General features: G+C 43.7%; 1 long non-coding RNA gene across 1 annotated transcript; it reads left to right on the top strand.

Moving 5' to 3' along the window:
• The first annotated feature begins 45983 nt into the window (after positions 1 to 45983).
• LOC140646935 (uncharacterized) lies at positions 45984 to 49972 on the top strand. The gene is made up of 3 exons (XR_012040598.1): positions 45984 to 46017; positions 46136 to 46248; positions 49587 to 49972. It is a non-coding gene; the product is annotated as an uncharacterized lncRNA (long non-coding RNA).
• The last annotated feature ends 22117 nt before the right edge of the window (positions 49973 to 72089 follow it).

The following is a 72089-nucleotide window of genomic DNA, read 5'->3' as shown; positions in this document are numbered from 1 at the left end:
AGAGTCTAAGAGAGGTATGGAGGCACATCAGTGAAAAAAATGTGTCTTTGCTTCCACACTACGAATTGCTTCGATTCCCTGGTTTCCTAATGTGGAAGACCCTATGCAACAAGTTGTGCTAGTGGGGAAGGACACAGCTAGGACATATGAGCATGCAGCATCCAGGTCTGAGCCATCTAACCATCCTCTGAGCACGGGGAAAGACCCTTTGGATGGCACTTTGGGAAGGACACATCAGGCGCAACCTCAGCAGATCTAGCTGAGGGATCATGGAGCAGGAAAAAAGCCATGCCACATCTGCTGCTGCTGAAGGAGATACAGGAGATTTTGGGGAGTGTGATGGGAGAGCCAGATGTACAAGACTTCAGTCACCCACTGTGGAGGACCTGCTTACTATTAGCAAAGGGATCTTCTTGCACTGAGACCGGATATGGGTTCAGCCACTGGATACGCAAGGATTTGGAATCATCTCAGTCTGCTGTCTCCAGAAGTAACTGCTGCCTCCAAGCAACTAATGAAAGGACTCTCTGCTTAGGATTTACCCATTTGTGGTCTAACGCTTTAAAATGATTATTAAATGTAACATTTTGCCATCTTCCCACTGGTTTCTTTCTCTCTTATTACTCTTCACCATAATGTGAACTACATTCTGATGTCATGTGATAGTCTTCTGCACTGAAAAAATATGAAGGCATTTTTGGGTTGCTGTTTTTATCTTCCAGATACTTGTCACTGTTTAGGGGAAAAAAAATGTAACTTAATGGCTCAGGACTTCAAGCAACCCCCTTCCCCACAGCAATACCCACAACTATAAATGCAGCTTATTTGGAAACAGAGTATACAGCAATGCACACATGCTAAGCAGTTCAAATTCTGGTCATGCTCAGACAGCAGTTACTGCCATAATTTTCTGGCTTTGCATTAACTCATTGAGCAGGAGGCTTGGCTTGGTCACAGCATTTTTTCTTGTCTGAAAGATGACTTGGTTAATAGAGGACAAACACTGGGGCTCCTCTATTCTTTCCTCTTCCCTCTCACACATGCACATACACACATTAACATGCATAGATGTTACCTATAACACACATATATATATAACACTCATATATACATATACATATATTATACATATATGTAGGCACACAAATGAATCCTCCTACTCTTTTTTCAGTGCCAATGCGTGTGAAGAGTTGAAGGGACAGTCTGCTTCTCTGCTGTAGTCTTATGTGCTTTCATTTCCAATAATCCAGCAGATTCGCCTAGATCATGTGCAGGGGAAATAGCTATGTCAGTTGCTTCTGGGCAGACAAAATAGACTCTTGTGGCTATAATGTAATGTTTTCCTTGGATTATATGTTGTGCCATAGGAATAGGTGGCATTCCACGCTCTTGAAGGAACATACTTTTTCTTGGAGCCAAGGTAAAGTATTATCTATCAAAAACCTAAAAATGACCACCAGCAACAGCAAGGAAATTAGGCACACGCAAACGAAAACAGTCAGAAACCTGGCTCTTACCCAGGGAACAACTGATTTCTGCTTCTTTTAGGAGTTACGCACAGACACTGACACTGTCAATTCACACATGATAAAACAACTCCAGCCCTAAGCAGCTTTCCAAACTACAGTAAGTCTTCAGGGTTTGGCTGCAGGTATGTTGGGTTGGAAGGATTATTGGTCCAGCCCTGGTGCAAGAGGCTGCACTCGTAGCAAACCTCCTGTCCCTGTGTGGGAAATGCCAGGGGACCCAGAGAGCGGGGTGAGGTACCAGCCATACCTGCTCCCACAGTACGGTATAGTTGACCAGGCTATTAGGGCCAGCCCATGACAGCAATGCTGTGTATAGGGCTGGTGCCTCCCTGGGACAGTCCGACAGAATCTTTGCTGCCACATTACACTAGTTAAATGAAAAAGGCAAATGATTTAAGCACTGTTCCAGGTGCGCCATGCAGGAGTGCCTCATACCCAAAATTTGGACTGAAAATAAATGAACCTGGGGACATGATTTTCCAAGGCTTGAGCTCAGGAATAGCCTAAAACTGTTCATGCCGTCACTGAAAATCACAGAAGTCGGAGCTTGCTCATCACCTCATGTAGTAGTTTACATTGCTGCAAACAGGGGAAAACAGATGTAAAACACCTGACAGTGTTGTAAAATGACTGCACAAGCTGTGAGGCAACTGAGCGGTCCTATCTGTTGGTGCTGCTGAAGGTGGAGTTGGTCTCACATTTGTAAGAGCAGCTTGAGGATGCAGAGACATGATTTTAAAGACAAAAAATCAGAGGAGCTCTGACTGTCCCAGCTTTCTAGGGGTGGCAAGAAGGCTTCCCAGTTCTTGCGCACTGCCACTCTGGGAGTCCGTCTTCGGTAGGACACAGATCATTATCCTAAAAGGAAGAAAGCAAATACATCCAGAGGACTGGAGTGTCCCTGCATGAGAAGGCGAGGAAAGCTTGGAACAGTAAAATCTTGTTTGCTAATGACAGTTCTGAGAATTTTAAAAAAATGAAGTGGAAAAAAAAAAACCCTCCATGAAACATTGATTAGATGCCAGTTCACATAGCTCTCCTTGGCTACTATGTATTATTATTATTTCTTTTAAAGACTAATAGATCCTATTCTTGACAAGCGCAAAGCCAGGAGGTGGGACCTTATCCAGTATTTTCATTTTTTAGCCCACAAGAGGCAATGATTGTATCAGAATATTATTTGTCTGCCCAAACCACATTTACTGTGTGAACCTCTGCAGAGGACTTGCATTCTCGGGAAAAACTGTTCTGTCAGACAGAGTGCAGAAGAAACATTCCTTCTCATCCTGGTTAAGCCAGCTCAGTTAGGACAGAATCTCATTTCCTAGGCTAAATTTCCAGAGCCAACTTTCAAATTTGCATTTACAGTTTTTACCTGAAAACGCCTACACACAGAGCAGATGATTGAATCTGGGATATGTGAAAAAGCTGAGTGCTCGAACAGCTGAATCACATGTATGAAGCAGTGAAAATGGTAAGGTGAACCTCAAGAGAAGGCTGATGGAGCAGAAATGTGGTTGAGCACGTCTGGTTTCCCCTTACCACACGGGAAACATGGCTTTCACTGAATGGCTTTTTGAGCAACCAAAAGTCAACTCATATGCAAAGAGCTTTGAAACTCTTAATATGGAGGTGTTTTAAGAAATATGTGGGAGATCTGCTGGACAGATTGGGTTCAAAGCTTCCATCCCAGTCATCCTATAAAGCCCTAGGGACTTCCAGCCCAGTAAAAGTAGTCCATAGAGATCTTCATGATCTCAACTTGTCTTCTGGATGACATTAAAGCAGAGGCAGTCCCAGAAGGCAGGCACTATGCTTAGCCTCGCTCTTATCTGTCTGTGCACATTTTCTCCAGCACTTAGCGTTACCAGATCCTGACTCATAAGGCTGGCTTTGCTTTTTTATGAAGCTACCAAAGGGTCCTGGCGCTAGCATGTGTGTGAGTGTCCTGATAAGGGTATGACAGCGTGTGGGAGGCCAGAGGCGGGTAATGCCACTGGTATGTTGAGTGGGGAATTAGTTGTGTGTGTGGAATGACCTCTTCTTCCAAAACCTCTCCAAGACAGAGGCCAAGGAGAAAAAGCAGCAGTGACAGTTCAGGGTTCAGTCCACCCTACCAAAACTTTCCATCCTCATGAATGGAGCCATTCACTGGATTCTCCTTCCCATTTTGCTTCTGCATCTTTTTCATCTTAAAATAGAGGACTTCCTCTCAGGGGAATAACTTCTGTCGTAGTGCAGCCCCGGTGATGTCAATGGAGTTACACCAGGGCTGAGGTTGATCCCCATGTCTCAAGCTAGCAGGTCTTCTGGAGTTAGACCTTGGGTAGCACAACTCTGAGAGGCATTTGCACTGTTTTGGTCTCAGCCTGTTTCCTCTGAGAGCACCGTCCTGCAGAAAGGATTAAAAAATAAGGGGAAGAGCCCATGAAAATGTTACAGTTGTTTCTGCACAGAAGAGTTTAAAATGGAACCACATTTTATGGAATTTTTCACACACATTCTCCCCCTCCCCCAAATTTCAATGTTCCCTTTTCTTCTCTTCTCCCTGTTTTTGACTTATTGCCACTGAGTGAAATGAAATGAGAAATAGCCAGGGGCTTGCTCTGACATTTTCTTCCCCACCCCATCCATCTGTCCACCCAGACTCTTCTCAGTTTTACTTTTTTTTTTTTTTTATAGTATGGAATGGCAAAAGGGAACTGTAGGCTGTGTGTACTCATTTGCTGTAACCCACCCATTCTGCTGTTCCTTGCCACCTTTCTTATCATTCCTTCAGCATTTTTTTGGACCATCTAAAGCTGAAAAAAAAAAAAAAAATCCTTTGCCTGCAGATTCACTCCAGATTGACAGGGAGGGAAAAATCTGGCCCCAACATCTGAGATCAAGAGCTTTATGGCCTAGTCCTGCCTAATTTTAAGGGATTTTATATAGCAGAATTGGAAAGAACCAAGAGACACTTACAGCACATGTTCTGAAATACCAAGAATAACAAAGCAAAGGCTTAATGAGTTCCAATGTGTATGTCTGCTGTGAGTAATGATGCTTAATTCTGCTACAAAATAATTCCTTTATATGTTCTTCTGTTTTTTAAAAAAATGCATCATTGCTGCACTGGGGTCATAAAAATTACGAATATGTTTTCCCATGGCATGAAGCCATAGCATACTGTAAGGCATTGTGCTGGGCCATTATACACAGCCTGTAATCAGAAACAAATGTATTAAGTGAGATGATGTGATGTTACATGAGAAAAGTGAAAATAGAGCAGGGAAGTGTGACAGACAGTGACTTGGACCACAGCATCAGCTCTGAACAGCCCCTTTCTCTTCAGAGATCAGAGGCTATGCCAGAAGAAGTTGTGTTTCTAGATCCTGGTCTAGAAAATAGTCAAACTTCTTGGAAGAGGGAGGAAATAAAACTTGTCTGAGAGCCGGGGGAGGCAAAAAAATACTGAATTTCCTATTCAGAAAGAGAAATACTGCTATGCTGGTGAGGGTGGTTCTCTGGTGTACATTAGCACAGGCTTGGTAGTGGTCTCAGAAATGCAAAGGAGCCCGTCCTTCCACTGCTCCAACTTACAGGCTGGTTGCAGGGGTCCATATGTTGGCCATGGCATGGTGAGAGCTATTGTTGAAGAAAGGGCTCTTGTTTCTTTGGAGTTTATGTTTCTGAGACTTTGCACCAGTACTGCTATTATCAGCTTAAAAATTAAACTTCACTCAGATTAGGAGAAATGGAGCAACTCATTTGTCTATTTGCCAGAGTTTATTTCCTAAAAAAAAAAAAAAGAGATGCTGTTTGTGACAGCTGCTTTCATTTCCAGGAGTATACCATGGCTCTTCAACATCAAAGCTGGATTTTAATTTATTGACTTAACTTTGCAGTGCACAGAGCAAAAGGTCAAGTAAAATGAGACTCCTTTAGAAAAATGATAATCACTATTAAGAAGCATATGGGCCATTTGAATGCTCTGACACTTTCCAAGCCCCTTAGAAAGGCCTTTAGAAACTCCTAAAGCTCAGCCGCTTGTACCCTTTGAGAGATGTGCAGGCCGGGCCATAACTGCAATGTGCAGGTGAGAACAGTCTTCACCCCAGCAGCAAAGCAAGTTACGCTCCTGTTTCCCGGGTGTTACAACAGTGGGCCCTAAAATGAAAGCAGTGCCCAGAACGACTTACCTTCTCTCCACTGACATTTCCCTCTGATGGCTGTCCATGAGCTGGGGCCCCCAACACACAAAGTTTTTCATCCGATTCAGGCGAAAGCTGTATCAGCCATAGGTCCCCTGCAAGCCACCATAAGTAAAAACCAGAGAGTGAGACCATCAAAACTTAATCATGATGATCATAAATTATCCAGAAATCAGATTGCTTGGACAACATTGCTTTCTGCTTTCTTTTTTCCTTAAAACTGCTTGGTTTTATCAGCTGAGTTGGGCACAATGAAGAGTACCTGGATAAATCCAAGAGGACCTGGATAAATAAATCCTATCTAATTATTGACAATTATCTTAAGAATTGTCTCAGCAGTAATCTTAGAAATGGTTCAGATCCACTTAAATCTGCAAGACAAGCAGTTGCTGCTTCTATGCCTTCTACAGAAAATGACTGTCTGCTCAGCAACAGAGAACTTGCTCCATTTTTTCCCCTGGAATGTACAAATAATTGATACAAACAGGAGAATTACACCTTAGGCATTATAAAGCAGGGCCTTTTCTTCCTAGTGTCTGGATCTTGGATGAAAAATTAGTGTCTTTGCAATGAAAGAAAAGTTGCTCAATATTTGATATTTTTGGACAGTGCAATACAAACATGTATTTATGAATCACATCAATGAGCCAGGTGTCTTTGTTGTAAATCCTTATGCAGCAGCATTTGCTTCTTTTCTATCCCTGTTTCTCCCTTATGAAAAGGTATGGCTACTTTAAACCATAAATAAACACAGTTAGGGATTTACCATAAAGAAAATCTGAACGACACTCTGCTGATTCCAGTTAACTTCCCGTTCGCATGAACAAATTCCCTTAGTGGATGAACCCCCACGCATCTAAAGCTGTTGAGACCCCCAAACACAGGAGGTAAACCATATGCATTGCATTTGTTTGCTTTAATGAAATGATTGATTTATTGGTCACAAATTCCTCCAAAGCATTTGGTCTTATCCCCTGGGTTCTTATCAGAGAGCTCCCAACATCAGTCAAAATCACGACTGTCATTCACTATGGTGCAGTGCAACTCAAAGGCTTTCCCAATACTCCCCGTTAGCAGGGAGCCTTCCCCTACCCCCCGAGCATGTCCCCTGCCAGGGCACAGATATCCCCTCATCCTACAGTTGTTTGCTTCCTAGAATAGCTAGATCTGAGGATGAGAGCCTTCCTAATGGAGCTCGAGTGCATTTGCGGCACAATAGGTCATTTCTGGCTCACTTGCTTTCTTTTCAGCTCATGGGACAAAAAGGGACATGCTTACACCATTTGCTTACATTGGTAGGTAAAGAAAACCTTAAATGTCGCATGAGTCACTTGCACTCAATTAATTTCTGCTTGTGTTATTTATTCACGTTTAAGATATGACTTTTATTCTATATGTGACCTTCAGCAATGGAGCTGATAACAAGAACATTACTTTGGAAAAGTGAAAGGTTAAATATTAACCAGAAAAATAGTTCTAAGACAAACATTTTGAATGTTTTTTTCCTTCATATTTGGAAGTAACTTGTCACTTCCCCTCTTACCACCTCCCTCCCCCCATATTACTGTTGTGCTGCTGTTCCTGATACTTGGTAGATGCAGTAAGCACTTGTACCACCACATGACTCCTCTCCGCCTTCTACGATCAGCCGGGTCTTTGAGCTGGGTGCAAGCTCTTGCCTGATTAGCTTTTCATTAACAATTTCTGGGCTTTCTCATCTCCTACAAAGTGCACCTGAGAGAATAGTCCCCATCACCATGCCCTGAGACAGGGGCTCAGCTCTGTGCTCCCTCTTTTACTCCTTGTTGCATGCAGGGAGTGAAGAAAGAAAAAAATATATATGTGAACTGGGGGATGGGGTGAAGGATTGTCTGAGCTTCAAAAATACTGTATGAATTTGAAGCACTGATTTTAGCAGATGTCTTTTTCCTCCATGACCCACAAGCTTCACTCAGGCATAGCTACTGTCCCCAAGAATTTGAAATTTATTCTACAGTGTGAGTCAACTGGGGTGGGGGAGAGGGTGTTGTGCAGCTTCGGTGGTTAAAAAGTCTTCATATCAGTTAAGAAAGGACTGAAAATTGAAAAATAGTCTCTGCCTTCAAGGCTGTGTGCCTATTTTACCTACGTATGGATTTATCTTTTTTATGGGGAGACATGCTTGTTGAGCTCCAACTCTGCTCTGAAGTTGCTTCAGCTTTTCTGCTTTAAGGCAGTCTCCAACCACAGTCACAACAACATCAATCGTTAAAAAAATCTGTAAATCAATGATGTTACTTCTGCTCCCACCCATTTTTGGAAGCCCAGAACATGGGACATGTGTATATTTTATTCAGTAAAGCAGCCTAATTGCCTGTTGTTTGGTTAATTTGGGTAGCAAAAATAAACCACCAAAAGTAAAGATGAATGAAACAGCTAAGATAAAACCAAAGCCAAACAAACATTGACAACAACAAACTAGGTGGCTGGAAAAGGGTAACTCCTGCTCTGGGAGTCATTCTGGGTGGTCGAGGCTCCATCTCAGCCCACAGCAGGACGGAGGTCTGGGGGCACAGGGCTGCTGGACCGCAGGACAGCAGAGGCGACCGCCATCCCCCTCTCCTCCTGCTCCCCTCTGCCCTTCCTGCACAACTAACGCCCTCTGCCACGCCTCAGGGTTGTTCAATCTGCCCTTCCCAGTGCAAACGCTGCTCTGCTGGCAACATTTTGATCTACCCAGAAAAAAAAAGAAAGCAGCAAAAACTATAGCAAACCAGCAGACAATCCCAGCACCTTTACTGATCTTTAATACCATGGATTGAGAAAACCCTGCTACTTGTCCATATATCTCGCTTGCTGTTCAGTCTCTAAAGACTTGTAGACTAAGTGATGTCTCATACCGAAGAATGACACCAGGTTAGACTATGCCGTATGAATAGGGATTTCCTTTCATCAGTTCTTATTTTGCCATATTTCAGTATTTTATTAAATATCCTCTTGCCCTTTGCCATGGAACAAGGTGAATAGAAACATCCTGGTCTTCTTCCTCAGGACCATTTATTATTTCATATGATTTCTTCATGTCTCCCGTTATTTATGTCTCCCACAAGGTAATCTGTGCTGGGATAACAGACTGTTCCACTGGTGTTGCTGATGCAGTCAGTGCCAGAGAGTACCAGAAGCCTCCCATCATCATTTCTTCATAGCAAATTTGCAGCCAGGGTCACAGACCCGTAAGGCAGGCTTGGCTGGAGCCTACCACAGCGTGCCTTCTCCCAGCCCTCCCAGTCTGGCCCGCGCCCTCCCCCCTCTCCCATCCCCCTGGCTCAGCTCCCCACGGAGCCCTCCTTCCCCAGACAGACGATCCCTTCCTGTCGCCTCCCTGGGATGGACTTCTTCATTTTTCCTTAGCCAGCTCCCCTGGACAGACTCTTGGTTTCTCACTGACTTGTTGTGCTGTTGAGGTTTCTTGGCCTGGGTCCCAGGGTTCCTGCCTTAATCCATCCCTTCAAAGAGATTTGGATAAGTCTGGATAAGCTTCCAAGCCTCTGGATGCTTATTCAAAGCACGAGGCTGGGGGAAAGGGGGAGCATCCTTGAAGGAAGCCAGGGGCCATCTATGTACAGTCAAACAATCTTTTTTTTTTCCTGAATCAGAGATACCTCCCCAAATCCCTCAGCACCTGTGTGTCAAAATCTGCATTTACGTTAGTAAAAAGGCAAACCCTGGCCCGTGCATCCTGAAGCAAGATGCCTGGACATTTAGACGTACAGATGGGCCAGCATCTCGTCAGAGTGTCTGTTGCAGAATTAAAAACTGGGATTCCTTCTTTCAGGAGAGTTCTGCTATGTTTACATACCACTGGGTATCTTAGGGGTGACTCACTTCAGAAGTCCCATTTGAAACTGAGAAAGATCATAGTTTTGAAGTGAAACACACTGAAGAGGTGTGAACACAGCAACAGATCACAAAAAAATGTGAGGCTGGATTCTCCAGCCCGCGGGAGTCCTGCTGGGCGGCAGCCTGGGGGGAGAGGTCCTCTGCTGCGGCCGCCACTGACTCTGGGAGCACAGGAAGGGTGCAATGGCTGTAGGAGCTGGGCCCAGAAGGAAACCTCTTCTGTACCATCCGTCGTCCTCCTCACTTCTGATGTTACGGATGGACTGAGAAAGCACCATTTGGAGCTATTTCTGTGCGTGTTTTGGGTGGTTCTGGTCCTGGTTTGCAGTAGCTGGCACCTTCTGTGAAACTAGGCATTTTCACAACATTTTGGCTGCACCCGAATTAGAAGCAGATTTTAGCCCCTCTGGAGCCAAACCCAGCATTTGCTTGAACCACAATTACACCAGTCCTACCCATTAGCCCCTCAGCATTCAAGATATGTTCATTCATAGTTTAGTTTCCTGCTCCAAACATGTTCGCTTTGGGAAAACTGATCTTTATTTTCTGTCCAAATGAAGCCCAGTTGTGTCCTGTCCACCAGAAGAACAATCTGGCTTAAAGCAGCTTTAAGAAAACCACTATCTGATGTCAGTAAATCTCTGTCTGTGCTATAACTGCTTTAAGTCAGGAAGCAGTGGGTGTGCTCAAAACAACACATAAAGATAAAGATTTCCAGTGCCAGGAACGTGAACGTATTTTGGAAGAAAACACAGGGGGCATTCTGTGCGGGAAGAGATGAAAACATGTGTCAGCCTGCGGAACCTGCCAGTGCCGCAGCACACGCGCCGGCTGTCTGGGGAAGCCACATCTTCAGATGGAGAGAAGGAGGCAATGGAGAGTCCTGTCCTTGGCACACGTGCAGAGTGAATGGCTGCTGCTATTATTCATTTCTTTGTCATGCAGCAGAGCGGTATGTATTCCTCTGTGCTCTAGGAGCTGAAGGAACGCATCAGAAAACAGATCCCAGCCCCATCTCTTTTGCAGGGATGGATCTTGAACAGTTCCATCAGGAAGGATGAGGATTTGGCCATCTGGCCATGTTGCACTCCTGAACTCCCATGGGGACCTACCCTCGTCCTTTCCTGAGCAGAACGGGTGTTGCCACAACCAAACCCTTACATGCTGGTCACACTTTGACCCTACAGCAACATGAAAGCCCTCAAGGAAAAGGGCATCTATCAATCCCATGGGCTGACTGTGTGTTCCTAGAAAAGCCATTATAACATGTGATGCTGGAATAATTCCACCAAGGCCAAGGATATATCTATCCCTTGCCCAGCATGTGTAAGTTAGAAGGGAAGAAAGGTAATTGCTCTCTGTTAAATGTATACCTGGTTATCAACCTACTTCTTTGTCTTGGTGCTAGTTTTCCTCTTACTTCCAATGCAGAACAAAAACAAAAAAAAAAATTGGAAGTATACATCCACTTTGTTACTGGAGCACTCATCTTCTTCAGGAGATATCATCTTTTGGGTCCCAGGGCATTGCACTTATAGGAAAGAGAATCAGTCCTCTGACCAGTTCCCTACTTAAAAGGCAGAACTTTTTTTAAGCCATGAAGACACACAAGGCAGTCAGTTACCATTTTACAGGGTAAGACTCAGAACGGTAGGCACATCACCTGCATCTTCTAGTAACAATGCTACTTACACTGCTTCTTTCATCCCAGAGTATCCCAGAGCTACTCATATAGTGAAGTGCTAGCAATCTGAGTTCCACTGTCTGTGTATTTTGTCTGCCATTAGCCTTCCTCAGACAACTTCTATTCTCTAATGTTTTTCATAATTCCTTTGGGAGGGAAGCAGAAGGCACACGGAGGGCTGCAGCTCTTCTATCACCCCTTGCCAGAAGGGAAAAGTCAATGGCAGAGGGCCACAACAAAGGGTATTGCCTTAGCTTGGAGAGTCTGTGTCCCACGCTGTGTTGTTGGGAGGTTGTGTGGTGTTAGCAGGGCTGGGGTGGAAGAGTGGGAGAGACAGCATCTTCTCTTGCTCTGGGGAAACAGATGTCCCAGCAATGTTCCCGGGTCACCCCTTAGGACACAGCCTTACAGACACGAAAGCCATGATCACGCACAGTCTCTGCCTTTCAAAAAGTGGATGGGAATGGTGGTACTTATGGGAAGCCAATGGAAATCCTGGCCACAGTAAATCTATTTTTTTTTTAAATCTAATTATCAGGATAACTGTGTTTTTGTGTGACCTTTGTACATACTTGTTGTCTCTAACATAGGTTATAAAGGCTTTCAGCAAGAGCCCTCTGTGTTTGCCCTCTCCTACTGCATATCCAGACATGCCTTGTGAAGCCAACTGCATAAAACCATCATGGATTCAGACAGGTCTGGTCCCACAGCATCACACTGTACCCAGCATCTCCAGGGGAACACTGACAAGCAAAAAGGCCCTTCTGGGCACAGGACCTGCTCTCTGGCCTCCATAAAGTTACCCATTCCCTGCTGAACTGCAATTGCCTTTCCAAAGCCAGAGAAAATAACCTATGCATTTATGGACACTTACGCAACCTAAACGATCCAGCATAATTCTAGTGAGCACAGCCATGGTAGTGGTCTGCTGCCAGGTATTCAGACAGCGTCTATAACACAAGAGAGCAGAGCTCATGAAAGTAAGGGCAAGCAGTATGTTAAGACCCAGAAGTTAGCCTGACTAAGTCTGGCTTTTCCCTAAGAGGGAGAGCAAAGTGCTGTCGCCCGGAGCCTTCTATTGAAGCTTACAATAATAATGAATTCTCCATGGGCCCAAATGTGCCTCCCACACACATCTCGGGTAGGAGCTTACCACACAAGGAGTCCTGCTGAAATTAATGGGTTGCGTGTGGATTACAAGACGCTATTTGGGATAACTGAGAGTGACCTCGCAGACATTTTCCCATTGTTGTTCCCACTGTCCGTTCAGTATACCTGGCTTTAAGTTTAGCTGCGCCTCTCCATGAAGGAAATGAAACACCGGGAGGAAGAAAGAGAGAGGGAAACATATTTATATGGAGAAGCATGTTGTAATGGCTGAAGTATAAGCCTGAAAGACTTGGTCTCCAGCCTTGGCTCTCCCACTGACTCCTTCTGCTATCTGGATGCAGTCGTTCCATCTCGGCTCCATCCATCTGCCGAACGGAGCCTGTGAGTTGGGCGTTCGGTGCGACTTCATGTCGTAACACGCGCAGCCCTGGGGACGTGGGGCTGAGAGGATCCCCCGGGATCCCACCGCCCGTGCATGGCTCTGAGCGGGTACGGCCCCTGACGGGGGTGATGTGGCTGTAGCTGCGAAGGAGGCAACGGCAGTGCCTGCGTCATGGGCCTTTTCCTGTTTGCTTTATTCCCAGGGGTTATTTCTGGTCTGGAGGGAGGCTGCAGCGTGATGTCAGTGTGTAAACAGGGAGGTGAGTGTCGTCAGGGCTCGGGGGGTGGAGATGAAGGCACGTCTGGCTCCCCGGAGGGGGGAGCAGGAAAAAAATCAGCCCAGATAAAGAAACGTAAGGGAAATGGCAGTGGAGCCACGGAGGAGGCGGCGGGGGGAGATGGGGAAAAAGGCTGCTGTCCCCATGCAAATTGTTTGGGAAAACAGTGCACCGCCCTCCGTTAATTCCCCTGATTAAAACCGCATTAGTTTGTAGGTGTCGGGGACAGGCAGCTGTTTTCAAGGAAGCCCTGGCTCCACCAGGTCCTTCCTCACCGGGCAGCGGCGGCTCTATCTGGAGGTAAATGTCAGCGAGGCGCGGAGCCTGCCGACGCTTGTCCTCCTCCTGACAGGCCCTGGCCAATGTCCTGCTGCTGAGGGTCGTGGTAATTTACGTTCCTTTTGTGTACATTAACTTATCTGCAGCAGAGCTGGCGGGGCTCTTTCAGCCAGGCTGTCTCCTCCGCAGGCTGGGAGACTTTTCCTGCCTGTGGGACCCAAGCGGGGACAGGCTGCGCGCCCCTGCCAAGTTCCTGCGCCGGACCAACAACAACAAGCAGCGCCGCAGAGCCGGTGGCCGCTCGCCCAGCCCCGCCGCCATCGCCCGCGCCCCTGTGGACCCCGTGGACCCCATGTCCCCTGCAGCCTCGTGCACCCTAGGGAGAGAGGACCCAGGCCGCTGCCGGAAACCAGGCGCTTGGTTGTAAGCCCCCCACCCTGACTCTCCTCCCTGGTTTTATTCTGCTGTTGCTGCAACAGCCCAAATGGTTATTTATTATTTGCAGCTCCCCTGGGGCTCTTTTCCCATCCCTCTTCCCCTGCCCCCCATGGAAGGAAGCAGCCTTCTCATGCAGGAGGCAGATACTTCCCACTGGGCTGCAAATTTCGGTGGCCTAGCTGGGGTGACTATCTTGGCTTGGAGGGATGTTAACCTACGGGTACACTGTTACCAATGGCAAATTCACTCTTAGCCTGAGGAGACAAGTATCCACCGGTGGTGACAGGCAGGCGTGGAGGCACCATCTGAGTCTTCCTCTGAGCAATGCTTTTTCCCATAAAGCAGGGTATTCCCCTCGCATCCATGTAATGAATTTCTCTATAAACCCAAAATGCACAACTGAACACATTTAATCATCCAGCAACTCTAAGGAAGTTTCCCTGATTTTGAGATTTTGGGGGGCATTGCATTCAGACTCACTTTTTATGTGATGATCCCCTTGTGCATCACTGAGTCCTTATAGGAAATCAGAAAAGATGAAGCAAACTCTGCCCACTATACTCCTTTTCAAATTCGCTACTACGCCCTACTTGCCTTCGACTAGGTTAGGCAAGGTTGCTCCTTACCATTACAAAGCCCACAAAAATATTGAAAGCAGAAAGCAGCAGTGGCAAAGACCACGTGGTCCAGCAGCCTGAACCTATGCCAGTTCACCCAGAAAGGGTTGATCTGCCAACCTAATGGCTATTAGGAAAGAGGGGAAAAAAGAGTTGATATTTATAACGATATCAGAAAATGTGCCCCCTCACACAGTCTTTCAAGATTTCCTGAATGACCCCCATCAGATGGCTTGCTTTGGTACCTGCAAAGAGCCGCTGTTGTACCAGGCTGTATCAAAAAGCCACCTACAAACTCTCAAACTGTCACAGGAATGCTAACAACCACAAATTACCTTTCTTCTTCACAAGGATTGAAAACTATGTCTTCTTGGTAGCTATCGGCTTGATCCCCCTGCCCCCGTATGCTTTACATGTACATCTCAGCCTAGTAATGCCTGGTGTGGCTAGTAGGTATGACACTGATTGTGAGGGAAATTATGGGTAATTTTGTTATGCTCCCAGAGCTCTTAGTGAGAATTAAGCTACTCAAAAAAAAAAAAAAAGAAAAAGGATGGGGGTTGTGGTTACAGGCCGTATATCCCTGCTGTTGTTCTCCCCAGAAGCTGCAGGTCACCCTTTACCGACTTGAAGCTGTGACAAGATGAACAACCCCAAATCAAGGGACAGGACTCACAGCAGTAACTGTGAAATACACGACCTGTATTTCCTGCTGAACACTCAAATGGCATGGAGCGAAGACTGGGGAGAGAGGCCAGCACACACGTGCTCGGAGCATGGTGCAGGGCTTGCAAGTTCATGTTGGGCTCTGTGTTTCCACCCTTGCCACGCTAATGGGTCTTTAATTCAAGACTCCATGCCTTCCACTGGGCTTGACAGAAGATGCAGATAGGAGCAGGGTACATGGGAAATTTGTGTCCTTTGGCGAGACAGGAGAGCAGCAGCAGAGTTGTCTGCTCTAACCGCAGCCTATTGCCTGCAGCAGCAGTTCTGTGACACCTTGAGTGCTCCTCTCCACAGAGAGCTTGCACAGGCTGTTTCTATAGCCATCACAAGCAAACTCAGTAGTTCAGAGCTGTCACGTTGCATGGTTACCTTGCAGACATGATGGGTGACTGCACCTATTTGCACGTGGGAAAGGAAAATGTCTTGCTGGTCTATTCTTGCAAGTTTAGGTTTTGGTAGTCTAAGCTGCCTGCCAATGAAGCATATGGGCTGTGTAGCAAGGGATATTGTAGCGTCTATGGTTGTTAATAGAAAATTTAGAAAACACGTTCACACATCTTCCCCTGGTGTTCAGGGCCAATCTGTTGGCCTCAGGCCATCCCACTGGTGAGCTCTCATCCTTACAGCCACACCTGGGCCCCAATAGTGGCTTCCAGCTAACAGAATGGAAGCAGATTTCATGTTTAAGAGGAACGTGAAGATTTCATTTCAGAGCTAATGTCTATGGCTGTCTGCAGGTGAAGGCAGTCTTTATGCACTGAGGAATTTCAGGGCATATTTTCAAGCTCTTTTGCATGGTCTGTCTGGAAATACCAATTTCATTTTAAAGGAGACTCCACCCTTGTTGGGAGACACCAAAAAGGTGGCTGGTGGCTTAGCTGGTGGCTAAGATCCACTGACTTTTTAGGCGTCCTGCTGCCTGGGAGGATCTGTAGCCCAAAGTTAGGTGCCTACAGCATCTGTATGAGGCATGTAGAGAGTTAAGCATCTTAGTTGTGGAGCTACCTCAGCTAGTTCAGAAAAATGCCCAGGAAAGGACTTTGACTTAAGCTCTACACATTAAGGACATAGAGACTTTAAGCCATGGTTGGAGGGAAGATCCTACGTTCATCTGCAAGACAAGAGCCATTTCCTGAAGACAATCCTGTTTTAGAAAGCATGCTGGCCATGAAAACAGCAGGAGAACCATTTTTGGAGCCTTCACTCTGGATATTTAGGCATTTTTATGTTGAGTATTTCTTGTATCAAGCACTGGACCCTGGTTTTGCTCCTTCAGGCCAGCTCCATAACCACTGGGTAGGCACTCTCTTTCTCTCCTCACCTTTATACTGTGAAAGTAGCTCAATTTTCCTCCTGATTTAGGTTCCTCACTGGTTATACAAATAAAAAATTATCAAAACATTCACCAATAGATGTTTCATTAAATATCAAATGAAAGTTTCTCATGTTTCCATTTCTCCAGCTACTGCCTTTTCTCTCCTGGCGATATTTTTCTTCCACCTCCCATGACGATTTGGTCTCAGCCTTTCTGGAGTGAACAAGTAACTCAGTCGTTTACATAGACAGGGAAGAATTCCTCTGAATATTCCCGGAAAAGCTGCATTACCCCTCAGCTTTCACATTGGTAATAAATACCATAAGTATAGATGAATACATTAGGACGGATTCCATCTATCTCTGATCTTCCTAGGTAAAAGTGTGAAGAGATCTGAATTAGAAAACTACGTGACTTGCATAGCCCTGCACCCCTAACTGACTGTACTTCCTCACAAAGGTCTTCCTTTAAGTGCTGTATTTTCATTTGCAGTGTATGGTAGCACCTGTCCTAGGCACTCAGCTTTCAGGTAGGTACCCGCACAGGAGAACAAGCACTCACCAAGGATATCCCTCATCATTTTTTTCTGTAACTTCATGGAATTCCTGTGGGGAAAAAAGAATGGCTGGATCGTAGCAGGAAGACTTCTATTCTCCAGAACTACTTCATGTTTAGTGAAGATCCTAGGGCTTGATGTGATATTTGTGAAGTTCACTGTGCGGCAGACTGTGCTGTTTGCCCCATTTTGACTGAAAACTCACTAATCTCTTCCAAATTCAGGCTTTGCTTATAGACTTTCATATTTAAATATGGCTCAGTCAACACACCGAGGTGAAACCTCCCCAGGCTTTTTGTTCTAAAGGTGACAACACAAGAGATTGGGATTTTCAGTGGAAAAGCTGACAACTTTTTTTCCATGTGAAGGGCTCTCATTGTCAGTGTTTTCTGCTGAGGACAACACAAACACTTGAGTCATGAAGCACATCCCTTCCTTCAAGCACTTCCAAGTCATCATTTGCCTGTGTACGCTACTGTGTTTAAATCCGGCTTTATGAGTTTTACAGATGGGCGGGAACAGGGGGTGAAGGGTGATGGACACCCAGAGCCAGAACAGAAATAGAAGGAAATGATCAGCTCGGAGCCCAGGCAGACACAGGTACATGTTTCTCTCTGGAAACCACTAGAATGCATCAAAGAACAGATTCAATCCCATACAACTGAGTTTGAACAAGTGTCACTTGGGTGCTCCTCTCCTGAAACTCCAGAAAATATTTCAAAATAGCTCTTTGTTTTCTCACTGAACATCACGCAGTCCTTCTGCCAGTCTTTCTTAAGCCAAAAATCACTGCCAAGTCATAGACACAATGTTATGTATAGGACATAACTTTACAACCACTTGATGCAAATAATTATCGTTAAGGAAGAGCAGCAGAAAAGAGCTAACAACCTTGCCTGTTTTGCATAGCCGTTTCCATGTATTTAAGTTTTACAATGAGCTTTAGAAGAATAGCAACTAGGTCCAGTGGCATAGTTAAAATATAGAAATGTATATATCTAGATATCTGTATGTTCAAGATAGAGCAAGTATAAATGTTACTGAAAATGTACCGTGCCACTGCTGTCTATTCTTCCAGTTAAAACAAAACTCCAGTTAGACTCTGTTTTGAGTTCCTACAGCCGTGCCTGCCAGAATCTTGTGATTATATAACAATCTGAACTTTTCCATATTCATGTTTGCAATGGGAATCTTGAAAATATGTGCCTGTGGGCCACTACATCAGGATGCAGGAGAACAGGCCCATTCTAACGATACTTGAAAATCTCTTGGTGTTTAAGAGAATGTCACAATTTGAAGTTAGAAATATCATGGTACCTAGCACCATTTTCTGTTAAATCATGAAAGTCCATGAAAGTTCATCTCCTTATGCTTACAGGCAGCTGCAAGGAAATAAACTGAGCAACCCACACGTTCCCTTCCCATCCTGTCTATGATGCTGGGAGTCATGAATATCCCTTGATCAAGTCACACAGAGGATGAGATACTAGGAGACTGATTCTCACCCTTTGATTCCTTGTTTTCATTTTACTATAAAAGACCCTTATCTTTGTCAAGCAAGAGCAGGAGTTATTCCATCAGTACACACGCAGCAGAAATCTCTTTGGCTCTGACAGGGGCTTGTCAGCTTTCCCCACCTGTCAATCTTACCCAAATGTATTTGCATAGACCTGTTGATTTTGCGCACAGTACCAGTTAAAATTTGAAACTTTCCAAAAATCATACAAAGAAAAGAACATTTCTGTCTGAAGTACTTTTATGGCAAGTTTCACAAACCCTTCCAATCACATTTGTAGTTGAAACACTGGCAGCTGGGTTTTTGTTGTTTTCTTTTCTCTCTCTCTTTCTTCTAGTGACATTGCCAAGCTGTGTTCTAATCTGGTGGGCATTGGGGAAACGAAACAAAAAATAATTGAAGGGCTTCTGGTAAACTTGAATTTCTCTGAGGCGAGGACTTGTGCTGTGAAGCAGTCAGAAATCCAAGAGTTCTCTCCCAGTGCGTGCACTTTGCCATCGAGGGGGCTATGTCATTTCTTTGAAGCAGGCTCTATTTTGATGGGCAAAACACCAGAGGATGACGTAAACCTCTAAGGATGATTACTTGGGTCCTGTGTCCGGCTTATTCTCAAAAAAATGCCTTGAAAATCTTTAGAGCTGCTGCTCTTTTGTCTGTCAGCAATGAAAACAAGGGACATGTTACTGGTCACAGAGCAACTGAATCAAAGGACAGGCATTGTGCTAGGGAAGAGTTCCCTATCATGTTTTCTTGTCCTCAGTACAATTTGTCCTCTCTTTTTTCTGGGGAGGTCTTCAGATAGAAGTGCCAGCTTGGTGGACACTATGCAAGATCTAGACAATGTAGTGTGCAGTTTGTCTTGGTCTGACACTGCGAGTTCAGTGCACTCCCCAAGGTGTCGGTGGTCCTCAGGGCTGTTACTCACATGGAGCTGTCTGGCCAGGCTTCTGGCTGGGCTTTGTAGCTGCTAACGCACATTCAGGAATGGCAGTGATGCTATATGCTTTCCCCCGGCATCTCAGGCAGCTGGATCCGTGCAGTCACAGAAGCCAGTAGCTCTTTGCACAAGCCCAGTTGCAGGGGTCTGAGGATTTTGACAGTCACATAATGAAGCTCATGGTGTTCTTGCCATTTTGATAATGACAAAAAGAAAAAAAGATAAACTGAAACATGTCTTAGAATCATCCTGTGTCATAAACCTCTAATCTTAATCTCTGTCTTTTCACCCAATAAGTCCTCGATTCCTCATAATACCCTCCTACGCCCGCCTACCATTCCCGTTCCCAGAACAAAACCCCCAAATTCCCAGCAGTCTTGTGGCAAAGTACCAAGATCAAACTAATAATCTGGGAATTTTTCCACTTTCTCCATATTATTCACAATGTGACAATTGCCGTATATAACAAAACAAAGTCATACTCATGCTAAAATGCTTGGGTTATGGTTTATTTATCCTATTTGATTCTGTACATACTCCAAAATTACATTTGTCATGGGAATATCTGAGCTTGTTGCAGTCATGCATTAAGAAATGTCTCCCTCTTCCAGCAGCAGAAAGTATGCAGGGGAAGGTAAACTAGAATTAGACACAAACGCAGATGCAACACAGAAAGTCTCACTGGTACCAACTGCAGAGAGCAGTAAACTCAGCTCTTGGAGAGGTCATTTCATTCTCTGCCACTGGTCAAGGCCTGAAAAGTCCTTGTGCAGACAGTTTTCCCTTTCATATCAGGGATCCTGTTATAGTAGAGGACCTTTGAACACAGCTTTCATCCCAGAGCTTAAATGCAAACTTTTTAGATTCTCCACCCAGGCCAGGAGAACATGGAGATAGTTCTTGATTCAAAATAAACTTCATTCAAATCCTGATGGGAGGCCATTCAAAGGAGTAGAGGACAAATATGACAAATCTGGAATAGGCTCAGCCTTTGAGAAAACACAGGGCCACTTTCTGCACACATTGATTCTCTGAAGGCTTTCCACATATTGCATTGCTGTAGCCTGGCCAGGGAATGGCACAGGCATGAATAACTGGAGCCAGACCACTGACTGTCAGAGTAGGAGAAAATATCTTGACCAGCTCCAGATAAAGTGGGCATTACTCTTGCTAAACCTCTTCAATAACCCTAAATCCAAGAATAAAAAAGAAAGTGAAAACCACGTCACATTACTGAGGATAACTATAAGGAGCATCACGTGCCGTAGAGAGAAAATCAGAAATATTAAGGCATAGCACAACTTTGAAGGGATGTAAAATAATAATGAGACATTCTTCTGCAAGTATATTGATCCAAACTGTTTTTTTATTTCAGTCTTCATTAAAAGAATCAAATGAATCAAATTGATCAAATGTCAAATGCACTTAACAGTGCTGGCAAAAAACTCATTGGTCAAATGTCTTTAGTACCCCATTAGTCAGGGGTAAAGTAGAAAATGGCAGATTATTACCTACTATGCAGTTAGGTATTGTCAAATGGGTTTCACCTGATGAAATTCACTCCAACAAATTTAGAGTCAATCTCAGTGATCTGAAAACTCCTGATAGATGGAAGAAGTTGTAGAGTACCAGAAAACAGCAAATATAATACTTTTTTTTTATAAGGAGAAGTCCATGAACCATGGCCTGTCTTCTTGATTTTTATTTCCAGAAAAATAACAGAACAAAATACTATAGCCAGACCATCAGATGACAATCAAACTACTTGGGAGATAACAGCTGCAGAAGAACATGGCTTTGTCAAACAAACCCTATCTCTGTTAAGCCCAACTTAATTTTCCTCTCTAGCAGGGTCTTTGTGAGTGATGTCACCTATCTGGATGCTAGCAAGGCTTTTGACACTGTCTTGTATGGCAGTTTCCTAAGGAAATTATAAGAAAGCATGAGCTAGTCAAAACTATTGTAAGGCAGGTGCTCAGCCATTTAGAAAACTCTACTCAGAAAGTAGCTGGAAATAGGTCTTTGCCAGACTGGAAAGTTTCTTTGACTGCAGTTCCACAGGGGTCCGTCTTGGGTCAACATTTTTATTAAAAACTTCGAAAATGTCAGAAGGGATTTCTCACTTCTTGGAAGAGGCTGGAAACATTTTGGGAGGCTAGATTAGAATTCAAAAGATCTTTACACATTGAAGAAACAGTATTAAAAATAATATTATCAGTAAGGACTAGAGTGAAGTAGTACAGCTAGAAAGACATTCTCAGCTGTCAAAATGCAAGTGGGGGGGAAAACTGAATAGGCAGTTCTTCCAAAAATGAACTAGAGAATGTGGGGGACCACACATTGCGGGTGAGTCAATTTTATGACACTAATGCAAAAGAAATCCTCTAAATTATGGGGATTTTTGAAAGGGAACATTTTATTTAAGATTCAAAGAAATCCTTCCACTCTGCTCAGCACCTAGAAGGCATCTACCAAAGAACTGTGTCCATATCGAACAGACATTTCATAAAAGACTTGGACTAACTGAGGAAAGTCAAGAAAACATGATTTATAGAGAAAGAATGAAAAAAATGGGCTTGTTTAGTCCAGAGGGGAGATATGATAATACTTTTGAAATATATAAAATGCAGCTGAAAAGAAAAGAGCAAAAAAGAAAGTTCTTTCTGTCCATTGCAGATAGAAGAAGAAAATGTGAGCTGAAATTGCAGTGTGGGATATTTCTTTCAAATATAAAATGAAAATTTTCTAATGGAAAGGACAGTTAAATGCTAGCACAGATTGCTAAAACTACTGTGGACTATTGATGGGCAAGAATAATTTGGGTATTCCTCTCTTGCAGGCAAATCACAAAGTTGAGACCTTTCAGTTCAGTGGTCCCTATGGTTCTGCAAACAGCGAGGAACAAAAGAGCACTCTTAATCCTTGGGAGCGACTGAGCAACTCTGGTGCATGCCTCCCACCAAGGGGAGCACATCTGATGCCAACTCTTCAAAAATCCTTTCTTCTGTCAGTATCTCCTGCGTCATCGCTGGCTTTACCTTTCAGCAGATAGCCTTAATCTATGTATTGCTCTCATCCAGGTAAAGTCATCTTGGTCACATTAGCCAAGCAGTAGGACCATACAGCAAGAAGGTTGATCAGAACTATCTGCCAAGAGTGCACGTCATCAGACTGGCAGGAAGATATTAGATAGTAGAGGAGAGAGAATTGATCCTTGAGGGACTTGATAAATGCAAGGTCCAACAGCAGAAACATAGCTTTCTACTTCTAGTAGTCACTGGCATCCCTCCAAGAGGCACCTGGCCATTTAGTACATTACCCTGGCCCCCTGTTAACACTTTCAAGTGAAATAGGAGTATCTTCAGGTCAAGAGTGTAAAATGTTGAAGAAAGATCCAGGAGGATGAAAATGGATGGCTGTTTTCTATCTATTGACAAGGAGAGATCGTCCATCAATGCCACTAAAGTAGCTTCAGTTCAGTCTCCTGGCCTCAATCCAAATTGCGCCATCTTTCCTGCTAATTAATATCCCTGCTACATATAAATGTACAGGCCTTATTTCATCTTCCCATCAGATACTGGCCGGAGCAAAAGGACATCTATTCTGATCTACAGTCAATAAATGCCTACAGTCAATAGATACTCTACACTTCTTTCTCCCCATTGGATGGCTAATTTTTTATACAGAAGATGTGCTAACACAGCTTAACTCAGAAGCAACATTTCTCACAGTTCTAGAGTGAAATTGAAACACCCTTTTGGAAATAAAGACGAATAAAATTATCCAATAAGTGAATGCCAAGGCTGAAATCTTTGTAAGCACTCTTAGGTAATTCCTTAAAAAAACCCGAGAGATCCATTATGCCCTAACCTGCACTTTGTCACCAGTGTTGTTCCACTGTCAAGGTAAAGAACTGAGGAATGTCCACAGACTTGTTATGACATTAATCATATTAAACTAGGCATGTGAACAACAACTGCAATTAAACTGTAGCAATCAAAGGCATAGGAAGCATTTACATTTTGGAAGACCATAAAGTGGTATGTTTTAGTTAGAAATCACAAAGGTTGTGTCAATCTGTAAGACAGGAACTATATACACATCCTTCCTAAAAAGTAGCCCTATCTCAGGCGGAATTTGTCTGCATCTCCAACGAAGAGTCAGAGAGTTCACAAGGTACTAAAAACTTGACCCTAGTACACAGTGGTATAGCCTCTCCAGACCCTAATGAAGTATAAACAGTGCAAACATATCTCCTAGCATCCACTTCTCATATGGCTACCAGAAAAATGCCCACCAAATAGCCAAGCTAAATACTTTTTAGACTCCCTGTACAGAGCTATAATGCCTCCCAAACTGCTGCTTCACCACTACGAATACTGATGGGCTGACATGAATCACTGATTGTAAACACATCTGCACGGAGGAAATAGGCTTTTTTCCCCCAAAGGGTTTCATATTTCTATGTGAGAAGTCTGAACGGTGAAGTCAAGATTCCTATCCTAATCTGAGGTTGCTTAGGAGCTCCAGAGAGCTCAGGTTTGTACTTAGGGCAAATCAGAAAACGATACTATGCCACCCCACCTAGACCCTGATGACAACCAAATGCTTCCAGGCTTCTAAAGTGTTCAGCCCTTGGCTCTAACATAAGAACATTTTGAATATAAACCTTCAGTGACCATACACAGCAAAATCATTGTCAAAATACTGGACCTCTAGCTTCCAGTCATAAAGGTGATCACCAAGTAGGACTGAAAAGTGCTTCGCCTATTCTACTTTGCAACATGGTTTCCAGGGATAACACTGTGAGAGCCAGCTTGTTCATGTACTGCTTTGGGCAACAGGTGAGATCCTTACAAAGAGGGCATGGGGAATGAATCACGTGCGTGTGCCCACACTTAGGCATGCATGTCCGCAAGCCACTACTGAAACAGGAAGATTCATTAACTTCGCTACTGGCATTAGTGTGATCTAGGAAGATGCTGTCCATTGCTCCAGGGTTTGGGAAATTCAGGAACTGAGTGCGTTACAAGTTCGTCTGCAGTGGCCTCCTGTCACCAAAGCTTTGTCCTTTTCTTTACTATTCTAAATAATTTTGAATGCACAGAGCAGTTCCTAGCAATATTCCAAAGACGATAATATCTTCCTTGGCTTTCCAGTGCTTAAAAAGCATACAAAGCTGTAGATACTCATGTGGTGATTACAGCTGCCCTTGAGCCGCAGGTCAGACGGACCTGCTCAGCGGAGTCACTGCTCTCTGGCTCCCCAGCTTCAAGGACACTACTAACAATCTTTCTTCTCTGAGGTTAAGCTGGCCTACTGCCACTGTAAACACAAAATCTCACTTACATGGTTGAAAGATTAAATATCTGATTAAAATTTCTGGCTGCTAATTTGTTGAACTTGGCCATAGGGGTAAATTTGAACTACATGATATTCAATTCTACATGCTCAGGAGTAGGGGGAGAAGAGAAGAAGGGGGATGTCATATTTCACAAAACGGCAAGGAAGTCATGTTTCAGCTGAAAAATCAAAGATGGAGAATATGATTCAGCCGTGTCCAAAACAAGAGGCAAACTGAGTTTGGGCAGGTTGTTCTCCTTGGAGCAGCATCTGCAGGAGTGGGGCTCCATGCAACCAAACCAGGGTGTGAATTCACTGCAGCCACCTAACACGCCCTTTTGAGATGCAGTGCCTGCTTCCAGCAACGTGGCTGTAAAACCTTGCCAGAGGCAGAGGTTAGGGATAGTGTGCAGCTGAGGCTGAATTCAGCAAGGGATGCCAGTGGTTTGGATCAGGAACTTCTCAGTCTCCATGAATAACTTAAACTACCACCTGAGCCCTGGTTCATCACACTTAGGAAATCTCACAGGGTTTTCTGGGGGCAAGCATATCAGTCTCCCTACCCCATTTCTCCAGGATTTGTCCTTAGTAAAGAGACATTAATAAAGACCCGTTCCCTTGGGCAGAGTCCTCGAAGGGACTGGGGTGTGCTCAGCCAGCATCGCATGCTCAGAAACGTCAGACAAGTTCTAGAGGTTGTCATAAAATGCAAAGGATGGGTTTGGATTTTTACATTACAGGGTCCAGGCAACTCTGAACAATTTTTTTTTCAGAGACGGCAAGCAGCTCCTTCCTAACTGCAAATCTGCCCCTTGCCACATTTCATAATTTGCTTGCTGCAAGCTATGTTAAAGCTCTGCAAAAGAAAAATGATTGGAATTTTTTTATAATGGGAAACATTAGGCAACTTTAATATAGGAACTTTTGGTGCCCCTATATTAACTCTTTATTGTTGTGGCATAATTTGACACAATGGTTTCAGCCTTGAGCCTCATACTATTTCTTCAGACCTGTTCTTATAGGACAGGAGCCTCAAGCAAGCATATTTCCCCACAGATGTTATAATTCACATAGTAAGTACCAGAAAAAATCACAATCTACTTATAGCAAGGACTGCAAGGCCCCCATCACTTCTGCAGCCAAAATTGACTGAAGTGGATACGTTTAGAAAACTAAACGTATAGATTATAAAAAAGCCATGGTTTTGTCCTGACAGTCCTGGTCTGCTTTATTCACACACCTGTGAAGACCTAGTAGGGGATATGACCCCCAAGTATGACTTTTCAGCATTATTTTTAGCATATTTTCAACAGTCATGTTCTTTTCGGACTCTCTTTCCACTGCAGCCTTTGTAGAGACTTAATGCTGCAACAATTACTCATACGGACCACATTGCCTCTTTCTTTTTCTGTGCAGCCATGATAGAGCTATGTTTTCCCCAAATGTGTGCAAATCCCCGGCATGTGTTTTATCTCTTCAAATTCAGTACAGTGAGGATAGATCCTGAACAATCTTAACTCAGGCTGGGCAATGACCAATTTGTCTTAACTGGTCAGTGAAAGCTCATGGCATTGCTTCTGTTCCCAGCATCAGGTTTCATTCAACAAAGTCAGTAAGACACATTCATGTACTTAAAGTTAGTAAGTATGTTTCTGAATTGGGGTCTGGTTGTTCTTCAGAGCAAATATTGACGTTTCTCCCCAAGTTGGCTTTCCATAGCACATTTCTGCCAATAAATGTCACTGCTCAAATGGGAAACAAATACACAAAGGTGCAAATGTTTTGCTCTGCCACCAAATGGCTGCAGGCAGTGACTGGGAGGGAGCCTGCTGTCCAAGTTAAATGGCAAGAAAATGTCTAAAAGCTGAGGAGCCAGGAGCCCTGGGGAGCCCTTTGCAGCCACTCTGCCACTGGCAAGACATGAGACTTGGCCTCTCGGGCGTTCAAGCACCTGGAAAAATTCAAATAAAAGGGAGGCTATGAGGGACACCTGCAGAGGCAACCAGCATGCCCTTGACGTTTGCCACCCACAGTTAAATCTCCCCTGCAAATGGGAGGGTCTTGCTTATGGGTGCACGGTAGGTAGGTAGAGGCTGCCTAGACATCCTTGTTTATGTAGCTGGGCCACCAACAGAAAACCAGGGGGAAATCCCAACAGACAAGTAGGGAGCTGAGCTTCTGCTGGTGCTGCTGCATGAAATTGTTTAGCAAAGTATGGCCCATGAACCCCTTGTAGCCTGTAAATGCTTTTGCAGTGGTAACCCAACAGGTAGTTTCCATTGTGGACATCCTACTAAACTAAAAGGCACACTTTTGCGGTGGAGGCCCCAGCTGAGCATCCTACTGCTTAGGTGAATATTCATCAGCAAATCTTGGAGGCTACCATTCAGAAAAGGCTTTTATTTTTTTTCATTGGCCCACATTCTTTCGTAATAGTGTCATGTCCTGTTATATTTATCCCAGCAGTTGCCATACCCCAGCATGGCTGGACAAGCCTGGTCTTCTTTCTGTCCCAGAGATGAAAAAGACGTTGGGCTTTGCTGCTTGGAGCTCTCTGCACAGGGAGGGGGAAACCTGCAGTGCAGAGGGAAAGCAGAGAAGCAGAGTCAGCACCACACTTCTGAGCAAAATATGCAACTTGATAGCCCGAAAATGTCATTGGCTGGAAGGCAGCCATTTACCTTTAAGAGTATTTAAAGTATGTTAACTACAGACCAAAAGAATACATTGTAAACACAACATAATAACTCTCTAATAGAGGAGAGAGGTTTTTTATTTACCTACCAGAGACATTTGATTATCAAGCAAAATTGCCTTGTGAAAAGAAAAGCACTCCATCACCTCGCAGCCTTGAGTGCCAGCATACCACATATAACTTTAATGTGGTTGGTATCTGTTCAGAGGTCACTTAAAAGGTAACTATTTCAAAAAATGCATTCATATAAACATAAGTTTTAATGCCTTTTGTGTGAAATGCAAAAGTCGAGTCCTGAATGCCTGCGCTCATGAAAGATCATGTAGTATTTTTAGCAAGATTAAAGGGGTTAATCCTGGTCAAATTCCACTTTGAATACTTACACTCTGCCTACTTTAATTCTCCTGAAATTTCAGCTGTACATTGTGTTCTCCTTGGCTTTTGCCCTAACATGTCAGCGTTAGCTAGATATGACTGCATTTCAGTAGCACGTTCAGTCGCGGGGCTCTCCACCCCAGCCCTGTCTGCGCCACGCGGCTCTGCACCGCTCCTTTTCCCTCTTCTGACACAATTACTGGGTCCTTGTGGACCATTTCCCGGGGACCTGTGAAAAGTCCCTGAACAAAGCAGGCTTAGCCAGGCCTGATGCACACCAAGGGAGGATGTTTCACCTTTATTTTGTTCATCGCCAAGATGCCCAGGAAAGAAATGTGCTATATAAGTAGGAAGGACCATTGCTATTAATATCTACAAGTAATAGTTATATCTAATGCTTTCCTTTTCACTTAAGATTTTTGGTGATAAAAGGATTCTAATTAAAAATATAAACAGGTCTTTCACATTTTGTTTTATACTTATCTTCCACATGTGCTTGTAATAATCTGCCTTCTTGCCAACACCATCTTGTAAATGAGATCCATATCTCAAGGGTTTATCCTGGTTAAATAAACTGAATTCAATAAAACCCATCTTCAGATATTCCACATGTGAGAGTTATTACTACACTAACATGCTACTGTTGCTTCTGTTACCTAGTGTTACAGATGCATTAACTTCTCCCCTTTGCTTGAGTTATGCTCCGCTGTATATCTAAGATAAGAAAATGGAGTGCCTGGAGTCTGTTCAGTGTTATCGTATAACAAACAGTGACTTTTTTATTGAAGGAGCTCCACGAGCGATGCACGTTTTATTGAAACTAATTCAGAGGGAAAAAAAAATATTTAAAGATAAATGTTGAACTAAAACCAAAGTAAGTCATGATGTTATTTGCCCCCTTTCTCTTCCTTTCCCTCCTCTTTGCCCCAGCTGGTGAGCCTTGTGATAGTGTCGCACAGGGCTGCACAACTTTTCTTTGCAGTCAGAGCACAAAGGTTACAGTGGAGTCTTACAGCTGCACCCAGTGAAGCTGGCATCAGCGTTTCCTGCCCCCTGAAATTCATTCATTTACCAGCCTCCTTGCTTTGAGCACCTCCGTGATGCCTGCAAGCTGGATTGTGCTCAGCACAAACCTCAGAGCAAAACAAACAATTGTATTTGAGCTCCACGGGGTTTCTTTTTTGGTTTTTTTCTGGATGACTTCTTCTAGCTGTCTAGCTTGAACTTCCTGCCTTGTTACTGCAAAATGATCTGATACACTGTGAGACACTGAGCCCTCGGTGTGTTTTCCTGACAGCATTTCTTTCTCAAAAGCACCCCCAGACCATCCATTTATCCAAGCAAAGCTAGATACCCATTAAAAAGTCACTGTATTTCCTCCAAAATCCTCCTGTTGTTGTTTGGAAAGGAGTGCAGTGGACATCTGGGTCTTCCTCCAAAATTAGGGTACAGACCCCTCTTAGAGCAGGATCCCAGAAGAAGAGCACAAGGAAAAGATCAGTTACAACCACTCTTCCTGCGTTCCTATGGCCAAGCCTCCCTTCATCTCCATTTCTCTTTTTTTTGGGTCTCTTTTTCCTGTTGCCTTCCCAGCAAGGAATCTGCTGCGTTGCATCACAACCATCAGATGGAAATCTTCAGTTCAGTTTGCAGGGACATGGACAGACTAAAGTCCCGACCCTGAGATACACAGTTGTTTTGATTGGCAGTGAGAACTTGATGTCCAGAACTACTCCAAATGATGAATTAGAAATACAGAACCAGGGCTCTCTCGAGATGGCCACAAGGCAACTCTTGGCCCGTCAAAAAAATAATTAAAACGGCATTGCAAATAGCAAGGCTTCTTTTGCAACATTTATAGCAAGTGGAGGCCTCTCAGGGAAGATTTCCAGGAGCAGAGCCAAATTCAGAAAAAAAAGCAAACGAAAGGAAGATTTACACCTCCCTCGAGAAGATAGCCAATAAGATTTCAAGGTGGATTTTGAGACTTTGGCTGCTGAGCTACATTTCTCAGATTTTTCTCTTTGATTTTAATGAAGTGAATTAATGCTCTTGTTTACTTAAAGGAATAATAATAATAACAGAAACAAATATCAAAGAAGCATCTTTTCTGAGCATCAAGGCCTGATTTCAGGGTTTCATCTCCAGCTACCATCTCCTATTGGTTTTTATTTGCAAAAGCACATACTGGTGATGGGGTCAGGGACACTCTGTGCTGGGCACTGTTTAAACTACGTAGCATAAAGTCTTTGCCCCAGAGAGTTCACAATGTCTGGTTTGGGTAGGGGGATGAAAATGAAAAAATAAAAAAGAAAGGAGAGAAACTAGAACTAGCGCAACATTAAAGTCTGGTGTGCCGGTATAAATCATACCTGAGACCCAGATGGGCATATTGTGTAGAAATACAACTACTGCCAAGCTCTCCTGCTTTAGTTCCCTTAGAGGGTTTTTCTTCTCATGAGCTACTTCTTGCTTTTTTCTCCAGGAGTACTACCTCCTCTATGTCCTTTCTGAACCCTCAGCCACCTTTTCTTTGCTTGTTGGCTTGGGGTGCCCCAGCTACACCTTATTTCATTCACTGGTCACATGAGGAAGTGGAAGACTCAATGAATGAGTGAATAAGTCTGTTAATCAGGCAATCACCTTTTTTTCCTCATAGGATTCATCCTTATCTTTGTGTCAATACTAAATCCAATGTTGGGAAGAAAAGGTTTCACATATCTGAAATAAAAAAAAAAAGACACGGCAATGTCTTTGTGCTTGAGGCTTTATTTGTTAAACATGAAATTACCTCAGGCTGCTGTTTTTTGCATTTGTAACCCTGGTAAATAAATGTGAAATGATCAGAAAATGTTAACTAGAGGTTGTGTAAACAGCAAAGGCTTCCTACATATAGGGCATAATATGTTTTTGGAAAAGGTTCAGTAGGCGCTTTGTGAGTGATACTGCTTTGAAGCATTGTATCAAGCCATATCTTTCTGGCAAAGCTTAGAAGTTTTTAAGTGGAAATCTCACGCTGGGAATTTTCATCCCGGCTCAACAGCCTGTTGCTAGAGGAGGAGCTGAGACCTGGGAGGCATTCCCGTACCGTGCCACCACTATCCTCCAAGATGCTACACTGGGTTTCAGGGTAACAGGGTTTCAGACCAATGACTGGGGCTAAGAAACAAAATGATCTGAAGACAGTGTGCTAAAAAACATCCTCTTTTGTTTGAAGCTAGTACTCGCTAGATTGGTTGGATGCTAGGTCTCAAGCTGGGAGGGGCAATGATCAGCCTGTCACCCAGGACTGTGTAGAATCTGGCTCCAGCCCTCCCTTGGTGGTTTCCTTTCCAAGCTGAAAAGCCTTGCTCACACACTCACTGCATATGTGGAAACCTCTTCCATCCCTTTAGTCACCTTTGCTGCCCCTCTTGGGACCTGCTCCTCTTCTACTACAGAGATGGAGGGAGGATGCAGACCTGCACGCTACTCCAGGTGAAAGGAAACCATGTGTCTACACGGTGGTGACACCATGATAGTCACTGTTCCATTCTGTATGTTTTTCTTAATACCCCCTAACATCTGATTTGCTTTTTTGATTGCTACTTTTTTACACAACTATTTGTGACTTTGATTGTGACTTTTTTACACAGCTATTATAGCCCCAAGATCTTGTTCACAAGTGATAGCAACCTGGTAGTTAGCATTTTACATTTAATTTCCAGATAATTTTCTCCCATGTGCATCACCTTATGTTTATTTACATGGAATTTCACCTGCCATTTTACCATCTGGTCACTCAGTCTTGCAAAACCCTCTGCAATTGTTCACAGCCAGCCATCATCTTACTATCCTGAATAATCTAATAACATTCCCAATGTTATCTCACTATTAAGCCCCTTTCCAGATCTCATATAAATATTTTGATCAAGGGTTTTAGCATAGACCTTCTGGAACTCCACTGATGACAATCCACTGTGAAAACAGACCATGTTTTCTACCCTCTGCTTCCCATCTTCTAAGCAATTTTTTATGCATACAAGGACCTTCTATCCCATGGTTTTTCAGTTTCTCTAAGAGTGGCTTTTGTGGTCTTGTGGAAAGACTTTTAAGGATTCAGTAGACTGAATCAATGGAATATCCCTGCATATTGGCTGACTCCTTCAGAGAAATAGGATTTAATAGATAAGATTTTAACAGAATTTTAATGCTAGATCTCCCTTTACAAACATCATGTTGACTTTTCCACAGTACAGCATCTTTATCCATGTTTATTATGTTCCTCATTATTGTTTCTACTGCTTTGCCCAAGTGTAAACATCAGGATCACTGGCCTGTAGTTCCCCCAAAATTCCCTCGAACAAAGGTCTTTTTTGGTTAACACAGTAAAAAATTGATGTTAGTTTGCCAACTACCAGTCTTCAGTTACCGCACTAGTTTTAAGTGCGAGTTTAAACATCACAGTTCAGTTATTTCATCCTTGGATTCCTCTACAGCCGTTGGGTAACTACCATCTGGTCCTGATGACTTGGCATTGTTCATTGTGCATATGGAGCCCATAACCTCTTCCACCGGCACTTCACTTAGAGACAGGTCCTCTGATGAATCCCTCATAAATTAAGATCCCATTGTGGGAACCTCCCCAGACTTTTCCACACCTTCTTTTTCAGATGAAGTCTCGCATTCCTGATCTTAAACAATAATATATTACAGTTACGCAACACTTTTAGCAACAAAGGGTCCTAAATTTTGTTTAAAAATGTGTGCAACAGTAAATTCCATTGTGAATTAAAAGCAAGAAGGTGCGTGAAAATAATTTCCAGAGTCGTCTACCTACCAAAAGAGCTGCTGCTACAGTGAATCCAGATAGGAAAAAATTTTGGTATGTACAGTGATCTTATATATATGCATACATGTATATATGTTATGGACCAAATACTGTCTGTACTGTGTGCAGACTGTGGGATCAGTCAGCCTAGTACACAAGGTTTTCAAAGCTGACAAAATCATCATGATTTAAACGCTAGTTTAAGTTTTACTTACATACTTTTATTTGCTCAAGTTACACCCCTCCATGGATCAGGACTGTGACAATAACTAAGCTGATACTGTTCCATTAAAATGTCAAGAAAACCCCTCCCTCAAAGAAAAAAAAAAAGATAAAAAAGAAGAGGTTGTCAGCTTTCCCAAATAAGTGTAGAAATGATCTGTTTTGGAGTGGTAAAGAAGGCAGTAAGTGTCAGACAGCTCATGGTCACTTATGCAGAAGTTTTTGAATTGCTCATGATAAGACAGTGTGCAAAGAGCGTGAATCATGAAAAAGATCTAACACAGTTTCTAAGAACAAAGCTCTTGAAATGTTCTTCATTGTTAAAGCGCATGAAATCACAGAAAACAAGAAGACGGCTGCTAAGGAAGCAACAAATTTGTACCAAAATGCTACCCGTGCTCACTTAGGGAGATGAATTGATTGTGAACAGTTTATTTTTTTGAGGAATATTTTGTACTGAGAGATTAATGAATATTTGTGTACATACTGTAAGACTTGTGCACAAAGAAATGGTGACAATTAGATGATGTGATTTCCCAAGATTTACTCAGAGCTAAAATCACATATCTTGGTAGGGGAAAAGCTTCTCTGTGTTGCTAACACCAAATGCTGCCAATTGTATCGCTTTTTTCAAATAGTATAAAAATTAAAGTTTTCATAAAAAGAACAGATTTTACTTTGTGGCCAATGACTCCTCTGCCATTGCAATATCAAAATGTTTCAAATAGCTGTTGTTCACTAAACAGATGAGAGGGGAATAATCTGTCGTCCACTGGACTTCTTTCATTGAGGCACTGAGACTGCATTAAAATATTCCATACAAACAAAAACATGCTATAATCACACAGGTCCTTGTCTCTGTATCACTGTTTGCACTGATAATGCTTACAATAACTCTGCGAGATACCTCTCTGACTATAAAGTAATGAAAAATGAAAACAGTTCTTGACTTCCAGAAAACTGGTGAGCTTATGTACTGCATAAAACAGTAATGTATCGTTCAGATAAGTTAGCATTTGGTCTGGAAAATTGTGAAACACATTTCAACACTTTTCCTTTCCTGCCAAGGGAACTTCAGAATCACAGAAGACAGTTTATTTTGAACATATGGAAAAGATGAGGAATGTCCTCCCAGAGATAACCATCTCTATAACCTGCACTTGAAAGGATCTTCAGACCTTTTCCAGATATTAGACATTACTTTTGTATATTAGGTGAGCATTTCCTACTCGCACTTTTTTATGTCTGGGGGGAATGGGGAGACGTTTAAGTGACTGAATACTTCTTCCACGTCTCCTGCAAAACAAACAGGCTTAATGTTTTTATGACAGGCTTAAAACTGGAACAATCTGATTTTGGACGTGCTAAAGTTTATGGCATAAAACTAAAGGGTAAGTTACAACAATCAATGGCAAATTACTTGTTCATAAACCCAACTCTTATCTGGTATCATAGCAAAGGAGGAAAAATGGGAAAGAACTTAGTTCACAGTAGTGCTTCAGCTCTAAAATGCCTGACTTTACACTCCACCTTAATGGAATTTCTCTATCTTGATTTAGACTTAATTCTTTGGAAACAGTGCTGATTTTTCAGGAAACTGCAGGCATTGTTAAAGGGGTAATACTTGACAAGAGGCTGGGTATAGATTATTTTTATGAGAAATACTTTGTATTGAGACATTCATGAGTATGTGTGTACATACTGTAAGAGTTGTGCATAAAGAAATGGTGCACAATTTTCACTTACTACTTCTTTCAGTTTATTAAAACTTACAAAATTGATTATGCCCATTCCCGCCTCAAATTCAGCAGTAACAAGAAACTTTTTTCTCTGTTAACAGACTAGGATAGACTGCAGAAGTCTGTTGAATATGTGCTTCTAGCCTGAACTTAAGGTTAAAACTAATTACAGTTGTATACATAAATAATTTTTTAATTGATTTAGTTTTTAACTAGTAACTAAGCTATATGGAAATGTTTTAAAATATGTAACAGCATTTTAAATAACATATTGCAGCTTTATGATAATCATGTTGAATCATTGGTGTGGTGAACCACCCTGGTGCTATCTGCATCAGCTACAAATACAGGTAGAACTACACGAGTTCTGTGGGGATTGTAAAAACCAACCTGCAAAGGTGAATAAAGGCAATTTTCCACCTGGAGGTCAATGATGCTGTAAGCCAACTGCTAGCAATACTCAAATGAGGTGTCATAAAACCTGGCTGGCAATATTTGTGTGACCTGGCACCAGAAACATACCCGGCACCAAGGTGCTCTGCAAAGTCTCCCCAGGGGCCGTGCCCAAGTAGCACAATGGTACCGATGTCTTTCCAGTGAAACGTCCTGGTTAGACAGACCAAGTACGAGGAGCAGAGCATACGGCCACAAAGCACCCTGTGAAGCTAAGCAAGCTATGCCTCCATGTGCTCCGTTGGGCCCCATCTTAGTGTCTGTAAGATCCGGTCCTTGGCAGTGCATTGCCCCATGCCATGGTATTTCAGTTTCTTTTTGTTCACAAAGAGCTACAGACCCCTACAGTGCTGTATAAATAATATGCATTTTAACTTGCCAAGGACAAATCAAGTGTTTTAATTTCGCACTCTAACTTAAGATAAGAAAATAAACACGAGCTGCTGGGCAGTTCAGTAAACTTGCTCGCGAACTGGAGGGGTGGAGTGGAGGAGGGGCAACGGCACATGAAAAACTTCCATTCAGTGGGAATTGGATAGAAAAGCAAATAAAAAGTTACACTACATATGAAAAAGTCTAGGAAACAATACTGAAAATATCCGGGTATCACTGCGCAAACCAGGAATACATCCTGACATACAAAATTGTATTTTCTATTCCTAATCCAAAAAGCTTATAGACTCCAGCTATCAAAATACGATAATACTGATTTAAACAAAAGAAGAAAAACTTCCCTGCCTTTCACTCCATCTTCAGGTTCCCTTAGTAATTGTTTATATTAAGCCTGGTGCCGAGGAGAAATCTGGTTGACGATGCTGTGGCAGTGGCAGGTTTTTAGGAGGAACTGCAGATTTATATGCTCTGACAGGGACTGTGATGCAAGAGTTCTGGCCGGGTCACAACATATTAGCAAGACATTTATTGCATTGGCAACATTTTCTCTCTTTTTTTGGCAATTCACGAGCACTTTAGAACTCTTCAAGAGAAACAACTTCTTCGTTTCAGTCTTGATTCTTCTCAATATTTCAATGACACAGGGAGTCATCTGGGAAGCTCTTCAGCAACCATACCTTTAACACCCACTTCTCTGGCCCATAGGGCCACAGACTGCATCTCCAACAAGTAAGTAAGCCAGATCTCAGGAAGCAGGATACTTAGAATCACGAATCACAGAATGTTTTGGGTCAGGAGGGACCTTAAAGATCATCTAGTCCAACCCCTCTGCCATGGACAGAGATCTTTCACTGGATCAGGTTGCTCAAAGCCCCATCCGGCCTGACTTTGAACACATCCAATGATGGGGCATCCGCAACTTCTCTGGGCAACCTCTTCCAATGTCTCACCACCCTCATTGTAAAAAACACCTTCCTTATATCTGATTTAAACCTACTGTCTTTCAGTTTAAAACTGTTGCCTCTTGTCCTGTCACTACAGGCCCTGGTAAAAAGTGTTTCTCTATCCTTCTTATAAGCCTCCTTTAAGTATTGAAAGGCCACAATAAGGTCTCCCTGGAGCCTTCTCTTCTCCGGGCTGAACAACCCCAACTCTCTCAGCCTGTCCTCATAGGAGAGGTGTTCCAGTCCTCTGATCATTGTCGTGGCCCTCCTCTGGACCTGCTCCAACAGCTCCACGTCTTTCTTGTACTGTGGACACCAGAGCTAGACGCAGTACTGCAGGTGGGGTCTCAAGAGAGCGGAATAGAGGGGCAGAATCACCTCCCTCAACCTGCTGGCCACACTGCTTTTGATGCAGCCCAGAATACGGTTGGCTTTCTGGGCTGCAAGCATGCATTGCCAGTTCATGTTCAGTTTTTCATCCACTGGTATCCCCAAGTCCTTCTCTGCAGGGCTGCTCTCAAATAAATTTTTTAATCAATCAGTCAATCAATCAATCAATATTTTAATCAATGAATACTTGCTGCTACCTAAATCTGTGTTTCTCAGAACTAAATTCTTGTGTGAGATACCCAACTGTGGCACCATTGCTAGCATAAGTTTCATTCCAGTTTTGCTTAACTAATAGCCTCAAGTCAAAGCAAAGATGCATCCCTCATTTTTCATCCATGCAGATCAGACATAACTCCATGTAATTCAGTGGACCCTGGGGACCAGGACATCAGCAGAGCAGGAGGATGAGCCCCATTGACTTCCATCATGTCACTTCTGAGAGATATTGCTGGGCTCTCAGAGGTAGACCTGGTGTCCTGACATCTAGTAGAGATGACATTTAATTGAACAAGAAGCCTGTTTCACTGTGAGCAGGCCAAAAATGATGGATGGTTTGGACTGGATTGCTTCAGGACTGTTGTGCTCATCAAACCGAGCAGGCATGCAGAGCCTTCATTTTCTTATGCATTTCAGGAACATGCTGGTATGATCAAAAGACCGAGGCTTCCAGAAGCGATGGCAAGAAGTGATGATCTGTTAATTAATAAAGTCTGGGGGTGGTTAAAAGCGTGAGGATGTAAATTCATCTGGAATTCCCTTTTCATGACACTGCAGTATCGTCTGATCCTGTCTGTGGGTCTCTGCAGTAGGAGTGCTGCTCAGGAAGCAGGAACGATCTTTAAAAGCATCTTCTGAACATTCCTGTTGTATAGGGTCCAGAAGAAAACTGGGGCATGAACTTTTAGCCTTTGTTTTCTTGGAGTAACCATTCTGAGAAAAGCAACAGTTTTATTCATTGGGGCTGTATTTGATCGTATTATTGTGTCAAGTTTCATTAGCTCTGATTCCAGGGGATGATGCATAACACAGTACGTTTTTACAACTGGAGCAGATTGGCTTACAATTTGGGAAACAGATGCTCTAAAGTATTTTCTCTAACCACACAAAAAAGGGCAAAAGTGGAAAGGAGTTCATCGCCTGCCTTGCTTTTCAGATTTTCTATGTATTTGTTAGCTGTCTCCAGATAAACTAATGCATCTAAAGGAAGCAGAAGTATCTCATTACAAAAAGAAGTAATCGCAGGGCTACTTGCCTTGGCGATTAGGTATAAATCATACCTAATAACTGGAGAAAGCGTTTTTCTCCCCGTCTATGAAGTGACAGAGCAGAAGTTGTTCCCCAGTTTTTTACAGAGTGGCACACCCCCATTCTCCCTAACAATAATCCTGGTTTTCACATTGTGTTCATCCGGTATGAGCCCTCACCTAAGAGTCTCACAGAAGCTGACTGATTTAAGTCATCTTGAAAACATCCATAAGAGGTAGCTGTGGACTATATAGCACAGGGGCAACCTCCTCCTGAATGAACTTTGTCCCCCCTGTTTAAAATGCTTGGTGACACCACAGAGCAGTTAAAGACAAGAAGGTATGGCTAACATAACCAAGTGAAGCTGTGGAAGATAAGCGTGGCTGGTTGCATTTGCTGCTCGGCAAGTTTCTCAGGACCAGACTGGTTTTGCCTGAGAAAACATGGTCAGGACCTTCGATTTAAGGCTCGTATGAAAGGCAGCACCAGAGCACCACAGTCCCTCCTAATGATGTGCCGGACCGGTTATTTGTTCAGCACTGACTCAGAAGAAAGTAAAAACCACCTCCTGAGTAATCAACCCCACATCCTGAAGAATGTAAGTGTATAAATCCTCTGAGGTTTCCCAGGAGCCTTATTTGCTCACTTTTCAGATGTGAGGAGAAGGTGTCCCTACCTGAGGAATGGTGGGTTTGAGCCTGGTGGTGGGTGGCCTGCAGGCAAGCGGATGAAGATCAGCAGGAGCACGAGGACTTGGACACATCCTGCGGCAGCATCCACAGGGTATGACAGGCTCTGCCGTGCACCCAGCCTGGGCAGCAAACCCCATTGCCTCAGTGGGAGCCCAGCGGTGGGTCAGGAGAGGCAGGTAGAGCTGCTGAAAACTCCTGACCTATGGATGGGAATGCAGATGCTCCAAGGAGAACGTAAAGTTTCTTTACACTTTAGTAAGTCCTGAGGTATCAGAGCTGAAGGCAGCTGGCATGCTCTGAATTTGGGATATTTAACCGTGGAAGAAGTGAGACCCAGCATGACCCTGGGGGAGAGGAGGTCTGAGGAGGAACAATTTGCTACAGATGGATGTTGGCATCTTCTTCTCAGGTGGATTGCCTTCCTTGTCCTTCCTCCCTGCTTCCTGCCTCTCCAGTCATCTCGACGCTGTTAGGATACCTGGTGGCCAGAAAACACCAAACACCTTTCCATCCACCTCGCACAATAAATGTCTTTTTTTTTTTGTAGATAAAAAGGGCAGGTGTCACTGTCACATTCACGTCAAACCACTTCTCCCACTAAGGCAAACCATAGTCAATGGGAGTTTCATATAATGAACGTGTCTTCATTTTTATCTTTCAGAATACAGCTGGGCTTTTTTAGGTTTATATGGAAAATTTATAATCTAATGGAAAAAAGTTAAGTAATTAAAGAAACATGCTTTGAACACTTTCTAGCCTGTACCAGCAGTAAGAATTAAAGACCTTACATAAATGAAAACAAGCTCAGATGCGTAGGGAAGAAGAGAAAACTTGAAATTATCTCTCTAAAAACTTGAGCTACACATTCAACAAAGACCACTTGTTATATAGTCCGTAAATTGGTTTTGGAAGATCTTTTATCTCCCAAGAGTCTCTACAGTTTCTGTAGTCAAAATCAACTACTATTTTAAGAAATAACTAACTATGAGGCAACTGTAAAACTGATGTGGTTCCCTGTTCAGGACACAAATACAGTTTATTAAATTCTCAAAATACAAGATGAATTTATTTTCCCGTGGGCCTCTTAGACGGTACCATAATGATTATTACATTTTTTATTATATTTATTTATAGAGGACTACTTCCTAAGACCAAAACCCCCTCCCGCCACTGCTGCTGCTGTGCTAATTTTCTGTGTGCTTACAGATGAGAGGACGAACCGGTTATGGGAGAAACACTGAGGCAGCACGAAGGAGACAGGAGTATACCCAAGAAATGTTGCAGGTTTGGTATCGTCTGTACATTTTGTCATAGTTTCTCCCACTGCAGAGCAATACGTACCCTCACTGGCCATCAGAGACATTGCTCAGGAGGTTAGAGACGGCGAGTACATGAGCAGTTCCCTCTCTCTCGGGGATGCTGCTCTGACAGCAGCATTCTCCCTCCTGTTTCAGTCTCACTGCCAGCAGCACTTCCATGAGAAAATGCTAGTTCGGCCGACTGCATCAATTCCACCAACACCCGAGAGAACCCATGGTGGGCGGCCAGCCCCGCCGGCATCCAGCCTGCCTGCCTCCGTGTGGTCCCAGTGCCAGGCCAGCTCCTTGGCTGCACAGTGCTTTAAAACTTCAATTTCTCTGAAAATTTTGCATTGCTGAGCTAAAACTGAAAAAGTCCTGCACCATGTGGAAATAGAAAATTTTCAACAGGACGAGGGATTCTTTCTCTTGCATTTCTATTTCTAACCTTTGCATTTGGGGTGTTTAATTATTTAGCAGAACAAGACCTGAACTGGACAAGTATCAGGATGCCTAGCTACTTGGCAAACAACAGGAATTTCAGCATTGTCACAGCAATAAGACCAGTGATAAGTCTCTAAAGCACCAGTCGACTATTATGGGAAAACCACTGTATCATAGATACACAACAAGATGTACAACAAGCTGTGTATTAAGAAAAGGCATGCTGGTTATTCTAAGAGAAATTAATCTAGTCAGGTTTACTGTTTTGAGAATGTTTCGTCCATCCTCTGGTGTGTAGATGATTCCTCTGTGAATCTGTTTCCAAATTAGACTTACTAAATTGAACATTGAATTCCTTCCCCACTTACACTCTGTTGATTCTTTTATTTTTCTTAATCCCTTTGGCTGTTACGTTGCAGTCTGAAACAGCATCTCCCAACTGCCTCACTGAGACTAACTGAATTTATTATATAATCTCATCTCCCGTTCCAAAAAATTCAAGATCAATCTCAAAGAGCAGTCCTCTGAACTTGGCAGACACTCGTGTGGGAAAGTCTTTAAACAAAAACAAATTTGTTTATGTACTGGGAGAAGGAGCAGAAGGAGCTCCGAAGGAAGATAACATGCGCCGTGAGCCAACACTGCCCTCAGCAGCAGAGCTGGGCTGGCTCTCGCAGGGCCGGCGCTGCTGTAGGGCTGCAGCCCCTCCGTCCGCTGCCCCGCCAGAGCCGTCCCCCGGCTCCCGCCGGGCAGCAGCACCGCAGGGTGGCTCTTGCATCGGGGAAGGTGCGGTCTGAGCATGAAATGGGCAGCCATGGGTGCCCGGACGGTGAAACGGTTTCACACTAAGTCACTTTGAATTTGTGGACTTCGGGGATATTTATTGGGGACTTTTTTTTTTTTTTTTAAATTCATTTAAGTGCGTAGCACCATTGGCTTCCTGTAGAGTTGACCACAAACCTTGGGAATTTTTTTACTTGCAATCTAATCCCAGTTCTGACAGGCTACATGGTCAATTTTTTTGGATGGAAAAAAAGCCTACACTTACTCAGGGTGCCGGCACAAGACCAATCCCCCAGTCACTTCCCATGTAAACGGTGCTTAAGGACTACACTGAATTAGTTAGTCCCAGGGATTTAGGTTATAGGTATTTTCCCTAATATGCACATTGTTACCTTTTTTGGAGAGAAGATTAAAGAAGTATGCCCTTGCTCTAAGAGCAGAGTCAGCAAGCTTCGCTTCAGACACTGAGCTGAAGCTATGTGGGAAGCCAGCAATGGGCATGAAGGACAGGGACGATGCATTTGTGCATTGGTGGCATGGCTGAGGAAAGATGACCATGTCCTGTGCTAGTGGGTGAACCTTTCCTACTGAAACTGTAATCACTGGGTAACCACTGCTGACTTGTAGCATAGACCACCAATACGTGCGCATACCTAGTTAGTGAGGCAAAGAGTAGGGCTGCCCAAGGTAGTTTTGCTCACCTGGATCTGGGGAGGAGTGTAAGTAGGCAGTGAGGGGTTTGCTAGCCACGTAATGCTTCTTGCATGCAGGTGTCAAAATGCACTGCAGTTTCAGGGTTATGTAGCTATCTCAGGTATATGCGTGCCAGAGCACTCGCTGCTGTGATTGCACTGTAGAGATATCCTCTGTCCCACAGGTTATGTTTCCTAGCTGACCAGCAGTAGTAGAGGCATAATTTTTGAATTGTGCGATGGTGAGAGCTTAGCATAAGCAAGAATTCTAAGAATCTAAACCAAAATGGTCAAAACAGTCAAAATTTTTATCTCAGGGGACCACAGCTGAACATTTTCCAAAAAGCCACATCTTCCTTGATTAGATTTGGCTCCAGTCTTGATTGGTCTTCAGTTGTGAGAGAACCTGATCTCCTCAAAGTGCTGTGCCATCTTGAAGCACGGGTTTGCCTGGTGAAAGACCTGCATGTGGCTGGCCCTTTGCGACTGTGTCACTTGATGAGCCCATGTACATTTTGATGAGAAAACATGGAACTTTAATGTGAGCAAAATACAGGTGCCCCCCAAACCTAGCTATCCATTAGCACAGAGGTCCCAGAGCTTTGGAAGGAATCACATCACTGGCAAAGGCAGTTCCCTAAGTATGAATCCATCGGAGACAAAAGTGGAGCTGATGAGCAGTGGAAGGTATGAAAGAAGGGGAAGCTCCACTACTGTCTCCTTGCTTGGAAGAAAGCAGTGTCCAAGAAACTCCATTTTATCTGTTGTCCAGACAACCATAACTAAGTTCAGGTGCTCTGAACATGACACGGAGGAATGACACAGCCAGGCTGCCTTGACAGAAGCTTTCAAAATAACCAGGAGTTTTCCAAGCCTCTCACCATCACTAGTCACAGAGATACTCTCCAGATTGCCTCTGCATGAATGCTCCAACGCCATAATCTCACAAGAAGCCAACACATGCATGTGCTAGGATCTGTTGGACAGCATCACCTGAGGATGGTAGTTCTGCAAGGAAGGAGATGGCTTGATGAATGAATGAAGGTGATGTGTGAGACTGTCACAGAAGAAAGGCCCAGTGACACCTTGTGTAGTCAGCTGACCAACGTGCAGAACTTGCACGGTCACATGGAAACTCAGGGAGCACATGGAAACCACAGCACACCTTGAAGTCATTGCTCAGCCTATGTGTGGTGTTGGAAGCTGTGCCAGGTGACGTGGCAGGATGGCATCCTTACCCCAACGTGCTGCCTTCCACCACAAAGCACATTTGGTTTGTGCTACAGGCAGGATAAAATGGAGCCTAGTTTCCTGCTAAATACCAGTGCTTACCTTCCCTTGGGTGCTAAACCCTCTGACCTGTGGGTTTCAGTGCAGTCGCAGTCTCGGCACACTTCATGGCTATGGGACCAGCGTGGCTGGGGCCATGTGCAGCACCAAGTATAGAAGGGGAAAAAACGTTCCTTTCCTGTGGACCGAGGGGAAACCCAGCAGAGGGATTACGAGGCCGTGAGTCATCGTGTGCCTTCTGCATGACTCTGGGGACAGGGCGGCCTCTTGTTCCGGGGCTGGGGCAAAGTCACGGCTTCGCCTGTTATTATTGTTAGTCACAACCCCAGCTATACAAAGTCCAGCAGAAACCACACTTGCAAATGCCTCAACCTGAAATGTAAAATAAACACTGGGAAAATAGCTGCTACTTACTTTCTCTAAATATACCCTGAGGCCAGATCTGCTTCCACTGAAGTCAAGTCCAGTTTTGCAATCAGTGGCAGGGGAAGCGAGATCCAGCCCTTTATTTGGAAAGATGTTAATAATCAAATTGCAGTTTTAATTTGTCACCAAGACAGGGGTGTGATAAGACATGTTGGTTGCTGCTATAAGTAGCTCTGAGGATTGTCAGGGGTTGTTGTAGGTGCTAAAGACTTTGTGACATCCTGGCACAGCGAGGAAGGGAGTCTGCGACTCTGGCATATGTCCTTGCTGCGGGGAGGTGAAGAAATCCCTCTGGTCCCCCTCTGAACACTGAGGAGGGGCGTAGCTGGGCCTGAGAAGCTGCAAGAGGAGTGGGCATAGAAAAACAGGAAGGCTGGAAGCTATGGGTCAGTTCCATATCAGTGACCTTATCAATATTTTCAGTGACTCATCTATGGCTTTTTCCCCTCTTGAGGTTTTTATGACATATTCACTTCCTTCATTACAATATAAAGATGGGGAATTTAAGCAGAGAAGGTGAAAAAGTGCTAAGTTAAGGCAGTTAGATAAAAATAAATGTTTTTAGCTTGAGCAAACTGCTGGGTCAAATCCTCCCGCACCCATGGACTTCCCCAGTGTCATGGAACTCATGGTGGTATATGCTGGATTGTGCTGGCAGAATGGATGACGCTTGTGCTAGACGGTCATTTCCAGAAAACTGTGTATGTCTGACAACCACGCTTCAAACGGACCGTGTCATCCACTGTGTATCTGGCTGTGGTGTTAATTGCTGTGGTGTCACAGGTAAAGCAACACTAGCATTTTGAGTTGTTAGTGGACCTCACCTGGGCAGCAGGGCCATTCTCCTACACAGAGAAAGAGAAAAGAGGGAGAAAGGGATGGCTACATTTCCAGGTTTCAACTCAATAGGTGCTTGGGACAAACTCTGGGAGGCATCCAGAGCTGGAAGCACAGTCACTCCCAAGAACAGAGTTTAGACACAGCCTGTATATCTTTTAGCACATTGCATATATTGAAAGTGAAGACCGGTCAACTTTGTGACTGACTCCAGATAGAGTCAACTTAAGTTTAGCCAGACTTATTAGCTCTGTTAGCTCTTATTCAGCCCTGACTTTGCCAGATACAACCTGCTGTTTGCACAATCTCGGGTATTTCTGCACTCTGCTCCAAGAGGGTGTATTAGCTAATATGCAACCCGAGGTATGTTTGCAACACTGCAACCACAAGGATAAATTTTTCTGGAGCCGGGGCACACTTAGGTGTTGCCACACAGAGTTCGCTAAAGCTTTGGATTCAATCCTGGAACACTGTGCTTGAGTGCATGAGTACAGATGGACCCCCTGCACAGTGCCAGCAAAGTGTCAGGGCCTCTGCAGCACAGTTAATCCACAACCTGGATAAACTGCTCGTGGATAATTGAGAGTTCATTGTACACCCATCTAGCACCTCTCTTTTATGGGAGGATAAACACTTCTCCATAAAAGTACTTGTAAACGTGAATTCTACCATTACAAACAGTCACATTTTATATACATTTCCTTGTTGTTTGTTTTTTTTTTTTAATTGTAACATGAATCATACCTTTTACTGCATTCTACAGTACAAACTCCAAACATTGTAGGAGCAGAAGCATTTAACCAGAAGAGCCGAGTTTGCAGTGCACGGCTGGTCACACCCAGGCAAGTAAGCAGAGGGATACAAATCACAGCTCTTCAAAATCTAATAAAGGGAAAGCAACTCCAGTTAATAGAAGGCTTAATTTTCTGCCCTCAGGCACTGTCCTCCCAATCTCACATGTCCTTTAGCTGTCAAATATTCCTGTTAGGACCTGGACAGTTTTATGTGACAATTTACAGTTCTGTGACTGTCCACTGAGAAACAATGTACCGCATATAAAAATATAAAATTAACAGCCTCAAAGGCAAAGACTCTCCTCCTTTGTCCATCCAATAGCTTTGAACTAAACTCAGTGTTGGAATTGTTCCAGAATATCAGCTTTGGAAAATAAAGCACACAAACAGTTTGAAACCTTCAGTACGCGTCCGTAGAGCCAATGGAGTCTGATCCTGCAGCTCCTGGGTTTCCGTGGTCCAGCATTTCCAGAGTTGGTGACCTTGACTCCTTAGCTTGCATCTACAGCAGCTGGGATTTCTAATCACTGTCCATGCAAGGACTGAAAAGGGCCACTCAACCTACTTTCCAAATTCAGAAAAGATGAGGTGATTCAGCCTCATCCAGTATGCTGGGTGACGAAATCTCTCACAAGACAAGGCTCTAGTTCGCAACGACACAGTCATAGCCCCTCTTGCCCTCTGTCTTGCAGCTGTGGGACTCCAGTAATTTCTGTAAGGACCAGGAATTTCTGACTGTGATGATGTCATTACATGGGTGACTTCTCTGGTGAGCATTTTATGACATCCTTTGTAGATGGTAACAACCTGACTGAGGATTATTTGCCCATAGGTCAAGTACACATTCCTTATGGCTGAAAAAAAGGCATAATGGATCCTGGCTAATGGGTTGAACTGGGAACAAAGCACCAGTTACAAGAACATGTCACAAAAACGGAGTTAAAGGTAAAGTAAAATTTCAAATAAGTTTTCAAAATTTCAAATAAGAGATCCATGGTTGTATCCCTTGATATAGCCATGAAAGGGGGCCAGAAATGGAGAGGGGGGGGACGAGGAGAAGAGAGCAAGAGGTGGTCTTACACAAGCAACAGCATTTAAGTGGTTATCCTCAGTCTCCACAATTTTCTGCATTTATTATTTTCTGTAAAGATTTGCCCATATACCCATTGCTTCTTGCATTAAGGACAAAGTAAGGGGAGAAGACATAAGCCAACTTTCCTTGAGTACAAATTGTTACGAAAAGCTCAGAAACAGAGCGGCAGTTGTGACAGCCGAGGGCATGCCACCACCAGTTTGGAGCAAGATGGTGGTTTTAATTCCTTCTCTTTACTTTCACCACTGTTCCCATCCTCATAGAAAAAATAAAATGAATGCCTTTGTTATTTACATCCTGCACTAAGGGCAGTCATCAAGGTTGATTGTGGGTTTATGGTTGCCAGCCAGCCTCCCTGCTCCAGCAGGTGCCAGGCACCCTGAATTACTCCCATCACGCCCTGCTCGGTGGGGCAGTGAGTAAGCTGATGAATTCTGCTTATTTCGTCTGGGAGGCAACTGCCTTCCCCTCTCCACAAGGAACATCCCACGTATAATAAAGGTTTATAGTCAACCAGAGCAAGACTTCAAACTCATTCCTTCCAGATTCATTCATGATGAGGGTGGGGATGCTAGACTGCTCAGCAATGTTTAACTCAACAAATACTAAAATCTCCCAAGCAATGGCCCTTTATCACCCCTGCTTTCTTTAGATACAGAATCAGAGAGCTAGCAAGCATGTCCTGTCAGCTTATGGTTACCAGAACTGAAACCAGATGCTAGGTATTTAGTAAAACCCAAGCTAGGAAATAAATGCTGTATGTTTAAAAGAATTACCCTGGCCACCTAACAAACTTGGGAGACTAAGGGGCAGGCCTACCACAAAAAAGTCCAAGTATCATTCTGTGATATATGAAGAGAATTGTTGCCTAAAAGATATAGGACGGACTTGCCAGGAGTATTATGTTGAGTTTTGGGTGTTACACTTTCCACAAGAAAAATGTGGAACAACTCTGGAGAGTGCAGGAACAAGAATGATCAGAGATCCTGAAACCATGGATCAGTGAAGGAAAGCTGCGTGAACTGAGGGGGGAAAGAAGATCAGGGAGGAGAGAAAAAAGGGCAACAATCTTCAAATACATACGTAAAAAAAGAAGCTGCAAAGAGGAAGGGAATACTGTATTACTTTATTATATACAAACAATGGGTGTAATCTGTAACCAAGAGGATTCAAACCGGACATGAGGTAGGAAAGTGACAACCAGAACAGACTGCTGGGAGAGTCTGTAAGGTCTCGGTCGTTAGAGATCTCTCAAGTTAGACAACATCTGTCGGCAATGGAGCGTTCGAAGTCCTTTCAAACTTCACAACTCTGCAAAAGAGCAGCAGTGTACCATCAGCCAAGCTTTCAGGTGACGACCTTAGTTTTCAGTAGCACACAGCAGAGCTACTGCAAGATCCTGGAGGGGGGATGGCACAGAGCACGGCAAAGTAACAATTCATAGCAGATTCTCTCAACTGCTCCCACCTTAACATGGAAAGCAAGTTGATTTTTAATTAGATGTATACCATACAGTGCTTCACCCATGAGAACAGCCTCACATGTCCCACCCCACAAGGTGCAGAGTCATCCAGAGACATGTTAAGGAGAGTGTTGTTTTGATACATCAGACTCAAGCATATGTATCTTGCAGATCTGAATCGTTGAGCCACAGTAGGAGCCATTATTGCCTGTTACTGGCTATGGGTAAAAAGGAGTATTTTATTTCTTCAAACCAAACAGCAGGTAAGACTATCTTATTGCATCTGAGCAAGATCAAGGACTCTCCATTGCAGAGGACCATTTCCCATGTCCTCCAAAGAGGACTTGCATCCCTTAATGTCAGTGCAAATAGTCAAACAAACCTTTGCGCTATCCATGTTCACACAGCTGGCACCTACGGTATGATTAATTTCTCCAAGTGTGACTTTGGACACCACAAGCAGCAGAAGAACAGGTTAGAGAGAAGTGTAACACCTGTGTTAACGTCAGAAGGTCTGGGTGAAAAAGGACCATACAGAACTGAAACAAAACTTTTCATAAACATTTTCAGAATTTCCTGCTTTTGACTACTCACAGAAATACTAGAGAGCAAGAAGTGGCATGGCTCCCTCTGGTATGTACTCTGCAGGATTTTGCAAGCTGGAAAGTCCCACTAGGCAAACAGGGATTCAAACAGCCCACATTAAAGGAAATTGGGGGCTGGAGGGAATTGTCTTGTGCTATTTTATATGTTTCTACTGGAAAACTGATTCACAGCTTCTGAAAATAAATTTTCAGGAGAATTGTTGACAATTTTGTTCTTGTAGCCCAGAAATAACTGGCCTCAGTGTTTTCCCCTTCCTGAAATTGACCTTTCTTTTCTCCTAAAAACTTCTGTTTATTTGATACAAAAAAAATAATGAATCATGAATAGCATCATGGTTTGGGCTAGCACACTGCAAGGCCCCAGCACATTTTCTATCTCAATACTTATTAATGATACACATCAGGCATAACTGAAAAACACCGATTTAATTTTACAAATAATTCTGAAGTTCTGAAATTTGGGCTTCTGGCATGGAATACAAGGAGGGCCTTGAAGATGTGCGAAGAGACAGTCACCTACCCCAAAACTGCCAGGAGTTAAGGGAACTGGACTGGGATGTGAGAGAACCATATTCCAAAAACCTTACCTGCACCAGGTTTCTTGAGGTCTTTAACCTGTTTCTGCCAACTCCTAGGAGACGGCCCTAAGGAACATGTGAGCTGTACTCTTGACGAAAAAGTTACTGAAATGGACACGTGTCTGCAAAATACTTCAAGCTATCTGAATCAAAACTTTTTTTCAGTGGGGAAGGGTGTCCTTCCCCACTGATGAACTTGGTTCCAGTGGGAATCTCTTCGCTACAAAAAGACAAGCAAAAGAAATTGACTGGTGAATTCATGAAATGGGAAAATATCACTCAACACCTATTGGGAAAACCTTCAAAAGAACTCCCTTAACATAAGCTGGACTTGCATCAAACTCTCTGGTGTGTTCATGAAGGGCCACATAGGAAGAGGTCAGGCAGGAATGAAAAATTTGCCGACAGATTTGGGGAGCTTTGTACCAGGAGCAGTAGGATGTGGTCTCTAAATGACAAACATGCTCAGTGCCTTGCAGGTTTGCAAGATGAAAGACTGTCTTAGATAGTCATTTATGTGCTTTCAATTGCTTTTAACTTTACAGTGCATTTTAAAATCACGGTTTACAGCTAATGGAAAGAAAAAAGTTAACTTCTTTGGAAATTGGCAGCCATGCAAGGAGGAGAAAGCATTGCCCACCCCACCTTGCGTTGCTTCGTACCTGGCTCTGGGAAGAGCCTGGCTCATTCCAAAGGGAAGAGTCAGCAAGCGCAGAGTTCCTCAGCGGAGTTACCCAGGCTGAGCCTGGGAGAGCGGTGCTGCCTGGCGTGGACCTCTAAAGTGAGAAATGCTGCTGCATTTTTTTTTTCAAGACAGCCCCGGAGTTTGCAGAGCATCAGGAAACCATTTCTGCCAAACTAATCAGCAGCTATCACCCGATGTTGAGGGATACCTCTAGACTCCTTTGGACTTGGCACCCTCCAGACTGGTTTGTCAGATCCCATAAATTTAAAAGAAATTTAAAAAAAAAGGAAAATAAAATAATGCCCTGCTGAACCTTTCTGTTTTGCTGTTCTTGTAACATATATGAAACAGATCTGACAGGAGAGTTTCCTTCAGCTCATATCTCAGCAGTAAGTAGGGGAATGAGCTTTTTTCTTTCTTTTTTTCCACAACCTTTACTAAAAATAACTCCTTTAAGACTGTGGAAGGAGGTTTCCAGCCTTGTAAGTTCAGATGTGCCTGCGTTCATTCAGAAGGTTGATCTGGATTTAATATGCACAGCCCTGTCAATACCGTGTTAAGCCCTCTGGCACCAGAGGGTCCAGGCAGTCTCTCTGTATTGTATCCCAACCCCAAGCATCAAGAGGGACATAATCCATCACATCAGCTCTTGAACCAAAACGGCTGCAATTATATGCTCTCAAAATGGGCCCATTAACCTATCAAAAAGCATTTGAGAAGGGGTGTAATGTTGTCAGTTATTGTTCACGGGGGAGGAGTGAAGATAATTCTTATCTTGCAAATTGATTCATGCAAAACCAATTGCAGTTTGTGTTGCTGTAATTGATTTAGCCCATTTTCTATTCTATGAAAATTCCAGGGTAGGGTGTTCACACACACACACACAAAGGGTAATGCCATTTCCCAAGAGTGGATTAGAGGGAGAGTCTGTGCCTGGCCCACCACAGGAGTGCAGAACCAAGTCAGCCACAAAGAGCAGAGCGTGTTCCCAAGGAGGGCAACAAACTCCAAAGGAGACGGAAAAAGTGGCAAAGGCAATGGCAAAGGCAGTGCTGCCTTATAAACAGCAATGGCTATGGTAGTCTTAGCGTTCACATCTCACTTAGGTGCTTCCATGCATCGACAGATAGTTATAGGCACCTTGAGCTAAGCTGCACCCACGGCACATTTTGTTTCCACTAAGTGAGGCTGGAGAGTCCAATAGCCTCCAATAACCTAGTCATCCTCTTTGCAAACAAGATGGCACTCAAAAGTTCTCCACTGGGAAATAATTGCTACAAGAATAGTAGTTTGCTAAGCTTCACTGAAACAATGACAAAGGGCTCCAAATCAGGTAAGCCTAGTTACAAAGAGTTCAGGAAGTTTCTTGCACTATTTATGAAGTGGGAAGTACGCCCTGTGAGCCCCCACTTTGGTGGGGATCTGAAAGAAGAGATAACTGTGATGGTGACACTCCTTACACTCCCTGAGTACTCAAGAGAGGGAGCGTCCATATAACTTAAATCCCCAACGTGATGAGATAGGGAACCTTAGGAGAAAAGCCCTCCTTAATCAGGGACAACAGTCCTCCTAAATTAGCCACCCAAAGGAAGTGCCTGCAGTTAAGCAATGTGCATACCTGTCATCTGCACCTTCCCAGGTAAGCCAGGGCTCTCTGAAGTTTTGCCAGTGCTGGCTCTGGACAACCAGAGCATCAATGGGCCTGGGCCACCCTTCCCCAAGAGGCACAGGAGAAGACCTGCCTTGTGAAATGCTGAGGGATGGCACAGCCATTTCTGTGTTCCCTACACAGCAGAGAGGCCCTGGGAGAGCTCTGCCCCCTCGCCAACACCACCCTGAGCTGCAGCCAGACCCTCATCAGCTCTGTGTTCCACAGCAAAAACGTCTTCCCACTAGGTCCTTTTGGACACCCCAGAGGAGCATCTTGGAAATGGAGACAACACATTCAAGTCTCTCTGGCTTTCCCTCCATTGGCACGCTATACTGCACAACTGCTTCCCAGGTGACAATCCAGCCTCTGCCATGACCAGCTACCAGAAAAGAGTGCAGGACGCAGCCTACGCTCTCAAAAATAGGGTCCTGTCCCTTCTTGTGACTCCCCCCAAACCAAATCTCCTGGTGACTCATTTTTTTTCATTGTTGAAAATACTCATCGCTGGATTCATTCTGTTCTGATGACTTACACACTTCAGAGAGGATGCTGCTCCAAAAACAATAGGACAGATTCCTCCTCTAATATTTGCAGTCCTGCAAGCGATTTCCTCAGTTTAAACAGTGGAGCAGTAAAAATGTGTTCATCTTGTACTTTCCCCCAAAGCAGCTTGCACTGACCACTGCTGGAGGCCTCCTGGGCTGCTGGAGGGCAGATCAGACCTCCCGGGGCAAGACTTCTCTCCATCCCTCTGTCACTACATCCTTCCTTGCCCATGTTGCAGCCATGGAGGACTGCATTTTACTCTTTCTTTTTTTTTCTTAATTCTAGCAAAAGAAAAAGAATTACCCTCCCTAAGAGATTTCCATTTGCTGTGGAAAAGCGCTAGAAATACACACATTTGGAAAACGAAAGCTGGGAATCTCTTTAAATTCCTAGTTCCCTCAGATGAGCAGGGCTGGTGGCTGCAGACTGCATGGAGCCTAAAGGCCAGCTCTGTACAAAAGGGCAGAGGCAGTTCCTGTACATGCTCCATAACAGCATGACACATTGCAGGGCTTTTGGACAAAGGGATGTATTTTTTATGTGAAATTGTTCCTTAGCTGTATATTTCTTTGTCCTCTGCCCATGGGAATAATGGTATCAGGCCAAGAATGAATGACTCCTTTAAATTTCTCCCTGCAAATAAGTTTGCTGTCAGTACTTCTTCCTGACTAGACAGGCTGACAGGTTGAGGCAATACTAAAACCTTCATGGTAATGAAGAAGGGTACCTGAAATCCAAACGTTTTTAAACACACACAAATACACACTGTATTGAGAGCCACCCTTTCCAAAATGGGGAGGGGGGTGTGCAGGTAAAATATACTTGAGTAATTCCTCCCTGTCCTATAAACTGAATTGATAAGATTTAAGCTAACATTTCATCTTGACATTACTAATACATGTGTGCGAGCATTCAGTTTACACTTTCAATACAGTCTGTCAGATTAGATCTGTATACCTGCTACCGAATAACAAGGGTACTATTGATTTTTCGTTATTTTCAAGTATTTGTTTTCTTCAGTTGAGCACATTCTATTTATTTTGGCACAGGTAACAGAGAAACCAAGGCAAGAGACTTAACCTCTTTTCAGAAAGATTTAAGACTTGACAGGTATCACAGCTTTGTCAAACTGTTTGTTCCCAAGGTGGTCTGTAACAGAGTTGTCCTGCTTATTGCTTTATTCGCTGTTCATTCCCTTAATTTTATATCTAAATCTGCAGTGCAGAGAACATGCAGAGGTGGTGTGCAGGATATGCAGTGACAGTTGTCTTCCAGAAAGACTCGCAAAGTACCTGAAACGTGGATGTTTTGTGCTCCTGCGGCTCAGTTCTGAGGCTCGGTCAGGTACCCACCAGGCATCCTCCATCCCGAGTGTCATCCTGCTTTATACTGCAAATGCACTTACAGTAAAGTGCAGAAGCAATTTATAAAATGACTTCTACTCAGTAGGAGCTTACCTATGCCTGTTGCCAGGTGGATTTTAGAAAAAGATCCCAAACCTGTTTATTGTTTTCTGATAAAACCCATGATTTGACAATTAAATATTCTTCCAGCAGCAAGTACCGGCAGGCGATGCGGTTGCTTTCCAGCTGGACAGGAGCAGGCAGGCTCTGCCCATGCCAAGCCTTTTGGGGCTCACAGTGCCCAGGGGCGGTGGGGACCACCCGAAGGCTACGGCAGCCTGGTGTCTTGTGTCCTGCTGCACCTAACAATCTAAAAGCAATATTGCCTATGGGTATGCCTTTAGACACTGCTGGTGACCCCATGAGTATTGTATATTTTATATTCAGAATTAAGTGTAAACTGAGAACACTGTACATATATATAAGTATATCTATTTGCAAAGTCTTAAATGCGCTGCCTGTTTTCTCCCTCCTCGGTGCGTACGTGCAGTGGTGTGCTCCTATACTGGCACCTAGTGGGGAGCGCACAGGAGATGGGCAGAAGAAGAGAGCAGGCTGCACGGACACCCACGCTCACCCCACGAAATATCTTGGCCACTTTTTTTTTTCCTGGTTGTTTGAAAACCCTTCTGGATTAGTGCAGTTTTAGCAGGCTTGGTGCTCGCTACTGCTCTCGCAGCCTTCCCCCTCTGTCAGGGAGGAGCTCCCGCCGCGGCTCACGTCCATCTTGCTGGGAAGCCTCGGCCGCGCCAAGCCCTCTGCTCCTTGCCTGTGCATCCATCCTCCAGGTCTGCACCTTCCTCTGTACAAGCTGGGATCCCCACCTGTGATCCCTTCCTCCTGCTCCAGTTTTCCTGCTGGATCCCCCTGCAGCAACCCATCCATGTTTCCTCCTCCGGGTCCCTCTGCCTTGACCTGGGCCTGACAGGTCTCTCAGGAAAGCAGGCGACCACCCGTGTTGCTTCCTGCCTCATAGCTGGTGCTCCCGCTTTGGCCTCGGAGGAAAGGGCTGCCTCTTACCCGGCGAAGGACTTCCTCCACCAATTCCCATCTCCCTCAGGAATCTCATGTCCCACAATTGTCCCGTTTTAGCTGAAACAGCAAAAGGCTCAACCAACCACTTCTCCCAAGGTCCACCCTGTGTCGTTACAGCATTTGAAAGGAAACACTGAAAAGACATGACGTTCTTGCCAAAAAGCATTTATCTTCTTCTTACCATCTATACAAAACGGACAACTCTCCTGAGGAGCCTCCAAGGTTGGTCTCAAATACTGCGATCCAAATGAGACCTCCTGGGCAGCCCAGTGATACCAGTATAATCTGACTGATTACAGTTAGATAAAGTACTGCTCCAGTTTGTTTCTCTTGCTGTAGTCCCACAGAGCCCTGGTTTATATCACAGCAGTTAAGGCAAGTATTTTCAAGCATCTAAGGCAGCAAGGCAGTATTTTCAAGCTCAGTTCTTTCAACAAGGAACTGGACCATGGGTGGTTGAGGTGAACTGCCAGTCCTACAGGAGAGCCGATCACCGGACAGCTGTGCTTCCCGTGTATGGTATTACACACTGCAGTTTTGCTTCTAAATTCGACAAGGGGCAACAGAAACACCTGCTGGATCCCTACAGTTATTTCTTGTCCCACCGAGGCTTTCCTAAACTCTCACTCGAACTACGAGTCTAGTGAGAGGGTGCGGTCTTTCCTTTGGTTTACCCATTCATTTTCCATCGTGGATGAAGGCTTTGCTTCCATCTTGAAGGAAACCTATTGTTGATGACGTTGTTAAATAGCCCTCCATACCGTACGGCCTGTAACCGTGATTTACAACCCGTTTCTAGCTGCACCATGGTTCAGCTGACTTTTCTATTGAGCAGTTGATGTGAATGCTAAACCTATTCAAGGCTAGCAGCATTTCTGCAATTCATTCAACTTGAGGAAACACTGGAAATTTATTAGGATGTTTTTACAGTCCCGGAAATTGCTATGGGACTCTGTCACTAACAAAAGAACAGAAATGGCTCACAATTTTATTACATTTTTTCATATGCATTAGGTAATGTAGGCCTTTGTCATTTATTCAGTTTTTAAGTCAAACTCTCTCCTTGGCTGAGACTCTGGGAGACTTCCAACTCTTGCAATTATATCACAAACTTCCCTAACATTTGGTGTTTTTCTTAAAGCTCCAGCTCTTGGAGTCATTTTATTTGGCTACTTGAGGACCTCAGCTTTATGAAGAAACCAAAAAATAATTCTGTCCGTTGCAATTGTGAAGAACAGCAACAAAACATTAACTATAAAGTTGCTCACATGCCAGACGGCAAAGAAAAGCTAGATCTTTTGTTTAAGTTTCAGGATGTTTTCACACCACTGATTTTGGCTTATGATTTCTGAATCTCTGAGTGCTGTTGGGGATGGTTATCTGGAAGAAAGGGGAGTGGGACAAGAAGCCATTTACAGCTCTTTGTACCTCTGTTTGCGATGGCCTCGAGCCACCTTAGCACACCAGCTGAAATCAGGCGGTGGTCAGCAAGATTAGCCTGATTTTTTCCCTTCAGACTCAATCCTTGCCAGCCTGCAGAGGCAGGTGTCAGCAGAGCCAGCTACTCAGCCCTCACCGCAGTGCGTAACACAGGACTCCTCTCCCCAGATGGTTGCCAGAGCAGCCATAGCCAAATGACAACAAATCTTGGGATTAAGGTAGAATTTTTTTCATAATTTGGAAAAGAAGAGCCTTAATGATTTATGCAGATGGCTGCACCCAAGCCACAGAGAGTACTGTGGCCCCAGGGCAGTACCTGGAACTCAACTACATGGGCTTTTGCCCTTATCTCTGTTTCTGCCCCGTCAGCACTGTGCTGGGTGTCAATCACACCAGCGCCAAAGACCCTCTGGCTCCCGACACCCAGGGACAGATGTAGGGAGCTGTGAGCAGTGGCCATGCTGCAGGAGACAAGACACAGCAGGAGGGCTCATGCTTTGCCCTCGCCGAAGCCCCAGGTCTACTCCACCAAGTGTCCCAGAGAGGAGGATATCCTCATATTTAACCACCAAAGGGGAGGGGATCCCATCACCACCTTTCTCTTCCCACTCCCACCAGGAGCTGGTCCACACCAGCGTATTCCTGCCAAGGCCACCCACCAGGTAGACAGGCTGTGCTTTCCCTTCTATTCTATAGAATAGAATAGACTATTTCAGCTGGAAAGGACCTACAACAATCATCTAGTCCAACTGCCTGACCACTTCAGGGCTGACCAAGTTAAAGTATATTATTAAGGCCATTGTCCAAATGCCTCTTAAACACCGACAGGCTTATGGTGAGTGCAGCGTCCCACCTCACCATCAATTTGCTTTCCATATGGTGGAGTTCATTTAAGCACTGCAGGCAGCTAGACAGCAGAATGCGAAGCAGCCTTAGCAGCCACAGCTGGGAATTGCATCATTTGCAACACTGAGTCAACCAAGTGCTCAGGAGAAAGGTGCAAACCACATGCCAGTTCTAGGAAGGGCATCCTTTCTGGTGACTCTTTCCAAAATACTCACAGCAGCGCTACGAGTGCCAGTAGTGCTTTTGTTAAAGGAAAAAAATTCTTCTAGAGCAGCGCATAGTGGGACGCAGCCTTCGCCCAAAGCACTTGCTGTAATTTAATGCAAGATATAACAAATTGGTGCTACAAGCAAAGGGAGGGAGCAGCAGAGATAACAGGATCACACTTTGGCTAGTTATGTCTTGAGCATCATGTCTGTGAATCCTTCAGGCTGGGATTTTCAAAGAGCCTTAGGTAGCTGGACTTACAAAAGGATGGACTAGAAAGGAAAGGTATTACCCTCCTTTTCCCTTAGCATTTGTACAATATCTATAACCTTCTGAACACTTTACTCACATCCGTGAGTGCTTACTCCAATAGGGAGTCATGTTATGTCCTGCAAAAAGAAGCCTGGTTGTTTTTAAGATGTGTGGTTTAGCTTCAAAACAGCATTAAATCTTCTGAGTTGCTGATAGAGAGAGGCCACAGTCAAACAAAAAGACTGATGGATTGGAGCTCAAAGAAAAAACGGGCCTTTAGGGATACCAAACATATTTGTTCACACAGTGTTCAGTTATGAAGACTTCATTATGTACCAATTTAAGTTTATACATACCAAATGTTCTTGAGTCAGCAACACAAGCAGGACTGCCTTGTTCCAGTAGATCTTTTTTCCTCCCTCGTGATGGATTTTTTAAAATAAAGAATCATCAATAACCATGACAGGGTTCCCTCAGTGGACGGATATCCCAGCATGCCATGAAGTTGTCTCTCCCGAGAAGCATTTCCACAGGCTTGAGGGAAATCATAAACTACTTAGGAGGAATGGGACTCACAAAGCTCTCCCGGCCAGCTGCATCACTGCTTGTGAGCAGGTCCTGGAGGACAGCTAACCATGCAAGAGCCCACCAAGGAAAGGCAGCAGCAGAGCACCTTACCCAGTTGTGAACAGATGGGGGAGAGAGAGGAAGGAATCAGAAGATAAAAGGGAAAAGTGGAGAAGTTAAAACTCCTCATGGTCTCTAAGCACTGGCTTTGGGAATACACTCTATGTACATACATTGCTTACGATATACCGATACTTGAGTCCAAAGCTTACAGAGGCAATTACCGAATAAGTTGAAGGAAATTTCAAAAAAGAACCCACCTGCAACCCTCAAAAGCCTTTGCACCAGTTAAGGGTGGTTAATGTCTCTTACCAATAGTGCTACGCTGCATTAGCGATTGCACCCCACCATCAGCAGTGGCACACGCCAAAGGTTGGCCAAGGGCTTGACAAGGGGGTACAACACAAGAACTGATCTAGACTGAGACAGCCACAACTTTTAAGACTGACCAGTCTGCCTCTCTGATTTTGGAAGTAGAGAGAGTTTGGTTATACATATATGTACACATAAATAGTCCAGAATTATTTTGTGGCTGGAAAGAGGATTGTGCTCACGCCAACGAGCACTCAGCCAAGAGGAGTCCGGCAGAGACAAGTCTCAAAAGAAGAGAGGAGTTGTGCCTCTGTACAGACTAAAATTACAGTGTAAATGGGCAGCCCTGAACCACAAAGCCCAACTTGTCACGTACAACAGCCTTTTTAGGTGGAGAGCGATGGTTGTGGCAGTCCCTTCCTCCAACTGCCTCCACGCTTTGCCCCTCGGGGCTCCCCACTCTTCTCTTTGGGTAAGTGTCCGTGCCCACCTCTCTCCACAGCTGATCCTTCCTCTCACATAAGCAGCATTGGCTCACTGATAAGATAATCAAACCAAATGGCTTGTATTAGGAGGCAGCTTAATCATCTTTTTTAAAGGAAGCCACTGAGTTAGGCACAGAACTAGCATGCAAACAAGCAGTCTGCTTTTCAAGATCTACTAAGCACCATGTATATGTCCTATATATATCCAGTATACACATATATATATATATATGCATACACCCCGTGTATATCCTGTTTAATTTCAGGGGAGCTGTAGGTTGCTCCTCACTTTTGCAAATCAGGTCCTTGGGTACCTAAGAATATATTTGGGAAACTAACGTCAGGCGCTTTTTTTTTTTTTTTTTTTTAATCTTGGCCATAAATTCTGTCACTTATGAGTCAAAACCCCATCTGCTCTAAATTTGCGCTTGATTTCATGCACAAATAAGGTTCACACATGTAAGTCCTGTCATTTGTGTGCTCCCAGAGGCAGTGCATAAATTACCTATGCACAAAACAAGAGGTCGGTCAGCTTTACCTTGTGCATTGCTGAGTAAGTGCACATCAAAGGGCATATTGTGTTCCTGGAATGAGAATGAGGAGTCCTGGCATGGGTCACCCCCTCCACGCAGAAATGCTGCTTTTCTTGGGCACAAAGAAAACCCCTAACAACTTTAAAAAAAAATCTGCCAGAATTAATCAGCCAGTGGAAGGTTCAGAAAGAGTCAGGGTTTGGGTTAGCACTAACAACTAACACAGCAGATTTCACAAAGCTGTTTGAAACCTGCTTTTGGTCTTAGAACAGACAGTAGTAGGTCTTCATTAGAAATTATGCCCATTTTAGAACACGGCTGTGAGAAGTGGTATTAAATATGACGTTAAAATACTTCTATAAGGTCAGTATAAATGGAGCTAAGACACATTCAAAACCAGCTAGACGGAAACTATCAAACTCTGTAGAAATTACAGGGGTAACTCAGATCAGCCAACATGAAGTTAAATACAGAGTGCTCCTGCAAAAGTGCGGACTGCACAAGTGTGTTCAGCAGCACGGTGTTTCACGTGACTCCTTCAGTCCCTCTTCTAGGCGAATTTTCAGTGGAAGAGAAGTGCTTTGAAAAAGTGGGCATCTCACTTTGACTGCTTTATACTCCAGTCGTAATTTGTACAAAAAGCAGGGTCTTAGTGAGAAGCGAGGGAGGAAAGACACTGACTCGGAGTGGATCTTTCCCAGATAAATAAATTAAAAACATAGTAACACACAATGACTACCACAGCTTGTAAATTAAGGGAGTAACTGGTGCATAGTGAGGCACTGATGTATAGCCTGGAGGAGGAACAACTTCATCTGAACTACAAACAGCTCATTTAAAAAAAAATACTTTGAAGAAAAAAATTGTCTCCAGACCAGCTTGTGAATAAAGCATACCAAAAGGCAACCCTGATACTCCATTAGCGGTACAAAAATGGAACTATCCCCTAAGTCTAGCATAAAAATTAATTCCTTTTTCTTAAAAATATAGCTGCTTTGATATCTCAGGTTAACCGCTCCAGTGCTGCTTGGACAAGCGTAGCTCAGGACAGCACCCTACTCTGCACCAAAAAATGCAGTGCCCTGCACAGGTATCTGAAATTGATGCAAATACAGCTCAGAGCCTGCTCTGAGCCCTGGGGTGCAGGCAGAGGGCAAACAGCCCGCACCACGCTTCTGTTTGCTGGACCTGAGCAATCCTGGCCATCAGCTAGCATCTCTGCAGGGTCTATCTCTGAAGTGAGATATCTCAGCTTTGTCAGAGCCACCTGGTTGTCTCTGAATGGTGATACCCTGTGAGGTGCACGTGTGCCCAGAGGTCCTGTCATCTGGCCACTTGGGCTATGGGAAGAGGGAAAGAATTTTCTTTGTCTTAATTTTGTCCCTCTTTCTGTTCCTGAGGCCAAAGCCGAAGCCATCACCATTAAGACAACCTAGCAGAAGCCCTCTGGTGACCCCATGGAAATGTGAGTCATGGCTTCAGTGAGCAATAGCTCACACTTAGAAAGTGTGCAGACAACAGAGCTACAGCTCCACCAGAATAAAGGGGGGGAAAATGAGTCCAATATCTCTTCCTCCAAACTGGCCACAGCAATTTGGGTTAAAGCAACAGTGAGATTCCCAGAGTGGTCACGGGAGGCCAGGCACAGCCCTGAAGGCCTCCAAGAAGATCTCAGTTTCTACATGTCTTTTCTGGAAGTAATTTTTTTATCTCCCTACTTCACAGATGTTCCTTGCTTCCAAAATCCTGGGGGTTTGTTTTCTTTTTTTTTTTTTTTTTCCTTTTTCACAAGGATATCAAGCAGTCCCATTTGCAGTTTCCTGTTACATTTCAATGTTACTTCTAAAAGATAGGGCTAAACTGTACTTCAAGTCTTACTCAAGACATAGATGAAGTTTCAACTGTTTTCAAAAAGTAGATTTTGGCCTAAAGGTACTTCACATGAAGAGTCAGACTAATGATTATTTAACCTTAAGTCTCTTGTTTCCTTTTGGATGGGCAAGATTTTGTGTGAGCTGCTTTAACATCCAAGTGGCTACAACTGTGAAAGCCCATTGAGACAAACAGATTTTACAGGACCAAGCTCTAAAAGTGTGTGTCCAGGCAGGTTGGTTAGATGGCCAAGAGATGCACACATGTACATACAAGTGCAGGATGCAGATAGGTAGAAGAACCACAACCTAAATCTCAGTCTTACACTCAGAAATAAAAATCAAAGTATAATAGGCAGAACTTGGCCAGACATCTTCTGGAGTTCAATTAAGGAAGAACTTTGACAAAGAATGCTTCAGTAAAGACATGCCTTAAGACTTTTTTTTTCTCTACTTCTTCAGTGGAAATACCGATAGCAAATCATTTTTTTAATTACTTCCCTGGCTTTAGTATAGACTGTTAACTTGCACTGTCTCTGTGCTGGGAGCTCCATGTACAAAACTGATTGACTCCTCAATCATTAAGAAAACATGCAGTACCAGCATTAGCTTGTAACTTTTCAAATCTTGGCAGAGCTCGCATTCAACCTCTCAGCTTCCACTCAACTTCCTTGTCTTGTTTTGAAGTTTGTTTCTTTTAAGCACAACTAAAGGAATCCACTCTCCCTCCCTCCTTCCCTCCTCAAAACCAGACTTTTGCATCAATCAGTCTCACTGGCACCTTCACCACTAGGCTTCATATATTTCTGTGCTGTGACTGGCTGCAGGCAAGTTCTTTAAAACAAAAACTTGAAAACCTCTAAATTTAACAGCGTCTGAAGGTTAAATACTGTGCAAAGCGAGAGAAGCGAAGACAGCGACAGGAGAGCACTCAATCGCCATATAGTTTCTCATCCCACTGAAAGCATCCTTTGAGAGTCTGCCTAGGTGTTGTCTAGCTTATATGATACAGTGCAGTGCCCATCAGCACTTCTGTTTGGAAGTTTGCTTCTTAGAAATCACCAGCAGGCTCATTACTCATAAATCAGAAGAAGGCTTTCAACCAGGCCTGGGAATCTGGAGACGCTGCATGAAGAGGGAGTTCTGTCTGCTCTGTGGGTTTCAGACCGAAGGGGGGGTTGGCTTGGCTTCCTATCCTTGTGCATTCAATCAAGTGAATTGCACAACCATGCTGCTTTGCTCTATTTAATGTAATATTTCCTGAAATGTCATTCGTGAGTAGTACAAGTTATGGTTGTTGGGGGGGGCAGGGAGGTCCACAGTCTGATAATGTAAAAAAAGCTACCTAAGGGAGAAGGGAAGACAGGAAAGTGTTCTTTCCATTGGATCAATTAAAAAAAGTCTATATATTCAAAACATACTTTTTGTCCCTACAACACCACGTGTGAGGTAGCTCCTTGCACCTAGATGGATCCTCACTGATTTTAGGATTCTATTCCATGTAAAATATCTTCTTAGTGGAGACTGATTTTGCAAATCTTGACCTTAGAATTTGCAGCTAGCTGCTGTTCTTTAATAATGTTTAAATAAATCTCACCTAAACTGAAACACACCCAAGATAAGAAAACTTGGAGGGAGAATTCTTGTTGTGAGACACTCTGGAGATGCCTCATCCTGTCTCCTTTGGAAGGACACAGATTCAACAAAAGAGATTGCTTGGGGTCTGTCTTTTGATATGATCTCCAAATCAGGAATTTCTGCAGATGGAGAAAATATCATTGGTAAATCCCCTCACAGGATCAGGATTTTAGACTCTAAAGTTGTCTTTCCAAAGAGAAAGGTCAAGGCAAATGTATATTGGTCCATTTTGGAAATGTATGTGTAGGGACCAAAGATATGGTCTCGAAGTCAATCAGTCCCCAAGTCAATTTAATGTGTGACCTCTGTATTTCAGCCATCCAAGAGAGGGCAAAAACCTGCTGAGGCCAATGGGAGTTTTGCACTGACATCAGTGCACTTTAGAGCAAAGCATTCACCTAAGGACCCAAAGGTAAGAAGCTTTTTTGCCCTTCCCTCATCTGCTGAGGAAGACGGGGTCAATTTTAGTGCTAGTGTAAACAGAGATGTATGTAGTTGAGGAGCATCAGTAATTTAAAACATCATATAACTGACTCCCACCTGGGAGGATTATTATATGAAATGCACTAGTGATGTCTCCAACCTCTCTTACTATGGAAATGCTGAATAAGCAAAAAGTAGTAAGTTGGGTAATAGCATATTCCAGAGGAAAAAAAAAAGCCCTATTATTCATTCAAATCCATTAACTGTGTTAAGAAAGGAGAAGGCAATTCATTCCAACTCTTCTCTACTTCAGTACAAAGCAGCTGTTTTTTAATCATCAGGGATGGTTGTGTCATTGAAATAGAGGCTGCTAGCTGGATTACCATCAAAACCTGCCAATGAATTAACTGAGCTCCATATGGCCCAAAATAATAGCGCTTAAAAGCAGCTTGTCCTATCTCTGTTGAGAACGGACATCTGTCTGCTCTGGTAACTATGAAGAACTGGGACCTCAAGGACAAAGAATGTAATATATTGACTGATATCTGTGCCTTTTGGAAGGTTCACTGGCTGTTCTTTATATTCTTCACACTGAGTTTCTCTGCCTCTCAGTCTGTACTTCTATAAGACCCTCACCCAGATTTTGATTCAGTAAGCTGCATTATTAGGGCCACTTCCATTATTAGGGCCACCTCCAGCTACAGTTACTGTCAGCAAACAGCAGTTGAGGCAAACTCGCTTCTACTTAAGAATAGCATAAAAAACACTATAGTAAAATCATGGAAATTACTACTAGCCAGTCCAAATGGAAAATAGTCTAGTCCCACAATATTTTTCTAGGTGTTTAAGTCATCTCCCAGAGATTCAAAATCCTCACCTGTCAAAGTGCGCATTAACAGCTTATTTCACATTATCTTTAATACAGAAACTATAGAAGTACCTTCTAGCCAGCTCAGTTCTTTGCAATTATCACCCAGCCGTATAGCTCAGTAGATAGCGTGAATGAGTGTACTTCTTCCTACCATTTGCCATCACCGTAGCATCACCACCATAGCTTACAAAACCTGCAAGCATGAACAAGACAACCTGTGTATTGCATACACGATTGATAACGCAAAGCGGTATTCTCAGAGGATGACAAAGGTGAAGCTGGGTATTTGTCTGCTCAACAACCGCACCCCTAGAGCCATTTTAAGTCTATGTGGCCAGTAATCTACCACGTTTCAAAGCCACCTACTGTTCTGCTAGGAAAGCAGGGGTATTAGTAATTATTCTTCTGCAAATTCTACAGAATTGGGACTACAACTTCTTTAGTATTTGTTTATTTAAAACTAAATGCTTTGACTCTGACTCAGTTTCTGAGAATTAACAATGACACTGCAGACAAAAGTCAAATGTTATTTTAGTTGACAGTATTTTTATAAGTCTAAAAAGAGACAAAGATTTGTTTTGTTCCCTGGGTACCTTCTCTGTGTATCAATCTCCTTTGGTAGGTCTTTATTTACTTTATAAACTTCCTTGGTATCTGTACCTGGGGGAGAACAAAAACATCATTCCCTACAGCAAATTTCATTCATGTATACAAGAGAGACTCAAACAATAAACTCAAAGTTTTTTGCTTCCATTACTGTTGCTGAGAGTTCTCAGAGACATCACCTGGATCAAAAAGAGGTCTACACTGGATTTTTTAATTTTTAGTGACGAAAGGTTAAACAATTTGGATGCCAGATGAAGGCAATGATTGCTGTCCAGGTTTGCTGGTTTGTCTGAACAAGAACTGTCTTCAATGTGTTAGTGAAAGACAATGCCAGGGTAAGACAGAGTAAATCTTACTTAGTCAGTGCCTTCTTGACCAGGGTATGTTTTATAGCAAAATAGAGTGTACGCTGCCTGCAGCTTGCTTTAAAAACATAGCCCGGTCAAGTCTGGGCTGGAGATTTCTTGAATCGTAATGTGTTGTTTGGAGCTAAGTGATGTTTTGCTTCAATTTCGGCCATTTGATTAATAGAGTGTGTTTATACCCCGTCCCTCTTGTTTGTTGGATGAAAACAGACCTGCCGAACAATATGGGAAAATGGTTTCATCAGGGACTGAGTAATACTATAGAAACTAAAAAGTGTGTATGAGAGAGAGTGTGAGCAGGAGAAAATGCTCTCTTCTATTTCCTGTGGAGCTGATGGTGAGACTGGAGGAGACCCAGTTCCTCCAGGGAGTTTATTTAAACTGTGATACAAAAGTTATTCTGAAAAGACAGCACGCAGCTGCTTTATTGACTGCTGCTATGAATTTGCTCCTGGTTTGAACCCCCAGACCAAAGGGTAGCTTGAATGAAGAAGCTGAACTTTGGGTGATGCTAGAAATTGGGGAAGGATTTGGGGTGAAGGGAGCTGCAACTGACTTGAAGCCTGTCTTCTCCAAAAGGAATAAGCAGGTTACTCCTGTGCTGCCCCGTGGCTAAGCCTGCAGCATCAGAAAGCATTGTGCAGTATGGACACAGCGGAACTGAGTCTCAGTCTGGGGAGAGGTTTGCAGGTATGTCCTTCACGTTGGACTTCACACAGAAATACATGTTTACCCCTAGCAGGTGCAAGAGAAATGCAAAGCCAAAAGGAAGTTTAGCTGCCGGGTTGCGGATTGTCCTTCCACTGTAAGTGATGAGGGGTTTTTTATTGCATCTCCAGCACTGTGAGGACTTAAGGCTATGTCTTTACTAGTCAGTAAAGTAGGCCCACAGCTGTTGTCTGGCCCAGGCTTTCAGTCAAAGCGCCTTTGCTCCTCACACTTGCACCCCATTTCAGGAAAGGGTGGCCTTGGCCACACCACCTCTGATGGGAACAGTCTTGGCCCACGTCCCTGCATGTTGTCTGCACAACCGTCGTGGCCAAAACCGCACAGGGACTCTGCTACCAGCCGAACACTTCTAGAGGAGAAACTATGCTTATTTAATCCCAGTTCTTGTGCAAATACGCATTTGACTCTGATGTGCTCTTCTACTCAACCTTCAGTTCACAGCAAGACAACATAAAACCTCTCTGCTGTTGTGGGAGCGGAGACCCCTGAGGTGGTGAGGATCTGAAGAACTGCGATATGGAAGGGCTAGAGGTGCTTTTTTCCAGCTACAGGTTTCCCAATGAATTATCAAGGTAAAAAAATGCAGCACAGCCTCACAGATAAGCAGTATTAAGTTTACAGGCGGGGGATGTGGAAAAGTGTCCCAAAATGGTATTTCCTGATGAGAATCAATTTCTATTGTGAAATGGATTTTTTTCTGAAAACAGTTCAGGGTGAAGTAACCAGCCACAGGAAGGACTATATTGTAGCCATTTCTTTCCTTCAGGCTTTAGAAGCTTGTGACTCTGCACGAAAGCCAGCAACAAACTGGGTGCTTTCTGCATTTGGTTTTAGATGGGGTTGTACCAGCTATTGCAGCGGGTTGATAAAGTTTATGATAGTGTTAGGTTTGCTATGTATTTAAAGTTACCATTAAAAATTTCCAGGTACACACTGCAACTTCATTCCACTGTGTTTAGGGATGTCCTGTCCTCACAACCTGGGACTCAGTTATTTTGCCCATGGTCCTTCCAAGCATTTTGGAGTTAGCTGTGAGATGAGGAAAATCCATACATCAGGGATGCCATAACAAGTAACAGACAATTGCATTTCGTGACATGGATGGGAGAGAGATCCTTTCTGAGTACAGAGTTACGAATGGGTTGGGAGAGAAAACCTTGGAGGTCATGGTGCTGCAGAGTTATGTTTTGGGGGATCAATTCAGGAGGTGGGAAAGGACCGCAAGGAGATGGGTAACGGGCAAGTCCAGTAGGTTACGCAGGATCATCTGACACAGAGGTAAATGGTCAGGCTGAGGATAAGGCAGACACCCCAGCTGAAGAAAGGTTTTAACATGCCCAAATTCAGTGGTTTTTTAAAGCATCAAGGGAAAGAAAGTTTCTAAGGAAATTACTTGAGCTGTGGTAACTGAGAGGGGTTTGCGTAAGTCTGAATAAGTTTGTATAAAGCTGAATTATGCTGTCTGTCCTGAGCGATCGCCAACAGCAGGTAGAAAACTGCACTAGTGAGGGCTAGCGGGAATCTGGGAAACATGTCTGTGTCCTTGAGATGGCACCTGGGGATCTCAGAGCAATGGAAAGTTTATTTTTGTTCACCAGGCCGGACTACTTTCAGGCAGCGAGGTTTGTGTACTATACATATCCATTATCGGTGCACGAGGCAGTACAACCTGCATTGCTAGCAGATTTCTGTTCTTCTAGTGGGATGGACAAAGAGCTGAGGAAAGAGGTTTTTACAGGTACAGGTATTTATTTGCATTCTGACAATGATTTCATAGGGTTGCAGCAACCAGCAAAGTCAGCTGATGAAGTGCTAATGAAAACAGAGTTGAATAATTTGAAGCTATTTCTTCCTGTGTGATGCCAGGGGATTGCGGGATGTTTTGCGGCATCATTTTTTAAAGAAAGCCACAGAATTAATCATCTAGGAGAATATTTGGCATCTGCTCAGCAAGGACATATGGGAAACTCAATAAGCTGAGCGTGGGTAACCTAGTCTCCCTGGTCTGGGCATAGATTAAGTCCCATAAGTAAAGGAGAGCAACTTGTGTTTAGCACTACTGGAAATTGAGGTTATTCCTTCATGAGTAGTACGGTGATATTTCTGGATTCACCCAGGGTGAGTAAAGGAGTTTCAAACCCTTCACTAATTCCTCTCTTGTTCTCCCTCTCCTTTCTGTAGTGTTTTTATAATCTTTCAGTGATCCCTTACATACAGGCTCATTCGGATCATTATTTCACCAAGTCTTTTTAATCAGGGAGAGAGAAGGGTGGGATAAGAGGAACTAGAAGCAAAGTTGTCCTTCTGAACAGAGACTGCAAAACATTAGCCTCCATTTTCACCAAGAGACAAGAGGAAATACCAGGGAAAAGCAGCTAAAGGTCACAGAATGGCACATTTTTCGTGTCGTTTACCAGAAGTATGTGAAAACAGCTGTAGAGAGAATGGATAAATTCTATTTTAACTTTGGATTGAGCTGAGAATTTTGAACAAAAAAATCTATGTACCCTATTTATAGCTAGTTCTGTCACAATATTGTATGCTATTGCGAATTTATTAGCTGGCAATGGTTTTTAATACATCAGTGTGCAAGGCATCCTTGTAATAAAGAAGTTATAATGAGATACAAAACAAGATTTTCCCTTTAGTTCCTTGTCCTTTTTTCCTTGGGACTCTTTATCTCCTATCCTATTACGAAATGTCTAAGTTTATATGCCCATATGCTGAAAGAATGAAATACCGGCATGCCAATGGAAAGCTTTTGTTCATGTGGACAATGTTACAGTGCTGGTGGCCTCTGCAGAAGATAGAGCCATTTTTTTTGAAATACAATTACTCAGCCACCACTGAAGCATGAAACAATAAAGAATTATCATATATTATGTATGGCAAAGCAGCTTTTAGCCAGACACGGACTTAATCACGTGAAAATTTAGCTTAGAAGCAGTTCTGCATTCATTCACGTGCTGGTAATATTTGAAAGAAAATAAAGTATTACTAAAAAGCATTTTAATTGTAAAAGCAATGCATTTCGAATAAAAAGGACTTGCAAACTTATACACATGCAAATCTGGGTACTCCCCTGTGTGACTATGAATTTCCATTGATATTAAAATATTTAATAAACATAATCATACACAGAAAGAAGTCACCTTGCCCTTCAATGCAAATATTTAAAGAATGTAAGGCTGTGAACAGGATCATCAGTGATTTTCACTGCCTTAATTCGAACTATTTTGTGAAGTCTTAGAAATCATATTATGAGAATGGGCTCAGAAAAATGCTCATATTTGGATCTAAAGTCAAATTTCATTTCAAATATTTTCACAGCTATGTGTTGCATTTCATTTCTAATAATATTACCTTATTTTTTCTCCTTTTCTGAATATTATGAACAACAAGTATTAAATTTGCACATGCTGCTGGCAAACAAGGGGCATGGACTGTCAGCTAAAGACGGTTCAAAAGCCATGCTTTCTGTTGTGGTTTTTGTATCCCTTCTACCAACCTAACTTACATAATTAACTGACATTGACTGCATGCAGAGTTTCACTATCGAATATGGACCATTCATTGTTTGCAAACTACCTATTAAGCAGGCAGTTTCATGAAGAAGTTCAACAAATAATTTCAAATTGTGGAAAAAAATTACTCCACCTTTACACAAAAATTTCCTAGTAGGGAGATGTCGATCTTGACAAATGAGTTTTCTCACCTTATTTGCTCAGATACATAGGGGAGATTTCAGATTATTAAAACTGAGTACTATGCTTCCCATATCAGGTTTCTTATTGCCTCTTTCTGCTTTGATTATCAAGATGACAGAGCTCTCAACTGCAAAAGATACAGTGGCTGATGGAGCCCAACAGGACACAGTCTTCTTGTGCAAGATGTAAAAGACACCAAGCTTCTCGCAGCAGAATCTTGACTTCGGTTCTCAGTCACTTCAGGAAAAAGGAATTGACTCCATCATCGAAATATCAGTATGTTTATTTTATTTCATTTCTTACAGACTGGCAATTCAACACAGTTTTGTCAGTATGTAGAATTGGATCCATTTAACTAGAAATTTATTGCATGCATCAAAGAATGGCAAGTAAGTGTAAAGTGCATTAAATTTCAAAGTAGTAATTACATACACTAAACCCAGATCTCCACCGGTGCAGCTCCAGTTGCTTCAGATTTACAGCCACACGGGATCAGAACCAGACCTGCGCTGGTTTAATTCTGCAGTGTCGTACAGTCCTTAGGTGGGTAACTGTGAGCAAGGGGCGAGTTAGACAGCCAAGGGGACCGGGTCAGCTCCTTGGGAAGGTGGGGACAATGAACATTTTCAACTGCAGTGGTGAAAGCGTTAATGTTTCCATGGCCATGTACTATCAACAATTTTATTAACTTGTTTTCATTCCTTTTTTTTTGTTTTCATTCCCTCCTAATGCTGTTGTTCATTTTCAGATTCCATTTTTAATATTTTTAATTCAGTTTTAATATCCTCCACAGGAATTTAAAAACAATCTACTCTTTAAAACTTAATTGCAGCATTTGTTATTCCATAAAAATACATTTTACATTTTCAGATCCAATTTTGTGAAGTAATTGGATAATAAATGAATAATGAGAACAACAAGACCCTTATTAACTTTTTAGTCATTAAACTGAGTTAACATTTTAGAAAGAACAATAACTTTTCCAATAATGTTCCAGAATAGTGATTATAATTATAACACACCAAAACAAATGTATAAAATTATGCTGTCTTTCTTGGATGGTAGGATGGAAATTTGTAATTATTTACATTTTCCCCGAGCAACATAAACTGCCAGCGTTTCTCTCCAAGAAGGGACTGTGCCCCCTCTGTAAGGAACTGCAAGGAACACAAACAATCATCTAAGCAGTAACAGGGGTGATCACTCAGCAGCCCTGCCAGTCAGCCCTCCTTCTCCTGAGCAAGCGATGAGGCATCCGTCAGTACTCCTGGTACCTGCTCTGGGTTCAGCCCAGGACACAGCTGGTAAATCCAAATCCCCACCCATTTCTGTGCCTGGGAGAAGGCCCCATAAAAGCCCGGGAGATGCCACCAGCGCAGCTGTCAGCAGTGCTTCAGCAGCATCCCCGTACCAAGCGAAAGGGCAGCCTTTCCCCAGTTCCCCTGGTGCCAGCCCAGGGCAAGAGGAGATGCGGGAAGTGCTGTCGGGAACCTGCCTCCTCCACCGCTCTCCTTCTAAAGAAGATCCCCCGCGCGGTGCTCGGCCTGAGCCGGGGTGAAAGCCGTGGCACGGCAGGGCTCTCGGTGCCCAGGGGAGCCTGGCCGGATGACACTGCGGGACACCTGCCCTCCTTCCCGAGCACAGATGTAAGCAGAGCAGTCCCGCACCCTTGTGACCTCCCACTCTGATTAATACAGCTTACTGTGATTAATGCAGCTTACTGTGACGGGCCCGGTCCTGCCGGGGCTGGGAGAGCCTCGTCTGGTGCAGAACAGAGCAGCCCTGCCCGGGAGCGGCAGACGCCACTTCCTGTACCCAGAGAATGGTCCGCAGGTGGGACCTGGGAACCTACTGGGGGGTGAGTAACTCCAACCCTTAATATTGTCCAAAGTACCACTTTGGCACCTCGCACCGCTTTACAACTTATTCAGGCCCGTCAATCCATCACCCCAATCACCTGATGCTCTCTCCTTATGTTCACAAAATCCATGTGAATTCTGGACGGCGAGAGACTTGAGCAGCGCTGTGGAGCCCCCGCATTATTTGTAATGCCTTTGAGCAAAACGTAAGTGGGTGCTCTGATGAAGCGTGGACTAAACTTTTCCTGCCGCCTAATCAGCAGCAAATCTATCAGTGCAAAATATCTTCTGGCTGAGTAAGAGCTGTTTTTCAGCCCCCTCAAGCAGCCCAAGAGGACTGGGCTTCAGCCTGGTTTCTCATCCCTGTTCTCATCCCTCACACTGCAAATGCAGTTCAAGGAGGAGGCTTTAAATGTGTGCTAACCCTTAATCATGCCAGCAGCGCCTTTGAAGTCACGGAGGACTTCGTTTTAAAGACTTCTCTCCCACAGTTCTAAAATAGCCTCTGATACAATAAGCAACGAATGACCGCGGGGTTTCTCGAGCAGCACGGCGCACGCCGGTCATGTCTCAGGCAACACAAACTTCAGAGAAGTTTGATTTCAATGGGAGAAAGAGCGCAGGCCTGACCGCACAGAGCAGGACTTTGTTTTTTAATGTCAAGTAAATGCAATTTATCTTTCTTTTTTTTAAAAAAAAGGAGCCGTTGCCCACGGGCTTTCCTATTCAAGCTTAGGTGTAGTAGGTCGAAAACCAAGAGACAAAAAAGGACAGGTGACAACAATCTCGGCCCAGGACTATTGTGTTCGGCCCAGCTCTGCTGCCCCAGCCACAACACTTGGAGGAAGTGCCACACAAACAGAGGAAGCAGGATTCGGGCTGAGAAGGATTTAGTAACCGCATTACTACGCTCTCAGCGCTGATGCCTGCAAAAGATAAAACCTGGGAAAAGACCTC

Source organism: Ciconia boyciana, chromosome 2, assembly GCF_034638445.1.
Source record: "Ciconia boyciana chromosome 2, ASM3463844v1, whole genome shotgun sequence".
In the NCBI taxonomy this organism is placed as follows: domain Eukaryota; kingdom Metazoa; phylum Chordata; class Aves; order Ciconiiformes; family Ciconiidae; genus Ciconia; species Ciconia boyciana.
Note: the sequence above shows the minus strand (reverse complement) of the source record. Positions and strands in the feature narration are given on the sequence as shown.